General features: G+C 42.5%; 3 protein-coding genes across 5 annotated transcripts in view; 1 reads left to right on the forward strand and 2 right to left on the reverse strand.

Annotated features, from left to right (window-relative positions):
* The first annotated feature begins 2,892 nt into the window (after nucleotides 1-2,892).
* LOC133137252 (prenylated Rab acceptor protein 1-like) lies at nucleotides 2,893-7,367 on the forward strand. Of its 3 annotated transcripts, none has more exons than XM_061255412.1 (6): nucleotides 2,893-3,163; nucleotides 4,259-4,384; nucleotides 4,711-4,923; nucleotides 5,312-5,409; nucleotides 6,270-6,371; nucleotides 6,559-7,367. In XM_061255412.1, the coding sequence occupies exons 2-6, from the start codon at nucleotides 4,314-4,316 to the stop codon at nucleotides 6,645-6,647; spliced, it is 573 nt and encodes a 190-aa protein (XP_061111396.1). In that variant the 5' UTR covers nucleotides 2,893-3,163; nucleotides 4,259-4,313; the 3' UTR covers nucleotides 6,648-7,367. The 3 variants fall into 3 exon arrangements, with proteins under 3 accessions (XP_061111396.1, XP_061111395.1, XP_061111398.1); XM_061255411.1 differs by having other exon boundaries at nucleotides 2,894-3,159; XM_061255414.1 differs by lacking the exon at nucleotides 2,893-3,163 and adding an exon at nucleotides 3,995-4,096.
* A 4,909-nt stretch (nucleotides 7,368-12,276) lies between these two features.
* atp1a3a (ATPase Na+/K+ transporting subunit alpha 3a) lies at nucleotides 12,277-41,552 on the reverse strand. The gene is made up of 21 exons (XM_061254817.1): nucleotides 41,036-41,552; nucleotides 28,036-28,149; nucleotides 26,458-26,517; nucleotides 24,246-24,449; nucleotides 23,703-23,816; nucleotides 23,268-23,402; nucleotides 22,670-22,787; nucleotides 20,660-20,928; nucleotides 19,293-19,491; nucleotides 17,977-18,221; nucleotides 17,551-17,743; nucleotides 16,813-17,125; nucleotides 16,226-16,376; nucleotides 15,786-15,954; nucleotides 15,508-15,662; nucleotides 15,174-15,297; nucleotides 14,496-14,641; nucleotides 14,175-14,305; nucleotides 13,933-14,034; nucleotides 13,715-13,806; nucleotides 12,277-13,437 (listed from the first exon to the last, which is right to left on the reverse strand). The coding sequence occupies exons 1-21, from the start codon at nucleotides 41,039-41,041 to the stop codon at nucleotides 13,409-13,411; spliced, it is 3,069 nt and encodes a 1,022-aa protein (XP_061110801.1). The 5' UTR covers nucleotides 41,042-41,552; the 3' UTR covers nucleotides 12,277-13,408.
* Nucleotides 41,553-62,644: 21,092 nt separating this feature from the next.
* The window catches only part of LOC133136813 (poliovirus receptor-like), a 63,254-nt gene continuing 53,809 nt past the window's right edge, over nucleotides 62,645-72,089 (reverse strand). The window contains exons 7-10 of the mRNA XM_061254569.1: nucleotides 66,264-66,393; nucleotides 66,071-66,128; nucleotides 65,829-65,909; nucleotides 62,645-65,687 (exon numbers count right to left, since the gene is read on the reverse strand). Coding sequence (XP_061110553.1) covers nucleotides 65,487-65,687; nucleotides 65,829-65,909; nucleotides 66,071-66,128; nucleotides 66,264-66,393 — 470 coding nt within the window. The 3' untranslated portion in view covers nucleotides 62,645-65,486. The remainder of the gene's footprint in view (nucleotides 65,688-65,828; nucleotides 65,910-66,070; nucleotides 66,129-66,263; nucleotides 66,394-72,089) is intronic.

Here is a 72,089-nt window from a genome sequence, read left to right on the forward strand (position 1 = left end):
TGAAGAGTTGCACAGCCCCCGAACCCTTGAACGCCACTTCTGCCATCTAAAGGCAAAATATGGCATTGCATAAGGTTTTTTTTTTTTATATTTAACTGTGCCCCTTTCCATTAGGTAATAATTGCATGATATTTAAAATGAATTATGAATGTTTAAATTAATTGAGGCAATATTGGTATTTTAATCAGATAAACTTGCACAAAGTTGGAAGAAAATTGTTTTCACAATGAATTACATTATTGGCATTTTGTAGACACTTTTTTTTTTTTTTGTTATCCATTTGGTTAAGGGCCTTGCTCAAGGGCCCAACAGCTGTGCGGATCTTATTGTGGCTACACCAGGATTAGAACCACTGACCTTGCGTGTCCCAGTCATTTACCTTAACCACTACACTACAGGCCACCCAATGCAGCATGCTTCACAGTACACTCTGGTGAAAGCCATATGAAGGGAAAACTCCAGGTACAGTACTCAGGGTATGGGTTTTACAGTAACCGGTCAGTCATTAGTTAATCTGATTAATGATGGGTTGTATGGAGCATCTGCAGATGGTGGTCTTGGGTCTTGGTCTTGGACAGGGGATGCAATCTGAAGATCTCCTAAGGTTTCCAGTGCATGCGATAAACAATAATTCTACAACACTTTTGAAGAAGTACCTTTAACCTAAAATATAGCATTTTCAATCTTAGTTTGAAAGGTACTAGGAAATTTGAATTGCATTTAGCAGGTCAAACGTGCATTTTGTGTTGATAGGCCACGTTGGATTATGTTGTACATTTTCCTACAGCACTCAATAATTCATACTTAACACAAACGTTTCCAATGACCAACTGAATTCAGCCAGTGAACAGTGCTGTTCCATTTGTTTTGGGTCATTACACAATACTTCACATTTCAACAGTACATGTTATAACCCAGCAATCATCAAATCTGGATTTATTTTCTCCCAAGTAATTAACTGAACAATTAGTGCTACTGATTGGCCAGACTATCTTCACACCTGACTCCCAGGTAAAGGGAGGGTGGAAAACCAGCGGAACTTGAGGACCATGATTTGACAATCCCTGGTATATTCCTCAGTGTATTAATGGTTGAGACCAGCACTTCCCAACCTTTTGTCTTCAGTGGCACCCAAATTGAAATAATCTCTTGGCACACCACTCAAAAAAGGAAGAGACATGTACAACAATAATCCTAAATGCTCATTCTGGATTTTACAAAAGCGATATTCATTTTAATGACATTTATTTTTGTGAATGGGAATTTCACACGACACACCAGTTGGGACATGCTGGCACTATACTAATGTAAAACACAAATAAGCCTCATATATTGCACTTTTCACTTTAAAGTGTCATGTTTTCCACCCATGAGCAGAGGAATAGCCTACTGTAAGTATTGTAAAGTACACAGTCAAGACGCAACTAATTCCAAGTTAAAAATATATACCTTCTCAGGCATCTTCTCTTACTGTGAAAGTTCTATGCACAATAATGTTGCATAGACCAAATAGTAAAATGATACGACATAATGTGCAGTGGGCTACTTTAAAAACCATACAAAGTGTTAACAGTTTCAATGACATCAGTATGAGCTTGTATAAACAACAGCTATTCCTAACAGATAGGCAGATTTAGTTTATTTATTTTGTTACAGTCACTAGTGTCAATCTTTAGTTTCGTATGTCTTATGGGATGCTAATTCATGCATCCCTCGCCAAATTCAAGATTTATTTTACAAGAATATAAGGATTAGGCGACAGTGAAATGGAAACGTAGCTTATGTCAATGTTGGAGCTCCATCTAGTGGTGCTTCACGCTAGTGCCATGGTAGTGTGCAATCGTGAAAGACACCGTTCCCTCCATCATACTACGCAACTTTCGTTTGTAGGAATTGATTGAAGCACACACCATTAATTGTTTCATTCAAATGGTCATTACACATATTACGTTTTAGTTTTTTTGTCGCATTTATTGTGTGAAAACAGTCAAACATTATTTACACAAAAGCCAGCTTTGCTGGTAGGCTACAAAAATGCAATCTAGTGGACTATTTCATTACGCAGTTGCAGCCTACAGCAATTGCATTAAAAAGCCTAATAAAATAGATACATAAGAGAAGCTAGAAGTAACGGCTCACCAATAGGCCTGCATAGGGTTTAAAAAGATCGAAAAATTGCCGGTAAATTCCAGGGAACTTTCTGGAAACATTCAATGGGAAGCAAGTTTGGGAATTTTGAGAATTTCCTAATTCAATATAAGATGCTAGCTTATAATAGTGAATCTTTTGGGGGAAATACACATAAAAAGGTAATTCTAGATAATGGTAAAAAATATCCGAAATCAATGGAAATTCAGCTGAATAACTACCCTGCACTTTAAGATCTTCCATCCCAGTACAGAGTTGCATCTCATGTGCAGTATCCCATTTAATGGACATTCAGTAGAAATTCAGCAGACAGTACATTGTCTCATTCGCATCAACGCAGTAAATAGTTGTACTTTTTTGTATAATTTTTGTCTGTGTACAATGGCAATAAGCAATCCGTTATTTAAATTATATAAGCCAAAATGGCCATCTTCTGTCATTTTTGCAGGGGAACTGGTTGATTTGTGAAATTCTATCAAGGAATTCTCAGGTGTACACTGTAGTTGTTTTTGGGAACATGAGCAAGTTGGGAAAATAGGCCATTTTGCATCAGCGGAGAATTTTTTTTTTTTTTTTTAAAGCTATTGCAATTACTTGCCAGAATTTATAGAACATCCATAATGATATTAATCAACTGTCTCGCATTCTGGTTGTGTTTATTTTGGTTTAATGAGCCAATACATTTTGTAGACATTGCATGAAATTGCAATGAAATGTTTCCCCATACTTGTGGAGTGTGCGCAATTGTCTTGTGGCTTTCGACGGCAGACAGACAACACTTGGCATGAAACGCTAAATCCCTATAAATCGACACCCAATTGTATATACAATACCTACGTTCAAATTACATAACTTGGACTGCTGGCAACTGACACGAACCCAAATACGTGGAGAATATATCGAATTCCCCTACATCACATCCGCTAAGTAACTTTGCTAACGTTGCTAGCTACCCGGAACAGAAAACCAAAGATTGTGGCTCTCTGAGAAAACTGCATCGTTTGTAGAGTTGTGAGTATGTGCTTACATTTATTCGAAAATTGCTAATTGCACGCGACTTTTAGCTAACCATCTCGTGCAAGTTGCCAGTTACAGTACCTTTCCAAGATATTAATGGTGTAACGATAATCCTGCGTAGCACTGGCGAGTTGACTTCATTTTACTAACTAATGTAACACTGAGACATGTCATTTTAGAGAAGTTAGCTAGCAACATTGACAGTGGATTTGAACTGGGCACTCACTAGCATCGCTTTCGAACCAAATTAAGACTGGCGTCGTATGTTCAACAGAAAAACAACTTGCCTCAGAACTAGATAGCTAGCTGGTGGTAGCTAACCGTAGTTGGGGCAAACCTTAGCAAGCCTATAGCTAGATGAAATGTTCGATAATATTAACATTAACCATAAGAATATTTTCTCAAAATAGCACGCTGTTTATAGTGCATGTGAAAGTGCTCAATATTTTCAGATTTCAATATTTTTCAATAACGGCGAGAAGTATTGGTAACTAGTGGTGACTAGCTAAACTGGTAAGCTGCGTTTGCTAGTTGTGTTTCGTTAGCCGTGATTGCTAGCTAGCTGACTACATCGGGGTAATGTCACGACCCAACTCTCCGAACGACCGAACTTGCCGCCATATTTTGATGTCTATATCGAGCATGCTTAGCTAACGTTAACTCTGCTTATGGTGCTCTATGACCATCTTTTACCAACATTATTTAATGATTATAAAAACATGTCTACCAATATGTCGATGATTGTTTAAAACGTCACCATCTTTCACCAAAACACAAGCAAAACCGTGATGTGAATCAGAAGACTACCTTACCGAAATGGCAGGTTAAAGACCATTGTGTGTTAAATGCTTTGTTTTCTGCAGGCTGCGTTAACGTCTATTAATAATGTAAATGTTACAACACGAAGACCAAGATCAATGAGTAAAAAATGGTATGTTACAAGACATCGTTAGCTAGTAGTAAAGTTGGTAAAGAAAGTTACAAATAGCAATACAGTATAGGGAAACTTATAGCAGGCGGATATTAGTGTATCCTTAGTTGAATAATTGATTTAACCACAAAATATAATAAAATGTCTTCGTTTCTATGACAGGCACCTAAGATTTTCCCAGTGATTCTCATACTGAGGCCGCGGGAAGAGGACAGCAATGGCAGGAAAGACTGCGGATCCATTCACCATAGATGCTGGAGAGCAGCCTGCCATGGGTGTAGCTGGGAAGTAAGCAGATTTTATGATTTATATTACTTATATTTGGAAATAATTGTTTGGAGGGGAACAGAAAATTGACAGACATTTGATCGACATATAGGCCCACTGGTACACGGTGACGTAAAATCTCGTTTTCCAGGAAGTGGGTGGAAAAGAACTTTGGTGTGAAAATACTCAAGTATGACAATTCTGTACGTGTTTTTGAAGTGTATACTTTAAGATCTATTCATATGGTTATGAAGAATTGACTAAATAGCGGAAAAAGCGAATTTTGATTTCAGCTCGTCTTTTACCTCTGTACAAAGTTGAGTTGTTTTTTCTCCTCCCACCCCCAGAAGTTGGCTTCCCAGAGGGATGTCAGGAAGCGCTGCTAAGGAGTGGTTTGACCGGCGTCGCCTGGCGATGCGGCCGTGGGCGGGGTTTGTCGACCAGCGCAGGTTCTCCAAGCCCCGTAACTTCGGAGAGCTCTGCCAGAGGGTGGTGCGCAACGTAGACACTTACAACAGCAACTACACCTTCATCTTCCTGGGGCTGATCCTCTACTGCATGTAAGCCCCGCTTTACTCACACATTGCCTTCGACACTGGGAGAAAGCACTGTGGGTAATGTAGTCAGGTGTCTCTGAGGCATCTGAACCAACTAGTTCTATGTGTTTCTTTGGCCTCTTTCCAATGTAGACAGGAAACAAACAACCTATCAGCCATGTTGGCCATGTCTGCTGTTAGCTGGCGGACACACTAGTGTTGCCGGCTTTGTTCTGACTCGGCTTGGCCCTCTTGCCCCTCCCTCAATCCGTTTTGATCTGAGGAACTAGAGGACAACATGGACACACAGTGTGGTTGTGCTTCAGCGTTCTAATGAATGAATGAATTTATTTGAACCACATCGGAGTGGCCAGCTGGCCTTGCTGACGGTCCCTGTCTGTTCCCTTCATAGCATCAGCTCTCCCATGCTGCTCCTAGCCCTGGCTGTGTTCGTAGCTATCCTCTACGCCATCCACCTCAAGTCTTTGGAGTCCAAGTTGGTCGTGTTTGGTGAGAAAGAGCGTCTGATCAGACAATTTATCCAAGCTGACTTTAAAAATACTCAAAGTGCTCAAAGGTACAATAGGTAATTTTGGACTTCTAACGGTCAAGAGAGGAATTGCGGCAACAAACCTACAAACCAAAACACTGTTTATCCCTCCCCCTTCTCTGTGAACGCGCTGACATTGAAACGCCATTGGCTGCGCGCTGAAGTTGAAATGCCATTGGCTGCGGCAATTAGAACCAATTTTTAACCAATAAGCTTGAATTATTTTACAGCTGTACGATGTTTTGGTACATATTGCCGGCCCGTCAACTGCATATTTTGAAACATGGAATTAAGGACTATAAACACAGGTAGATGTCAACATGTCAGTGATAGGAAGGGATTTACAATGGTCTTGTAGCAATGTTGAACACAAAGATCTTACCTATTGTACCTCAACACCTTGTCGCTGCTGCTGCCACTGTTGTGAAGTGTCTTGTGACATATAGTGCAGTACAAATACATTTCATCAATTTTATTAAGATTTGATATATTATTGGCATAAAGCTTGTAATAAAGGATCCATAGTTATTTGTTATTGGAATACATTTCTGAGGGCTGAGGTGATCATACTGCAAATCTGACTCCTACAGTCTGTTAAAGTGCAACCACACTCGTTACCTCTGCCACCTGCTGTAGGTATCTGGGCCAAAAGCTAAATAGTGTGCTAAGAATATGGTTTATCTTTTATCTCTGTATTCAGCTTTGTGACTGATCATGACTCACACATACGAGTAGATGTCCTGGCTCCTCTGTGACTGAAGTATGCAGGGAATGGTCCTGAAAGCAATGCAGATGTATCAGTTCATTTCTGCACCCTCAGGGCGGGAGGTTACTGGAGTGCACCAGTTCTCCCTGGCTGGGTCCTTGTCCTCTCCTGTGTTCTGGTTGGCTGGAGCTGGAACCGCCGTCTTCTGGATCCTGGGTGAGCGTGGCCTCATTAACCTCCGTTGTGTCCGTCCAGCTGTCCGTCCTGGTTTGCGTTCAGCTCACGTAGGCTTCGTCAGCTTCGCGATGAGCTCAGCCTCTCACGCGTGGGTTCTTTCGGTTGGATTTGGTCTCGTCGTTGTGCTGCAGGTTGATGGTCTCTCTACCCTCTCTCTCTCTCTCAGGGGCTACTCTGGTTGTGATTGGCTCCCATGCTGCCTTCCGGGAGATGGACGGCGCAGTAGAGGACGACCTTATGATGGAGCCTGTCTGACCTTTGACCCATTTGCCTTAACTTCTCATATCACAGTATATTCCTTGCCTATCTATTAGTATTATTCTGTCAGTCATACCCTGTTAATTACAATGTCTTTGATGGCTCAACACCGGACTGAATGATATGCGTACGGAATGGTTCTTATCGATTAGTGCATTACAGACTTACATTTCATTAAGCACATGAAAACGCTGGGGTGTCCAAAAGTACACTAAATACTATGTATTTTCTTGCAAAAAATTAAATGCTTCCCAGAACATTTATCTATGAACTACAAAATGGTGGAACCATGTGTTGCTTTGAACGTCGGTGCTGAGTTATAAATCTTACAATGTCAAGCAACCTGTATTACGCATTAAATGCATACGTGCAATTATATATTTCTGTATGTAATTCAAATACTACCCATCCCTTTGCACAGACTGATACATCTTTAAATAGAGCCTTATTTGTTATGTATCAATGAGTTTATGTCTAACCCTGGTCTTGTCAGGATTGGCTGTGCTTAATTGGACGTTTTGACAAACAAGGGCATTGTGAACCGCTTTGTAATTGTTATGTCTTCTCAACCGTTATTTTTATGTTGCTTGTTTATATATTATTAATTTTACACTTCAGTTCTTTCTATTTATATTGGTATGTATTGTTGGCTGTTACAAAGTTGTGTAAAATTTTATATTGACCACAGGGAAGTGCAATAAACATTGTTTGCCTGTTCAGGGGATTGTGTGTATTTATGGGGTTTCAGTGTCTCGTTACACAAATGTAGTGCAAGGTGTTCCTTTCCGAAAAATTATATATTTAAAATAAATCTTGCAATATCTGAAAGCGGCAATAATTGTGTATTTACACATATTTTGTGAACTATTGCAATATCTTTACAAATGTTTTAAAATGTATTTTAAAACATTTGTCTCCGAACCTCCACCTCACGCTCATGACTACTGTCTGTTCTGGCTCCACGGTGGTGGAATGAACTCCCTGTTGAGGTCAGAACTGTAGAATCTCTCCCCACCTTCAAGTGCAAACAAGCAGCACCTCTCCCCATCCCTCCGTACCTCCCTGTGAACCTTAATTGTTGTCTTTCTGTGATTTACTTTGTGTATCAGTATTTTTAGTTGGCTAGGTAAGCAGATAAAGTTTGGTCACTTTTGCTTTGTTGTTTATTTGTTTGTTTAGAAAAAGAAAAAAAAGAAAAAAAAATTATTCAAATAGGCCCTGGTCCTTATCTTTGTTGTACAGGTAGCAGTTGAAATTGTACTTCCCTCTAGGGTCTTTCAGCGCACTTATCCCTGGTTATGGGTATAATTTAAAATCAAAAACTGAAGTCTTAATAAGTATTCAGACCCTTTGCTGTGACACTCTAAATTGTGGTCAGGTACATCCTGTTTGCTTTAATTATCCTTGATGTTTGCTTTAATTATACTTGATTGGAGTCACCCTGTGGCAAAGTTAATTGATTGGACATAGTTTAGAAAGGCACACACCTGTATATATGGTCTCACAATTCATACCGCATGTCAGGACAAAAACCAAGCCATGAAGTCTGTAGGCCTAAAAGAGTGAAGGGGTCTGAATACTTTCCGAAGCCACTGTATAATGCTGTTCCTATCCTTTCGCTGCATTCGATTCAAATTGCGTCAGTGTAAATGAATATTTCCATCTTGTCTCTGACACACCCAGGATGTTCTTGGGAGGGTGTATTCTGGGTAACCTGTCCGTTATGGCTGCCAGATGGGGCAGGGGGAGCTGGGGAATGACAGCTGGAGGTCACAGCATGCTGAGCAGCAGAGATCTGGCCTCCAAGGACTGCCTGTCTGCTCTAACATATCAAAACAACACTTGACTGACAGCTGGGAACATCTGCATTTGCCTGCCTGATTCACTGCTCCGTATCCATTTATCTAAGTGCTGTGAATAACGTAGTCGTATTTACTGTAGTATTCCTGAATACACTTTCTCTTCTAATTTATACTTCTCGAACACTCAAATATTATATTCAAATATTAACAAAAGCAATACTTACTATGTTGCTACTATATCATGTGATGAGTACCAAAGCTACAGACAGGGCTGCTGGATAGCTTATGCAGCTAAATATTGGTTTTCCGTGAGATGTGCCCAAACACCTGGTATGAAATGATACCCGATAGCCCCCGCTGACTGGCTGATAGCTCCGCGAGGCAGTGCATGATAGCCTTTAGTGTAGCCCAGAGAGGAAGTCTCACAGTTGGCGAGGCTGTCCTCAGTGCACACCAGTGATTCTTCTGATCGATGGGGCTACCAGCGTGCCTGCGCCAGCTACACATTAAAGGGCATGGGCAGCACAGCTCAGCTAGTGTGAAATAAACCAGCCGGGGGTAGCACCTGTGCTTGGCTGCGCTCACCACAGTTTATGGAGGAAGAATGTGGTCGTATACTTCAAAACCGGGAAAAGAAAGATTTTGTTAAAGGCATGCTGAAACGGTAGTAAAATGGTTATGAATAAAGACAGTTTAAACCATTGGGAAAAAATTACAAAAGGATGTGGGTATCAAATATTCCTTTATCCTGGTGTGATGTTTGGAGAAAAAAGCATTTGTAAGAACTGGAGCACGTGCCTATTAATGAAATGATTTATTTTCTTTATTCTTTATTTATTTATGTTTTTTTTCTTTCATAGGTCTGACCTCTGATTGATTTCTATTTATTTTTTGTGTTACAGAATTGGTCTTAAATGGGAAAAGCTTATTTCTTACTGGTGTGAACACAGCCCAGTTGTGAGTCCTCCCCCACCCTTCCACACGCCTGTGACCTAGGAGCCATGGAAACCATGTGACCCGTCCTCCTGTTGCCAAGGAGATGACCTCGGAGAATGTTCCCCCCTGCCTCTCTCCACACTGCGGCAGAGGCAGCCGATCGATATTTAGTCATACAGAGTAATGGAGCAGAGAGATCAGCGCGTTGCTCAGAGATGGGAGGTGATGCCGTGCGATTGGAGGACATCCACCCAGAGGAGAGATGAGAGCGGGAGGGAGTGAGTGTGTGTCTGTGCCTCTGTGATTAGAGCTGTATGTGTGTGTGTGTGTGTGTGTCAAGGCTGTAATTTATGAGGGATAAGGGGTTACATCCTCCCAATATTACAAAACGAAAACCCCAACCAAATACCCCCCCACCACCACCAATAATATACTGTGGCAGGATGATGAGAAAAAAGTATTTCATATAATAAAGCAACAGGAAGAAATATTGCATTTCCCCTCAGAATTCGCTAGAAATTATCATTTCACTGCTGTTGTTTTAAACCATTTATTCTGGGTGAGAAGACCCAGATTCAGTTCTCAGGGTCTATGCATTTCAACCCACCCAATACTCAGACTGAAGCTACACCCTTGGTGTGTGTGTGTTCACTGGTGAAATGGAGAAACAATATGTACTGTATACTGTGCAGGGTCCTTTTGCGAAATAGAGCAACCATATATGTACTGTAGTTGTGAAGCCTGTGCGTGGATATATGTTTTCAGTAGAGAACCCTTGTTCAGTTGTTTGTGCAGTTCTCAGGAGAAACGTTAATGTAAGGCAACTGCAGCCAATAACTGCAGGGAAGCCACCAACATCGGTCTTTTTGATATTTTAACTGAGGGACATATAGTGGTTTGTTGTCATAGATCACACCCTTGTGCAGTCTTGTTGATGACTTGTATAACAGAGATTACTGTTATTTCTGGAACATTTTAATGATGTAGTTATTTTTTAGACACCACCCTACATTCTGTGCAATTTTAATCATGAAGTAGTGCATTTGGAAGTCGTTTGAACACCTACTGAAAGAACAAAAAAAACATTTTGCCGACAAATTGCTGAGAGTTAATTACATAGCAACAGTAACTAACCCTGAAAATAATAGTCTTGGCATGGATCAAATGCCCTCATTATCGCAGTTATGCATTGTAGTGGTAAGAACATTGAGCCAATATTGAGCCATTCTGACATCATGCAGGTAGTATTACTTTCCTATTTTAAGCACAGATTAACCAGCCAATTTCCTGTCTCTGGAGCAAAACAGAGACCTATACATTATACCTCTGAATTCTATACAGTGTCCATGAAATCTCACAGCCATTCATTCCGATAATAATTGAGTTGTGTATTATCAGAAGCCTAAATTGACAAGTAAATAGTAGATAAAGTTTACCTCAAAGCTTAATCTGTCCACTGTTTTATATTACTTTCATATAACGAATGTGATGCCATTTTTAAAGCTAGAAGAGTCCCTGCTGCAGATGCTTAAGCTCTTTCTCCTGTAGGATTCACCACAAAACGTGTTCATCTCCATTGAACCCCGCCATTAATTGCTATTTAAATCACTGAAAACTGTAATATGTGTTGGAAAAAATGTAGTTGCATATTCTATAGGAGAAAAACCTTGTGAAAGTGTCTGGTTGGACGTAACACATACTAGCATGTATAAGCAAGCTTTGTGACATCCCTCTGTATAGTGCATCATACTTAACCCTTATCAAGGGTACGTTTTGATGGGTTCAGTTTGTTCTGTATGCTGTTAGGCATGTGATGATGAACATGTCATCCTGTAAGAAAGAGATAGCACCTCACAGATAAGATGGACATGTGCGTCAAGTCAAGGCTTCAGAGCGTATTTTATCTGGCTGGCCTGGCATATGATCAGTGTGTTGAAGGTTGCTGTACTGCAAACTTGTTTTGTTTCAGTGATCTTCCCACTGGCCAGCGTGATATTAAATAACTTTTTTTTTTTTCGAGTAAAAGTCACTAACACTTTAACTTTGTATCCACAGAGAAGCGGGGTCATAACAGTTTTCAAATAGTTACCAAATTTATTGCCCTCTTCATATATGCCTGTTACATAAAGCCCAGTAGAAGTGAAAAGTGATTATATAAAAGGTTTCCATGAAATGTCCATGATGGAAAGACTTCAGTCATTCCAAGCTGGAGGACGACATTGGCTCACACACTCGTTAGTGTGAGTGTGTGTGAATGGGTGTCATTTGTACAGCACTTTGGATAAAGATGCTATATAAATTCAGGCTGTATATAAATTCAGGCAATGGACAACTTGGCTTGAGATTGAGGGATATTTCTAGGTAGTGGTCAATGCAGAGTGGTGAGCCTGTTCTAGGTTATAGTTTTTATGGTTATGCAAGGAATTGAATCCAAGTTCCAGATTTGGGGGCATATATCAAAAAGCAGTATTGCTGAGTTAGCTGAACATAACCAGCTAACTCAGTGATCTTGCTTTGTGGAAGAGACCCAGGATGGTTAACTGTGCAATCAAATGTTTTAACTGATCAGCTAAGTGTTGAATGACAACAACAACTATCAGATATTGCAGCTCAGCTAGGGTCTATTCCACAATGCAGGTAGTGGGATACTCTATGCAGTTCTCCGGCTAAGTAATGCTGTTTTGTGGAGCAGGCCCACTGGCCCAGGGTCGCAGGGCTTGTTTTATTTATTTCTGAACTTTGTGCTGATGGATACTGTTGTGCTGCCTTACAGGCCTGTGGACACTCGGAATGGCAGGAGCCTGCTTTCTGATCCGTTCCTGTAAGAAAAGCTTTGCGGCTTTTTATGAAAAACCCAGTAAAAGACAAATCAGAGCCCAAACAGAAAAAAAGAGAGATCCTTCATTTTATTTTCATTTCTGTCATTTTTGCAAGTTCTTTTTGTCCTTTTTTGTTTTTTCCTTTTTATTTAATTATTGAAATTGAAGGAGAAATCTTTTTTTCCTAGAACACAGAAAGATTGATTTTTTTTTTTTTTCCAACAGGGGAGGAAGTCAACAAGGACAATGGTTCTCACAGTGCACACAAACAGACAGACAGACAGACAGACTGGCAGTAAGAGAGAGAGATAAAGGGAGGGAAGGGGGAGAAGGAGGGTGCGAAAGAGGAAGAGTGGTCATGTCCAAATGAGGGAGTCAACTCTCACACACCCCCCCTGAAATAAAAACGTGTCTTAAAAAAAATTGTTCAGTCTCAGTGGTTAAGAAAAGAAGAACGATGACATCACTGTGACCGAACTGGCAGGAAAGAGGAGAAAAGCGGCGGCCAGTGAGAACATGCCCTTGTTCCTCTATGACGGAAGGAGGCTAGTAGTACGATTGGTCGGTTCTTTCACTGGCTCTTGTGGTCCGCCTTTTCTCAATGGCTTGAATGGGAGGTGGGCATATGAATATAATATGGAGGAAAATTAATGGGGGCGGGGGGGGGGGGGGAGGGTGAAAGGGGACAGTGGGGAAATGTCATATTCACAGAACTGAAACATTCACGGCACACTAGGGCTCCTTCACTCTACGTTACCAATATACAGCTGCCATTTTGTAGATAGAGTCGTGTAACACCACCCTTATCCAGTACACACTGCAGTGTAACAGCACACATGAACAGTACTAGAAGAGTATATAAAGACTGTAACAGTTCTGGTGGTAGGTCTTATGCTGTAGTCTTTGGGCATAGAGACAGATGGAATGTGTGAGAATAGAGAGAGAGGGAGAGAGAGAGATAGATAGAGAGAGAGGGAGGACAAGAGTCATGGCAGGTCGTGTCCCTCTTTTCTCTGGCAGTGTGTCCTCTCTCCTCTTCTTCGATTGTGAGCGAAAGATGCAAGTACTTTTTGACATATTCTTGTGTTTTAGTTTCGCCATTTTAGACTGGTGTGTTGCTTGAGAGGGAATGAGGGCGGGGGGGGGGGGCAGGAGATAGAGAGATAGGGAGGATGAGGGGGGATGAGTAAAGACTGATCTTTTAATAGTATGTTTCTTTTTCCACCCAACCTACAGGGAGAGAGAGAGAGAGATAGAGTGAGTCCCTGTTACAGTACGGTTTCAGAGGCAAGATATTCCAATGTTACGTGCATCCATTTTATGAAAATATGAATAATTTAACAGAATTCAATCATACAGAAATACATTTTCCACAGGGACACAGTAAAACTGCTTTTGTACTGCAACCATGGATGCATGTGTGTGTGTGTGCGTGTGCGTGTGTGCGTGCATGTGTGTGTGCGTGTGTGTGTGTGTGTGTGTATGGGTCGTCGGTCTGGTTCAGTACCTCCAGGGTTCCTGCGCAGGAGGAGTTTTCGTATTTCATCGTAAACAAAGATGAGGAAACTGTAAGGGAATGCGCAGAACCACCAGCTAGGCCTGGGCAGACACGAGAGAAAGAGAAATGGTTTAACACACAGTCACAGCATGTTCACCGGATGGATATGGTGCTATACTGCTGTGTGTATGTGTGTGTGTGTGCTTAATAGATTTGGAGGGGCTCACTTGAGGGGGTACATCCGGAGGGCCACATCCATGCCAGGGCAGTAGGAGAGGAAGGCAGCTAAGGCAGTCTCCTCGAACAGCCCGAAAATCAGAATCTTATTCCTGTCGGGGGGGTCACAAACAGAGACTCACACTAATGTATGCCAGACACAACCGCACAGTAAATATGAGGCAGAGAGCCAGAGATTTGCACCGAGACATAAACTCATACAGACTCAGGCAGAGCCGTTGAGCGCACTCACTTCATGCCCTGCTGGAACACAGAGTTGCGCCTGGTCTTGCAGACGATGACGTCGGCCCACTGCACCACCACGATGCTGACAAAGAAGGCTGTGTGACACGTGAACTCCACAATCTTCCTCTGCTCATAGGTCTGAGAGAGAGAGAGATTGCCCATGTGACTTTTTATGTGAAAGGCATAAATGATGTGATTGCTATGAACAGTGGTATTACTCGTGATGAAGTACTGGTGAAGTGTTTCTCTTGTCCTTTGGTGGACACAGTCAGAGAAAATGAGATAGAAGAGTGAGAGAGGGTGTGAAGGGCTAGGTTTGTGGACTGACCCACTGCTGGCCATAGCTGTCCTCCAGGTCGTTCATGGACCGGTCGTCCCAGTTCAGGCGGATTCCCACCAGCACAGAGGGCAGGAAGCCATTTTCCGCCAGAATCACGAAATAACTGAAGAATCCACCCAGAGCCTGGATCATACCTGCACAGGTTATAGAGAGTACGGTGTTCATGTATGGCTTGGTCTTCATGTCAATATGAATATGTCAATATCATTCTCTTAATGGGAATAATGTTTAAGCATGTGCATTTTAGCTACTCTACATGTAGCACCAACTTCTGGCACACAACAAAAGATTTATCTTAACAAGTATTTCAGTCTTTTAATGAGACTTAAAATCTTATTTTCTTAATTTGGAAATATTAGTTAGTTTTCAGTTACTGTTTGCTTGACAAGTGAAATAGTCTGACCCTACTGGTAAATCTTGAAATTAGTAAAACATCTCGCCTCATTGACAATCCTTTTAACAAAAATATAAAAAGAAATAATATTTTAAGTCTAAATATAAGACTAAAATACTTAAGATGGAACTGTTGTTTGGCTTTTGCAGTGTTGTCTCGTAATAGGCAGGGCACTTGCACACCCAATCCCTGATATGTTACACAATACTGAAATGGTGTACTTCCAGTTAAGGTTTGCCCGGTTTCAATTCGACTGGTTGTGAAGGACGCACCAATCTGCCCGTAGGCTATGCTGATCAGCCTCTCGTTCACCAGCTTGTCCACACGTGGGTTTCGGGGCTGCCTCTTCATGATGTCACTCTCAGCTGCCTCATAGGCCAGGGAAATGGCTGGCACCTGGTGATAGAAAGGTACATTAAAAATGCTTGTGGCAAGAAATTAATTTGAAACTATGTACTGTATGCAGTGTACAGTGATTGTAGGGGGTGTGTATAGGGTTTGTACAGTGATTGTAGAGGGTGTGTATAGGGTGTGTACAGTGATTGTATAGAGTGTATAGGGCGTGTACAGTGTGTGAGCGATGTGTGTGTGCAGTCTGGCTCTCACCATGTCAGTACCCAGGTCAATGCAGAGGATGGTGATGGTGCCCAAGGGTAGAGGGATGTTCACCATGATGAAGAAGAGGAAGGGTGTGATCTCAGGGATGTTGCTGGTCAGGGTGTAGGCAATGGACTTCTTCAGGTTATCAAAGATCAGACGACCTGCAGAGGAGCAAAGTGGCATAGGCTGCATCAACCGTGACTCATCAACCCAGCCAATCAAAGGTGGCTCTGTCTGTCTGCAATCCCCTGCCCCCAGGGGACATACCCCATTCCCGTCCCCACCTTCTTCCACACCGGTGACGATGGAGGCAAAGTTGTCATCAAGCAGGATCATGTCAGCTGCCTGTTTGGACACATCTGAGCCGGAGATCCCCATGGCAACACCGATGTCAGCCTTCTTCAGTGCAGGGGAGTCATTGACACCGTCCCCTGTTACAGCCACAATAGCACCCTGAGGAAAGGGTAAGAGAGGAGTCACCATTTTGGGAATTTCTGGAAGATTTTTTCTGCTGGTGACTTGTCTGTAGACCGTGTGTAAGCTCTGAGACTCTGATATTCTGAGGCTCTCCTCAGTAACTCTCACAATCTGAAGTTGAGGCTCTCCTCAGTAACTCTCACAATCTGAAGTTGGGGCTCTCCTCAGTAACTCTGTGACTCTGAAGTTGAGGCTCTCCTCAGTAACTCTGAGACTCTGAAGTTGAAGCTCTTCTCAGTAAGCTCACCTGTCTCTGGCAGCCCTCCACAATGATGAGCTTCTGCTGGGGGGAGGTCCTGGCGAAGACGATCTCAGTGTGGTTCCTCAGAACCTCGTCCATCTGGTCCTGACTCAGGTCCTTCAGGTCTGTACCGTGGATCACACAGGCCTTGGCATCCCTGTCACACACAAGCACATACACACACATAGTTAATGACGCTTAATGTCCACCATCTGTGACTGTGCATGCTTGTGCTTGGTTACGTGAGGTTGGCACGACTGATCAAGAGTATGTTAGTATCTACAAGTTGCAAGTGTATGTGTATTACCTGGGGATGACATAACTAATTGAGGGCATGTCAGTATCTACATGTACATGTGTGACCTCACGCTGACTAGGCTGACTGAGGCCATGTGTGTTCCATGTGTCTCCATGTATGTACATCTTGAAATTAGTAATGGACCATCTCACCTCATTAGCCATATTTTTGTATTTTTTAGCAACAAAGTAATAGAAATAAGATTAGATAAGTATACACATAAGACTAAATTACTTGTTGAGATTGACTTATTTTCTTATGTTCTTATGTTTTTGCAGTGTGTGTAAGTTCTTACCTGGGGTTGACCTGGCTGACGGGGATGTTGAGTCGGGCAGCGATGTCCTCCACAGTCTCGTTGCCCTCGGAGATGATGCCGACGCCCTTGGCGATGGCCTTGGCTGTGATTGGGTGGTCCCCGGTCACCATGATGACTTTGATCCCGGCGGAGCGGCACTTCCCCACGGCGTCGGGCACGGCGGCACGCGGCGGGTCGATCATGGACATCAGGCCCACGAAGCACAGGTTGTCTGTCTGGAAGTTGACGTCATCACAGTCGAAGGCAAAGCCCTTGGGGTATTTGTCCTCTGGCAACAGGACGTGACAGAAGCCTGCGGGTAGAGAGAGAGGGGGGCATCACCTGGGGTGAGACGTGCCCTTAAATCCACGTCTATCTCCCTATCTCCATGTCTCACTCCAGCGCAGATATTTTTCTCTCGATACCCCATTCAGTGTAAATTGGTGTGTGATTCAGTCTGTGACTACAAAGCACAATTAACGTCTACTAATACTACTCGCCTACAGACTGCTCGTGTGTTTAGACATCCTCTTTCCCACCCACTACACTATGCCTCCCCATTCACCCACCACTATCTCTCTCTCTGTCTCTCAGCCTCCATCCCTCTCTTGCGTCCCCTTTCATCTACTCTCTCACAATCCTCCTCACTTTGTCCTTTCCCTCTGCCTTATCCAGCATTCTCTTACCCTGTAACCCTGCAACGTTCTTCCCCTATCTGCTCTCCCTCAGGTGCCTTACCCAGCACTCTCTCGCCCAGTCCTCCCAGCTCCAGGTATGCGTTCTGGAAGGCCTCCTTCATCTCGTCGTCCATGGGCTGCTCCTTGCCCTGCTGCAGGATGGTGGTGCAGCGGTCCAGGATGCGTTCAGGGGCGCCCTTCATCACCAGCAAGTAGCGGTTGTCATTGGGGTCCTCGGTCTCGTGCACAGAGAGCTGAAGGTATATCAATGATCAGGTCAATACATGGTCGAACAGGGTAAACGTTGACAGTAAATTCTCACTTGTGTGCTTAAATGGCTAAGCTAATGCTGCCTCATTACTTCTTGTTTGGTTGAATTATACTAACGTTGCCTTAGTGCTTCTGAATGGTGCGGTTGAATAGGGTTAACATTGTCCCGATGCTTCTCGTTGTTGTGGTTGAACAGGGAAGGTTGAGTCTCACTGACCTGGTACTTGTTTGTGGAGTTGAAGGGAATCTCGGCCACCTTCTTGTTGCTTTCCCTCACAGCCTTGACGGGGCCACAGGAGAGCTCGATGCACTTAAGCAGGGCTGACTCCGAAGCGTCGCCGGCCACATCCCGCTTCAGGATGGGCATGTGATCCTGGCCCGCCTTGAACACGGCGCGGTTGCACAGGGAGGCTATGCGTGCCAGCGACACCCAGGTCGTGGAGCTCTTGTCAAAAGAGGTTCCTGTGTAAGGAGAAATGATACCACGAGTGAGGGTCCATTTCCCTGGCTTGCCAAAACACATTCATTATATTTTACTCTCCATTCTGCCTTTAAATTAATCCCACACACTCTGCTAGTCCTGGCTCTGACATACCCTAGTGTAGGGGTCTCAAACTGAAATCCTGTACCATGGACCATGGTTTGTTCTGGGTTTTGACACTTAATTTCAGCCATTGGTTGGCTAAAGAGTCCACGCCTTGTTTCCAAGGCCTTTACTGCCTGCTGAGGAACCTAAAAAGCCTACAAAAAACATTCTTCCCTCCTGGACAAAAGTCTGACATCCCTTTCTTTTTTGCTTGAAGTTCTCTGTGTGCCTTTTGCTGTGCTACTAAAGTACAGGCAATCTTTTTCATATTTTTGCTAATATCTGAATTTGGAACAGTCATCTCATTAAAGCTTAATTAGCTGTTTAATTAAACACCCCAAAATTTATAACAACTCTTTAATGAATAATCAAATTAAAATGAACTCATGAATTTTAATATAATCTATTTGGTTCAGGGACATTAATGAGCAAAAATCGCTCCAAATTCTGATTTATTGCTCAAAGAATGCAAGGCAGATACTGTCATTTCCCAGAGAACAGTCATTCGTCATTTAACTGCTGAAACACACCTGAGGAATTGAGATTAGCTGGAATGGAGATCAGCCCTTGTTTTTGGAACAGGGTTCAGACAGCCCAGTCCTGGTTTTGCACCAATTTATACCTAAATTGTAATATGTACCTAAAATTACAGAAATAGTACTGTACAAAAGTCTTAGGAACATGTTAAAAAAAGTGTAAGTGAAGATGCTAAAATGACTAACAAAGCAGTGATTCACTAGGGATATACATTTTCCATACAATACATTGGTAAAGTGCACTACTTTTTACATAAAGCTTATGTCAACTATTATTTTTTAGTTTACAGTTTACAGTTTACAGTGTGCAGAATTATCAAGGGAGCCAATAATTCTGGAGCCCACTATACATGTGTACTGTACTGTACTGTACTGTATGTGTGTATGTACACAGTGTACACAGTGCCTCACCGGACTGGTCCTCCGTGGTGTCAGCCTCGTGGATCTGGTTGTCGAACCACATGTGGGCCACGGTCATGCGGTTCTGGGTCAGGGTCCCGGTCTTGTCGGAGCAGATGGTGGAGGTGGAGCCCAGGGTCTCCACGGCCTCCAGGTTCTTCACCAGGCAGTTCTTACGGGCCATCCGCTTGGCTGTGAGGGTCAGGCACACCTGGCCAGGGGAGGGCGGAGCCACACACAGGTTAGCCAACCGACCACATGCTGCAGGACAGCACAGCACCATGACAACCGGAGAACAACTCACGGTCACATGATAGTCATGGTCATAAACCTCCCTACATACAGTAGAACCTCAGAGAACCGAACACAATTTTACAAAATGAAATATTTATTTCAGTTCAGTTAATTTTGAGTCATAATAAAAAATTGCCTCCAATAACCTCAATGGCATTATAAACCAATAGCATTTAACAGCAGGCTATTGTCATATGAGCATCAAATAACCAATAATGGGCAAAATTGTAAACCTAAGGCCTTAAACTTAAACTTCATTCACTTCCATCCAACAGCAAAATTTGTCCTGGTCCTTTTTGATGTCAAAAGTGGTACTTTCCTTGAAGGCTACTTTTTAGCCACAGCCATTAAGCTTTAATTTAATTTGTGTTCCTCGTTCGCAGTAACTTTGAATTGATGTTATATGTCCGATTCTCTACCCTGTTTGGTTGACCAGACTTTTTTCTGAGCTTCGGATCTCTGAAGTTCTACTGTATTTCTAAAAATGTTCTTTAAACTAAGTATACATTTGCCATTGTTTTTATGGTGTTTTTTCTACCTTTTATTGTTAGTTGTTTTTTTACTTTTTTTACAATAATTACTATTTTAATTATTACCATTGTTTATTTTAACAAGTTGTCTTGCTGACTTTGTTTCAAAATGGTTAAAGCTGGTTATATCTGAAGATATAAATAAATGAAGTATTTATTAATTATACACGGAAATCAACAACATTAGTAATGTAAACTCACCATGCTCCGAACAGTGCTTTTATGACGAAAAACAAAAAAAAATGCTTTTCAGCTTTGGTTTGGTCCGTGTGTGTGTGTGTGAGCGTGTGAAGTATAATTCCTTCCGTTTTTAATGTAGTCAAATACGAGATCCATAAAAGCGTACAGTGACATGGTAATACTGCTCCGAAAACAGGAAAGTTGTGTAGTTACTTGTTGTTTTCTCTATAGTTATTGGTCTAGTCCACATCAATCAAAATGTTTTGGTGTCTGAGATTGTCAGTAAGCAATAAGCAACCCTAACCATAAACCACAACTACCACTGAATGGACGTGTTCGGGACGCGGTGAGTTTGTGTTACTGTTGGGGACTCACAGTGACGGTGGCCAGCAGCCCCTCAGGCACGTTGGCCACGATGATGCCGATGAGGAAGATGACGGCCTCCAGCCAGGAGTAGCCCAGCACGATGGACAGGACGAAGAAGGTGACGCCCAGGAAGACGGCCACGCCCGTGATCAGGTGGATGAAGTGCTCGATCTCCTTGGCGATGGGGGTCTTGCCGGTCTCCAGGCCGGAGGTCAGGGTGGCGATGCGACCCATGACCGTGCGGTCGCCGGTGCAGACCACGATACCACGTGCCGTACCTGTGCGGGGGGCGAGTCAGAGCTGGCCATACGACACTGGCTTTGTTTGAGAGCTTCACAGGCATTCTGAATACGGAAAAATACTTACAGCAGGACTGCCTTACGCTGTTCCTGGACATTTACCATCCTGTATGCTTTCATTCCAACCCTACCCTGGCACACCTGATTATACTACTAGTGGGGCAACATCGGCTCAAGAAGAGCGGTCGTCTAACAGTCAGAAGGTTGCTGGTTCGATTCCCCGCCCTAGCTGTGTCGAAGTATCCCTGAGCAAGACACAAAACCCCCAATTTCTTGCATGCCAGCCTATTGCTGTTGGTGTCTGTGTCTGGTGAATAAGACGCATTAATTGCTTTGGATAAAAGCACTATATAAATGCAGTTAATTTACCATTACTAATTAGCAGCTCAATGAGATCCCTAGCTGTTGAATGAGGTGTGTTTTGTTAGGGTTGGAGTGAAAACCTACAGGATGTTAGGATGTGCCTGGCTTACAGTCCCTTAATGACAGAAAGACTGGGTCATTGAGATTGTTGACTGCGCTAGCAGAAGAGTTAGCCAAAGCAGCTGCACATAGGAATGGTAGATTTGGCCTTCACGTCCCTTAGTTCACAATAAATAACTAATGTGGCTGCAAGCCAAGGTCCATCACGTTTATATCAAGCCTCAACTGGACAAAAGAATAATATCTGGCACAAGGAGCGAACACTCCCCTGATGCAACTGGACCCAAAGTGTAAAGTATTTCAGCTTGTGAGTGGAGTGAGTGGCCATTGTCACACTCAATTAACTTATAACAGCACTCATATTGCATGTGGCTGACCTCTTTTTCCTGCTTTTCAATACATGAAAGCACAGACAGGATTGTTTTAAAGCATGCTACACAAATTGGATTGCCCTGTCTCAAACCACACCAGGAACATAAGACGTGATTATCTCTAAGCATAATAACTACATAGAGTTGTGTCTAAGCACACTGATGCCTGAGATTGTATCAGAAGTGCATTTTTGTGAGCATGATACCACAGTACTGCTACATTCAGCTGAGGAATCAATTTACTGACCACAAGAGCTGATCCGGCATCAGTTACTGTTTCATATTTAATGATTTGGAGGTCGGGATTTAGGGCTGAGAACACTGATCCTGAATATGTTGCTAAAAGCCAGATATTGGACTTGCTATTAACAAATGGCGTTTGGTTGCTTTTGTTTTGTTATTTGGCAAACCCAACATTTAATTCAAATTAGATTTATAGAGCTCTTTAATTGGTGACGGCTTGGCACGTCTAATTACGACTTTCCCTGGGCTCCATTTTGAAATGGTTATTGATTTTTACAAGACAGCTTCAATTCATTTCAAGATCCAATTATAAATATGTGCTGCATTAAAAGTGCTCATTACTTTTCGGAAAAAAGGCCCCAGGTGCCCATTAACCAATGGAGCTTGGAATTGAGTGTCAAATTAAGAAGTGAAGGTAAGAAGTGGCTCTGTGGTGATGTCTGAGAGGATGTTGGCACTAAAGCTGAGAGACGCAGCAAGCCAGAGGGAGAGTGAGAGATTGAGGGAGAGACAGAGAGAGAGATTGTGTGCAGAATGGGAGATAGATAAAATGGAGGAAGCTGTCGTTGCCATGACAGCATCTCTAGCTCAGCCAGCTCACAGAATGTGACAGAGCAAGGCAAAATTCAGGGAACAGACTGGGGCGGAAATGGATGGAAAGGCAGTTGTCATGGATACAGCACCTTCAACGCAGTTGGTGGAGAAAAAGGCAATGTTGCGAGTCTCCAGAGGGTTGTCATGGGTACAGTCAGGTGACCGGGTCTGGGGCTCAGATTCTCCAGTAAGGGAGGAGTTGTCCACCTGTTAGAAAAACAACTCATTGTGAGGACAGACATACACCAGCAGACAGTACACCAGCAGACATACAGCCAGTGTGAACAGTGTGGAACCTCCTACACAGCACATTATAAAGGCCTACCGGGACCAAATGTGTATTTGAAATACTAATATTTGAATATTTATGTTGTAGATCCCTGACAATTGTCAGTGAAACAGGTTACAAACCATAATTTTCACAAAATCCTCAGTGTCTATGAAGAGAGTAATGAATCCCCTTATATCTATTTTGCCTGGTCACCTTAAGGGGGCGCTCTTGCCCACAATGAGGAGTGCCCCTCGCAACCGCTAAGTGAACCCCTCCTGGGTGAAACTCCAGGTAGTTATGTGGCCTACTGTGGGACTGCTGGTTTAATCCCTGCCCTGATAATGACTCGTTGTTTACTGGGTGCTCCAGCCACGAGCCCCTAGTGCAGGTCACTGAATAGCAGGCGCGGTCAGCACCTTGCAGCCGTGAGAGGAGACGATGCGGAGGTCCGCAGGGATTCTGTCTCCCCCCTTCACCTCCACCAGGTCTCCAGCCACCACCTCCTCTGCGTTGATCTGCATCTTCTCTCCCTCGCGGATCACCAGGGCTTGCTGCAGGCAAACCAACAGCAGCCGGTCAGGACAACACTGCACACTGACCACAGACACATTTAAACACACGTGTCACAGAGACATATTAACCACAGAGGATAAATTAACCCCTCATACGCACTTACCACAGAGACAAACTTATGCCTCATACACATGCCAAACACACATACGCTGTTTCCACAGATGCACAATATGTGATATACTCACCAGAGAAACACCTTAACCCCACATACTTTACACCCTAACCAATGATGAAGGAGTCAGGGGGGCTATGCTAGTGGACAGAGAGGGACCCGTTACCTGGGGCACCATGTTCTTAAAGGACTCCATGATCTTGGAGCTCTTGGCCTCCTGGAAGTAGGAGAAGCAGCCGGTGATGATGACCACAGCGGACAGCACGATGCCCAGATATAACTGAGAGAGAGAGGAGGAGAGATATTAGATTGCATTCACTCAGCCTAACTGAATCGCACTGCTGTCCCTTTAGAACAACTGAAGCTAAAGACCTCCAGATACAGTTGAGCTACTTTCCTGAGGTGCAACTTGTTTCATGCACTTCATCCTTCCTCTTGTTTTTTATGTTGCAAATCATTTCAATTGAAACATGGCTACAAAGGGAAATGACATTCTAAACTAACCAAACTGAAATTGAAATTCACTTTTTCCCTCAATTTAGTCAATTCCTCACAACCATACATACATGTCTTAAAGTATGCATTAAAAATGATCAAAGTGAATCTTGAACAGATACTATTTGAAGGCAGTGATAGTGAGTGTGAGACAGTGAGGGTTGGGGAGTGTGTTGGGGAGTGTCTTGCGGAGTGAGTCCCTGCAGTGACCCACATTGTCCCCGGCAGGCTCGTCCTCGGTCGCTGCCTGGATGGCGTAGGCCAGAAAGCAGAGGATGGCTCCGGTCCACAGCAGGATGGAGAAGCCTCCGAACAGCTGGCGACAGAACTTGACCCACTCCGGCGTGGTGGGAGGGGGGGTGAGGGCGTTGGGCCCATCCCGGGCCAGGTACTCCGCGGCCCTCGCATTGGTCAGACCCTGGAAGAGAGAGCGAGAGAAAGAAAGAGAGGTAGAGGGAGATGGGGATTGAGAGAAAGAGAATAATGGAAATGATGTGCCCACGTTCACTTAGAACTTCTTACATTGCATTTTTATGTTGTAGATTTTGTGCTCTTATTTCTTTAGCTATGTGAACAGTCTTTCAAAATGTGTGTTCACTATTCAGTATAATTCAAAGATATTCCTAGATGAATGTGAATTATTTCAGTTCCACCACTGCAACAGTAGATGGCAGCACTGTGCCATAAATGATTTCTTTCGTTTCCTATAGAGAGAAATTTATATGGTTCGTGCAATGGCCACAGTGGATTCAGCCTAATGGGAAAATTATATATTTTTAATTTAAATAAAATAATTAAGCCAATACTAGATATTTATAATGGCTCAATATAACTTATTGATGTGTTTGCTAAATTTTATGGAAGAAAAGTGGATAAATATGTAATTCAAGGTCAGGGCCAATCAGGACCAAGGACATTCTCTTTTGGACATTACACTGAGTGTCTTTAAGTTATTAGAGTGTAACTTGAGGGTATTTACATCTAAATCGGATGACCAGTGTAGGAATTATAGCCTTTTTCATACATAGCCCCCTCCAATTTTAGGGGTTCCAAAATAATTCGACAAATTAACATAATCATAGATTAAATTAGCATTATTGTATACTTAGTTGCATATCCTTTGCATGCCACGACTTCCTGATGTCCGTGACCAATCAACATCATCAGAGTCTCAATATCTTATTTTCTGGTTGTCCTACAAGTAATACTACAACTCTTAGCATTTGAATGGATCTCTATGGGAAATGGGGGGTGAGACTAAATTCATCTGTAAATTATGCTGATACATATACATTCCTTGGGTAAATGGCTTTAAGTAGTAAAGGGTCCAAGGTATCAAATGAGCCTCAACCGATAATGCTGTTGCCAGATAGCAGATATGGATGGATCACTTCAAGGCCTGTTTCTCCTGAATAATTGGGTTCAGTTCAACAATTATTCAGGGGAAAGTCTGCACTTTGAGCTCAGACTCATTATTTACTTCCAACTGCAATATCCTGTGGTAGACAGCTAGAATAACAATTTAAGAATATTTCAGCTGTATATAGCAAGATGTTTACTGAAGCAATTCAGATCAACTACCTTGCTCAATTTGTCTTCTCTAGCTGATAACACAAAATGAATAAGCTAGTACTTCCTCTGCATCCATATGAGGTTCTCTCCAGGAACGTGCATTAAATGTGGAGATAATGTATGGCAATCAGAGAGTGCTCAGAGTTTGTATGCATTAGTGTAGTTTGTCTAAAAGGTGTCCTAATATATTACTTCTTTAAAAATGAAAGTTTAAACATTTTTGGTGAAAATGTATTGAACAATACTATTGTAGGCAATGAGAACAAGAAAATAATTCCCACAATTACATTGACAGGTGGTTTAATTTTTGACTTTTGCATAGCATTAATGCATGTTTGAAGGCTCATTCCATGATTGTTGATGCTAAACAATTTGTTTAAACTGGTTTGAAGCAACATTAGTCTGCAAAATTACTTCTGATGGTCGTTCCAGTTATTAAGGTAACACAAACTTTGAGTGTCACAGTGTTAACCACGATGGCACGATGTTAGGAGCTCTCTGTTTACTTGTTTTCATCTACGATGAACCAATATTACATGAAATGAATACTTGAATAGTACTTGGTTTCTGATTTATCTTCATTGTGTTACGTGTATAATCATCGCTGCAGGCTACTGTATATCAAGGCATGATCACTTGACTGATTTTTCTTTGTCTGGCCCTCAAAGAAAATGGTTTCTGTCATGCTTTCATTAAAATGACATTAAAGGTAATTCTCTGCACCGATGATAGATCTGACATCATGTACCACGGTGAGCGCTTTGCTAACGCCGTCGTTAGTGATTGACGTTCCTAACGACCGCGCGGCCGCCGTTCACGTGTCAGTCACCCAGTCAGGCGCCCGCGGTGCTAACCTGGACAATGTCCGTGTTGTATTTCCGGCACACTTCTTCCACAGACATCTTGTGCTCCGTCTGGAACAGCAGATACACAGAGGGAAGGAGAGAGAGAGATAGATAGAGAGAGAGAGGTTGAGGTAGAGAAAGGGAGAGAGAGGTAGAGAGGGAGGGAGAGAGAGAGGTTGAGGTAGAGAAAGGGAGAGAGAGAGAGGTAGAGAGAGGGAGGGAGAGAGAGAGGTTGAGGTAGAGAAAGGGAGAGAGAGAGAGGTTGAGGTCGAGAAAGGGAGAGAGAGGTAGAGAGAGGGAGGGAGTGAGAGAGGTTGAGGTAGAGAAAGGGAGAGAGAGAGGTAGAGAGAGGGAGGGAGTGAGAGAGGTTGAGGTAGAGAAAGGGAGAGAGAGGTGGAGAGAGGGAGGGAGAGAGAGAGGTTGAGGTAGAGAAAGGGAGAGAGAGAGGTAGAGAGAGGGAGGGAGTGAGAGAGGTTGAGGTAGAGAAAGGAAGAGAGAGAGGTAGAGAGAGGGAGGGAGTGAGAGGTTGAGGTAGAGAAAGGGAGAGAGAGAGGTAGAGAGAGGGAGGGAGTGAGAGAGGTTGAGGTAGAGAAAGGGAGAGAGAGGTAGAGAGAGGGAGGGAGTGAGAGAGGTTGAGGTAGAGAAACGGAGAGAGAGAGAGAGAGAGAGAGAGAGAGGGAGGGAGAGAGAGTGGCATAGGGTTGAAACACTGGAAGTCATTACTTCAGTCACGATAGAATCCCTTTGAGCTAAACTGAAAAGAATGCCCTTGAGTACATGAAACAGCAATGCATCCATATATCCAGTATTCAGGAGTAGTATCTGTACTGTTCAGAAAATGCACTCGCATAATATGATTCGGTAAGTTTGGGTTTTACAATCACAGAAAAATAAGATGCAATAAAAGCTTATTGACACATCAGTCAGAGAGGCCAGCCAGGAAGAAATTAAGTCCCCTGGCGTCGTTTAGCTAATGGCATCTATCTTTTCCCAACAAGCCAGGCCATTTGATTCAATTAATGCCATGACCTTCTAAACCAATTAAACCAAGGAGGTTACTTCATCTTGTGTTTTGCTTTCAAGACCAAGATTATGGCGAGGAAGATTTATGCAGCTATCATTTATTTGTGGTGGAGTGTCCAGCTTAGATCAATACAGTCCAAGCTACTGAGAGTTGGTTTGATTGTTTGTTTGTGTGTGTGTGTGTGTTTGTATGTACGTGTTTGTGTGAATGTATGCGTATGTGTGTGTGTGTAGGTGTTTGTGTGCATGTATGTGTGTGTGCGTGTGCATGTGTGTGTGTCTGTGTTTGTGTGTACGTGTTTGTGTGAATGTATGCGTATGTGTGTGTGTTTGTGTGTAGATGTTTGTGTGCATGTAAGTGTGCATGTGTGTGTGTTTGTGTGCAGATGTTTGTGTGCATGTAAGTGTGTGTGTGTGTGTGTGTGTGTGTAGATGTTTGTGTGCATGTAAGTGTGTATGTGTGCGTGTGTGTGTGTAGATGTTTGTGTGCATGTAAGTGTGTATGTGTGCGTGTGTGTGTTTGTGTGTAGATGAGTGTGTGTGTCCACCCGTGGTTGCACTCACCAATGGTACTTCCCTCTTCAGGTCATCCAGGTCTTTTCCCTTTTTCTTCTTGGGAGAGTCCTTATCGTCCGCATCCTGAGTGGTGGCCACGCGGTAGCTGTCTGACCGGCCGTACTGCAGAGGAGACAAACAGCCGGTCAGAGCCGACCGGGGGGCCAGGACCTGTCCCCATCAACAGACTCCTCCGTCTTTCACATTTCGGTGAGGATTTGTTCAAAATCCACTCCAATGCTCCTCTCAGGGCGGAGACAACCGCGTATGAATATGTCGCTCTCATAAATTATATGGAATTAGGTCGTATTAAAAGGTAATTTGCAAACACACCGAAGACGATTATTTATCCCAGGAAGTAAGCTGAGCAAGAAAAGTAACATACATACCACTCGAAAATACACACACAAGCTCACATGCATGATGTCACTCTCTCTCCTGGCTCTCTATACAGAGGGGTAACTTTGCTGTGTTTTCCACATAGAAATCTAATATTTTATTATTAGTAGCAAACAGATAAACTCAAGACAAACATAAGTTCTCTGTGCCTATTGGGGTGATGACATACTCTTTCCAACAGCATAAGAGACTGTTGGAGATGTTAAGACTTAGCCTGAGGTGTGCAGAAAGAAACATCTTACTGTAGCTTCTGCTGACCGTGTGTCTTACTCATGCCAGTTCCCTCAGTTATGTTATCCCTCAGAAGTGTACACAGACCATTATATTAATGCACTGATATAAATTATGGATCTGCATTATTATTGCCGCTATGTCCCGGAAAATATATTATCTTCTGCTTAAAGTTGCCCACAACATTTTCCTACAGCATTATGATGGGTCACGCATGCTACAGAGTCTACGGAGGACTGGAGCTTAATGGCCACTCCAGTGGAAGTGGAAGCTCATCAGCAAACATCTGGTTTCAACTCTGACATAAGAGAGGAAACCTGAGGATGAACAGCCGCTCCCTGATGGGCTCATTCAGCTCCCACCCCTCACAGAGCAAGGCGGATTAGTGGCGGCCTGTTCCGGTCCATTCTCTAATTGATGGGTAAGATGTTAAAGGCGAAAGGGAAAAGTGAAAATGCCAAAGAGAAAAGCGGCTAAAAATGGGTACTGACCTCAGCAATATCGTCATAATCCTCTCAGGATCAAGCTGAATATCAGTAATTCTCAAGCAAGCCTAATATTTTTAAACAAAACATGGGGTTACTCTAGGGTCAAATTCGCACCAGTTTTTTTCCTTTGCTCTGTTGTGTCTAATCACTGGTGAATCTGTGCTTTTCTCTGCGTCTGTCTGTTTTAATCATATTTCTGGTTTTACAATTTGCAACATCAGATCTTAGTATGTTAGGTACAGTGCATATTTGGACAGTGACATTATTTGGTTATTTTGGCTATGGACACAGGGACATTCATTTGAAATGAAGCAATATGCAATATGCATAAGTGCAGACTGTCTTTTTTATTTTTTTGGTATTCACTATTATGAAACATTCCCCCCATTTTGGGGACCAAAAGTATTTAGGCAATTAGCTGCAGTTTCTTTGCCAGCTGTGTTGTTTGCATCATTAGTTCATGCATAATAAAGCTTAAAATGAGTACCAAGGACGCCACTAAAGCAGGCCATCATGGAGTAGAACAATCAGAATAAATCAATCAGACATAGCCAAACATTGGGTGTCTCAAAATCAAGTGTTTACCACATTAATAAGAAGCGATAAGGTGCTATTGAGCTCAGCAATACCAGACGACCAGGTAGACCACAGGAGACACTTGTAGTGTAGCATACTTTCAATTGTGAAGAACGACCCCTTATCAACTGTCAAAGAAATCAAAAACACTCTCCAAGATGAAGGCATAGATGTGTCAAAGACTAAAATGAAGAGAAGACAACACCAACTTAACCTCAGAAGGTTCACAGCAAGATCCAAACCACTGGTAAACCTTGAGAACAGAACAGCCAAGAGTTTGCTAAAAGGTATATTAAAAAACGTTCCGGAACAAACCTTTATGGACAGATAAGATGAGTATTAACCTGTATCAAAGTGACTAAAAGAGAAAAGTGTGGAGAAAGAATGGAACTGATCATGATCTAAAGCACCACACTCATCTCTGAAACATGGTGGAAGGAGTGTCAGGCGTGTTATGCATGAATGAACTGCCACTTGAACTGGCTCACGGAATGAAGTGAGCGTGTAGAAACATATTATCGGCTCAGATCCAATCAAAAGCCTCCAAACTCATTGGATCGCACCTCGCCTTGCAACAGGACAATGAATACAATGACAATACCCCAAAATAAACAGGAACTGAGGAGGGCTGCTGAACATTATGGGGGAAGATGCCCGGCCTTGTATGACGTCTGTGAGTCACATCATAACTGAATTTCAAATCCAACGGGCTGCAGTACAGACCCAAACAAAACAATCGTCTCACTCTCCAAATATTTACTGACCCCACTGTAGCTTTCAATTCATTTAATCTCAGACCTTACACCAAATATTGACAGTGTCTCCCAACACTGTCAGTGACATCCAGTGAACACTATCTATAGAATTAAGAAAAAAAAAAACAACGACCAGACAAACATGGCAGAAAAAGATGATGATAAAAGACTGATATGTTGTAGGAGCTCATTAATGATGAAGCTGTGCCCTGGTTACCCAGGGGATTTCGGCTGATCCTCCTGCCTGTATGACGTCACGCTGGAAATTAAGCCTGGGTGTAATTCCCCAAGAGCATCATGTATTTTTATTTTATTTTTTTCAAGCCCTTCAAAAGCAAAATCAGAAATGGAAGGAATTCAGTTTAACTCACATGACCAAAGATATCTGATATAACCATCACTGTATTTTTGGTTTAATGTAGGTTCCTTATTCTTCATGGTGGCCTGTAGCATAGTGGTTCAGGTAAAGGACTGGGACACGCAAGGTCAGTGGTTCTGTGTAGCCACAATAAGATCCTCACAGCTGTTGGGCCCTTGAACAAGGCCCTTAACCCTGCATTGCTCCAGGGGAGGATTGTCTCCTGCTTAGTCTAATCAACTGTACGTCGCTCTGGATAAGAGCATCTGCCAAATGCCAATAATGTAATGCAGACAGAGAAACTGTGGCTAGCAAAGGGCTGCATTGGGAAATAGGGGATTGGTCCATTCACCCGCATTGATGAAGTAAGCATATGTGGCAGGGATGTGTTCATACAAGTTTGTGGTGTAGTTTGACATGAGCAGAACATGTGACATTGTATGTGGCATGCACCACCTCTTCCTGTGATCCTGCACTAATGTAATTCAATGCAGGCGGCTACTCTTCCACCTTTAGGAGGACATTTCAGGATATCAGCACCTTCATTCAAAGCTGATCCCTCAGCCATCAACAGCAGGTTCTATCTCACATGACATTCTGCGTTAATTATCCTGTCCCTTGTGCCATAGCAACCTGCCAACCACGAGGGCTTTGGCCAGCTTCTTACACAAGGGTGTTAATTAATTTTCCAACTCTGTTGTTTTATTAAACAACCAACAGGGGGGGTTCTGAGGGTCCTGTTGTTTTTTTTGCTGCAGCCAAGCAGTAGAAACAGAGCAGCATAGGGATCAATACATGGAGATGCTACGAAAGAGATTAATGAGCAAATCAGTGCAATCAAATATCTAATTTTCTACCCGTGTCTTATCAAGTCCTGCGTTCTATCAATTAAACTGGTTAAATGGATAGTTCACATTGGGCTTTCTTGACACTGCTATATTGAACATTGCTATAGACCACAAACCGCTGAATATTCTGTAGAACTAGCAGATCTCTGCCAATCAAAAAGCAACACAATAATTTAAATAATGTGAAAAAAGCCACAAAGTGAGCATTCCTTTTAAATCGGTGAGCTTTGATATACAACATCAATGTTGAACGGCTGAGGGGGCAGCCTATGAAATGTGAGGTTGACTACCCCAGGAAACTGAAACTGGCCAGAGCAGGTCATGGTAACAGTGCTACAGAGAGCCACCGCAATGCATTGCAGGGCCACATGACTCACGTAAACATGGGACTAGCAAAGGTTTGGACACCAATACATGCTAATTATGCCTTATTTTTATGAAAACTTTAATCGTAAAATATTACATACAATGCTATATAAAGCAACTATTTGACGATGGAACCCATGGAAGATACAAGCTTCTTAGAGGGCTGAAGTTTATTCATTCCACTAGCACTTTTTTTTTTCTACAACAATGACCTGTGTGTCCTTCAGGTAGAGGATTGCAAATGGAGGGAGAATTTCTGGTGAATTTCAACATTGAACTGAATTTGTTTGTTTCAGCAAGTTCTGGAATTGGTCTTTTTTAAATCCTGTCTCAGTCTAAATCACGTCCACCTTTAAATGAGGGCGATAGTTAATGTTTTAACTAATCCCCAAAGTGCAGGATCTGTTTAAAAAAGAAATTATGACAAAATGAAGTTATATTACTACCATTCCCACTGCCACCTCCAGCAGATTCCATCAACATCCGCTGCCTCTCAGCAAAACTGGTCTCTCTTTGGAAAAACCCATACAGGTGTGCAGATGCTCTGTAAGAGTCTGAACCAAGAATCAAATCTGAACCAAGTGCAGAAAGGTCCAGCACACAGCTAGGCAGTGAGGTAGAAAAGGACATGGTGATTTAATCAGAATCAGAGTCAGGAGTGCAACTTTCAGCTAAGCTTGCATCTGCCAAGAACTTTACCTTAATTTTACCTAACTTTAACTTTTAATTTTATTACAGATATTTTCATTTTGGTAAAGAATTCATAAAATATGTTGGCCAATAACAAAGGTAAAGGGGGTGAAATAATTGTAAAAATAAATTCTGTGACCAAACAAAAACAGTTTTAAAGCCAGTTTTCATTTGTCTTGAAGAGGGGATTTAAACTGCTGGCAAAGTGTCAGCAGCCAGGGTGGTGCAAAACATGTTTAATTCCAATGAATTCTCAAGACTCCCGTTATTTACTGACGATTTACACATAAAATGCACATTTTGCAACCCTATTCAGTGGCACTGATATCAATATGCCAGTGCGTGAGCAAGACGGCCAATGAAACGGCAGGGATTGCCCCAGCAGTGAGAAAGTGAACTATGTGAACCCACAGTGAGGAGGCATGAGGCCAGTTTGTGAATGAAGATTGGCGAGACCCCCCCCCCCCCACCCCCACAAGGGGTGCTAAGGTACCTAAGCCTCTTAAAACAAGCTAACAGTATGTTCACCAGGGAGTACACATCTGTGGCAAAGACCCCCCATGCTCCTGTACAACAAAGTTATTCACTGATGAATGTTCCTGGTCGATAAGACCATCCGTGCAACTGGAACGTTGCCATGGAAACGTCACGACCAGCCCATGTGGGACTGAGGGGTGTTCTCTCGAGCCAAGTTTATCCGGGGTTCGTGATTTCATCAAGGATTAAGGAAATAAGGAATAATACACACTGTCCTTTCAATGACGGAAGTACCTCGCTCTGCTGAGCATGGATGTGCGAGGGAGTTTCTCTGCGCTAGTGCGTTAGATTATGTGCGTGAATGTGTATTTCTGTGAATCATCAGTGTGTGAGCGTGTTTTTGTATGTGCCCACGGTGCCGGATATAGTCAGAGTCTGTTCATTGTTGAGGAGAAACCTATTTATACTTTGTTAAGGGTTTGTTGCTTTGATCCCCCTTTCCATAAAAGGGAAAGATGATGAATCCCTGAACCTTACTTAATCTTGGATTGAACTTTTTCTGGCAGAATGCAGACACGCAGCTGGAATTACAGACCAGAGTCTCTCAGTAGGGACAGGCTGACATTCAGCACTTTACACAAACTGTGTAACAGTAGCCAAGATACTGTCATTTATTGACCTGTTTATGCTGTGCCGTTGCTCCTTGTTCATGGTGGGGTCTGTCAGCATTTCCCAACAGAGCTGCTTCCTATCTAGTTCCAAGTCAACATCCAGAAACTTCCATTTGGGGCTCTGTGAGAAAAGGAACTGACCTTTCGCTCTTGGTTGTTCCGTTCCAACCAGGCTAGAGTCCTGGACTCAAAGAGATAGACTTCCCCACTGATTACAATTCTCCCAGAGATTTTTTTCCTTATAAGTGAAGGTAAGATTTAGCTTGCTCCTGCTTACGCACTGGGCACACAAAAGGTTCTACTTTGGAAGTGCTTCTGCAAGCTACAGGTCATGTTCTGAATTTAACTACATCTGAATGGGCGATATAAACCTGCAGTATGTGATCTACATGGACTGAAATGGAATTTTGTATGTACGGCTGTCTTAACTTTATGATAATCTGCTTATGTGTTAAGTCCTAATGTGAATATGATTCTAGTACCAGTTTATAGTTTTGTATGTTTATTCACCTTTTCTGTGTCTAACTTATCATTTACTTTTATGGCTTGAAGTCTACATCTGTTTTCTTGTTGAGGGCGCTGCCAGTGCATTTTTTTTCAGGGAGTGCCTTGTCCAGGACAAAGTTTGACAGTTGATTTGCTGTACTGGCAGTCATCCAGAGTCAGTGTGAGCAGAGGCTGTATTAATGTAACGGTCCTTCACCACAAACCACTGTCATGGAGAGCAGCCAAACTATCTTTCCCTATTTCCCCCTGGACCTTTCCTTCAAATCTTAATTATGTCATCATCAAACTCAACTGGCAAAGTGCCCGCTCTCTCACCTAACTCCAGAGAGATCCTTTAAAGCCTTACTCGTACCAGACTTTAAAGGGATTCACTGGGCAAAGAGCCTGCCTTCTGTCTGACTCAAAAGAGATTAACTGGGTGAACTGCACACTTAAAGATTCATTGGGTGCAGGGCCTGACTCTTGTCTGGCTCCAAAGAGATTCACCGACTGAAGTGCCTGACTCTCGCCCGGCTCCAAAGACACTGGCTGTGAGGTGAATGTGAAAATGGCCACCTGAACAAAGAGGAGTCCCTGAAGAGTCCTCCAGAGCATAATGGGTGCAGGACCCGCCGAGGCAGAGTCTGAGAGACAGTGAAAGAGGAGGAGGAGGCAGCCAACTGCCTGTCATCTGTCTATGAGGAAGCATCAAGCACTGCGGCAGACTGGCAGGTAGACTACAATACAAGCGAAGAACACAGTGTTCCCTTTCCACAGAGAGCAACTCTCTGCCTCTCAGGCTGAAAAGGGGGCCCTTTTCTACCGACTTATCATTATTATTTTATATCTTTTATATAATTTATCATCCATTTAGTTTTGAAGTGCAGGCCTCTGAAAAGCGCTGGTGTCTGTCGGTGGGGGGAGCTGTCAGGTTTTCTTGGGGGGCCACTGCTGTGTCAGGTTCTCTTCAAGAGGGGAGGGGGACTGAGGCACAGAGATCACACGCAACTGAGGACTCTCAAGAGGTGTGCCACATGTCAGCTTCTGTGTGTGTGTGTGTGTGTGTGTGTGTGTGTGTGTGTGTGTGGAGTGCGTGAGCGCACGTGTGTATGTGTATGTGTATGTGTGTAGTGTGCGCGTGTGTGTGTGGGTGTATGTGTGTTGTGTGTGTGCACAGATGTGTGTGTACGTGTGTGATGTATGTGTGTATGTGGGTGTGTGTGTGTGTGGTGTGCGTGTGTGTATGTGCATTCATAACACAGCCAGACAGAGTAATAACGGATTTATAGATTAGAAATACAGCAAAATGATATACGCTCTCAGAAATAAAGGTACGAAAAGTTCCTAAAAATGTACAAATGCTTTTCACTGGGGCGGTATCCATTAGGTGTATACAATTATACCACTAGCCAGTAGTATATCATTAATTTGGACCTTTTTGGCTTGGGAAACACACCCAAAGAGAACATTACTGTTCCTTTTGGGTACATTGGGAAATTTGATCCTTAAAGAACAAAAATGTACCTCCACTGTCATGGAGATTGTATGTGAGGGAACATTAATCTCAGATCAACCATATTTTTTAGATTGTCCATACTATATGCAATATATTACATAATCCCACTACCTAAGCAGGGACAGTTTCATATTTGTCTGTAAAGTTTGGGAATCAACTCAGTATCGTTCCATCAATGGCACTCTCACTGGCTCCCTCCCTTTGCTCTGTCACAACATGCACCATAACGGCGGTGGTGACTTCACCACTGCGCTTCACCGTGTTTTTCACCATTGCACGTCGCCCGGCTGTTGGCTCGCTGCCAGTGCGTAAGTGGCGTGAGTGGGTCACGCCACGCAGGGTGAGCTGAGGGTGCGTGGGCGAGTGTGCGCGTGTCCCTGAGAGTGAGCGGCAGTATGCTGTGATGTGAGTGTGACTAACCTCACAGCTACAAGACCATCTGTCGGTCAGTCCGGACTAAACCTCCTGCCACCTCCTGGGCAAGGGCCGGTGGGTGGAGCAGGGAGATGTGGAGGAGGGTGGGGGGGTGGGGTGGGGGGATTAACTCTGATTACTCCAGTGTGGGATTAACCCAGTCAACACTGGCACACATGGCCACAAAACAACAGTTGGCAGGTGGCACACGCCTGGCAGCCAGTATGCACGCCCATAAATACGCACACTGAACATGCTCTCTCACCCAGAGGTAACTACATGCACATGTATAACCCATTCACCACACCTCAGCTGCTCTGCTGAAGCCATCTACCGTTCCTCCAAGCTACACTGATGGCTCTCCACTGAGATAATGGGGGTTACCCACTGTACTGTCAATACATCTCTGGGGTGCGCATTATTGCCCCAAAATGCATTGGTTTACAATGCCCAGCATGCTAGTGACTTTCAATCAATCCTCTCCAATGGTTAACTGAGACCCCCTTTCTCCCCCTCCTTTTAATCCATTTTACTAATGACCCCTTAACCCACCCACTCTCTCTGCTCCCATCTGTCTCCCCCCACCGATCACCTCATCCAGGCAGTGAGGGACAAATCAGATTTACAGATATTCATATCTGAGAAGAACTGGTCCTAGAGAGCTGTGTGTGCATGCGTGCTCGTGTGTTTGTGTTCGTGTGTTCGTGTATGTGTATGTTCACATCTGTTTGCTTTTCCGGGTGCGTCCTTGTGTGTGTATGTTTGTGAGAAAGTGTGTGTATATATGTGTGCAGTCAATTGTGTGTGTGTGTATGTGCGGGTGTGTATGTGTGTGTGTGTGTGTGTGTGTGTGTGAGTGTATATGTGTGTGTGCGGGTGTATGTGTGTATGTGTGTGTATGTATGTGCGGGTGTGTATGTGTGTGTGTGTGTGTGTGTGTGCACACGTGTGTATGTGTATATGTGTGTGCGTGTGTATGTGTGTGTGTGTGTATGTGTGTGTGTGTGTGTGTGTGTGTATGTGTGTGTGTATGTGTGTGTGTGTGTATGTGTGTGTGTGTGTGTGTGTGTGGTGCAAGCCTAGTCTGAGGAGCTGGTGCCCACCGCTGTGATGGCAGCCTGCTCTCCTCCTTTAGAAAGTTCTAGAAGCCGTCTCATTGAGCAGTGCCCTCCCTGTTTCTGCAGAGCTCCTGTGTGCTTAGGAGGGGCTGCTTGAGAGCTCATTTCCGCTCCTCGCTGATAAAACCAGACATTTTTCCATGGAAATCGGAGAGGCTTTCTCCTTTTCTTACAGCTCACGCGCATTAATCTGCAGAGCATGTTTAAGCCGGTGGTACGTGTCCCCTAATACTCATGTGGCTCCACCCCTTTCCTATACTCGCACGCATCTCCGTATCCAAAGGCAACGATTCTGCTGCAAATGTCTCCATTCCAGGTCAGCAGATCTAATCTACTCCCCCAGCTACCCCCACTCCCTCAAAAACACATACCCCTGTGCTCACAGAATCATTACAAATGTCTGTCTGTTAGAATGGTGACAGCTGAAAGCCGAGGAACAAACAGCTCATTGATCGCAGTGCAAATATTGACAGTGGGCCATTATGCAGCGTGACCTAGGCACTCTCTTCACTCCCCTCAGCCCATCTCTCAGTTACACTGTCATTTCCACTGATTTTCATTCAATCATGTGAATAAGAACGGCCTCGTAACAGCGGGAGACCAGCCTCCGAAGTGCAACGGGCACAGTTGGGCGAACTGCACAGCTGGCATTCATTTTGAAGAAGAACCTGAAAGATTTCTGCGTACCATTTGTCTGCACACACCCAAAATGTTCCGAACAGCGCCGATACATCACAAGAATTAAAATGAATAATTATCAGTGTTAAGACGGTATAATATTTTGGATGTGGCTGCACGCAAGGTAGCACCAGCGGTGCCTTCAAAAGAACTCAGCCGAATGACCTCACTTATTCCACCCACATTAAAAAATCATTTGAAAGCAAAGAGCCCATCATGGAGCCTAATTTTGTCAGAGCTCCGTCTCTGTGAGAACGTCATCGGGGACGTGCTGCAGGGTTGGCCCAGCACCCAGCAGCTGAGTGACAGGAGGAACTGGCCAATCCCCTCACAGCAGACTGTGGCAGGAAGAGATTGGTTGTATCCCCTGGACCGGAACCCTTGAAGCGGCTACTGTGAGCTAACTCAGCTACAGCTCACAGCAATGCTGCTACATGGCCAACGAGAATGCTGAAACAGGGCCTCCGCCCACATACCCCGCCCCCGCCCCCCAACCTCCAAGTATAGACCCGCATGTAACACAAATGCACCCGTACCTAGTAAAGAATCATTACTGACTGCAAGTACAACAACCTATTCTAAACTGGCTGTTCATGATTGGCATGGTTGACAACCACTTTACTTTTCATTACTTGAAACAGACATTTGCTTCTCTCATCTATATATTCATAACAAAAAATAGATACATAATATAGGCTCATGTCATATAATAAATAATAACAATGTAATGTCAAATATAGTAATATAACAAATAATAGTGGAGCCTCCATCTTAACATTCACTTTGCCAAATGTCTCAGCTTGCTAACTATAGAGTATCCACTGGTACATATTTCTTAGCTTGTCTGTTAAGAAAGTGGCTTTTTACAGGGTTTTACATGTTTTTACTAGCTTTATTGATTGGTGACCTTCACACGAGCAACGAATGGAATGAACTATAGTCAAGAGGCAATTTACAATCAACTTTGGGCAATTCACCATACCAGTTTCAGCCAATTCTGCATGCATTGCATGCAGCTAAATATTGTTCATGCAATATCTATGCCTTGGCACTCAAAATATTTGGAAAAATAAATATCTTATCTCAGACGTCTGAATTATATAGCTGTAATATGAACGATAACGACGATAAAGGATCATCATAATTCAATTTTATTTTGCCTTCAAAATCACACGATTCTGCATCGGATCCAATGGGGGACTCCGGTGTTTTGCCCTCACAGCAGTGACATGCGCAATACAGATTTATTAGCAGAGCTTCACAGTTTAGGTTGGCTGAGGGGTGATTTCCAGTCTAAAGCTATATGCTCTCAACGTTCGCCTCCCTCCCCGTTCCTCTCCTCATGGCGCAACGTCCACCTATGAAAGCACGAGCTGGAGAATTTCCACCCTGCAGGCCTCGCCCCCTATTTGACGCAGTCACCAAGTTGTGCGCGATTCCCACTTTGACAACCGCTATCAAAGGCGCCGCTTTGAACGACAGGGTCATGGAAATACATATAATCGGAATCTAAATGCCCTTATTATGAAATTATAGAATAGTGGTGTTATGAAGGATGCAAAATCAATGCAAATCACGAACTTACCAGTTAAAATAGTCACCTAGTGACAATTGGAGGTGGTCGTAGTGAAATTTATACTACGCCAATACTATCTTACAAACATAATAAAATGAAATTTCCAAATCAATGTCAGTATATTGGGTCTATATGTATAACTGCATGCGTGCAGGCAGGTGCTGGATCCATGTTAGAGCTTATGATAATGCCTCAAAGCATGAACATTATAAGGAATCAAGCATCCATTTTGACGCAGTGTCAGTGGCGGTAACAATCCGCAGTTCGGCGTGTCCTAGACGTTCGTTTTGGAAAAACCGAGAGGTCATTCGCGCGAAGGCAAAGTGCACCAAAACGAATAACCTGCATCATATCCCCTGATATTCCGTCCTTCCTCATGTATCAGAAAGACAAGAAGTGCGTCGCTTTTTCGCCCTGTCATGACATCAGTGTTCACACTAGGCAGAAACACACGACACTACTATCACACGCAACACGGTTGCACACCTGGACTCACAATCCATTTAGAAAATCACATCATCTGTGAACATTGTCCTGAGCACCTGAACATTTTCCGTCACAAATATGTTTCTACTCTTTTATTGTACGTATCCTAGCCCAAACTGGTAAGTAAATTAAGATTTAAGATTACATTTATTGTGGAGTGAAATTTGGTCTGGTTGTGCTTGGATTTGACGCAGTCTGTAGCTAGCTATCTGTAGTAGCGTCTTTACTCAGCTAAGAAACCAGAATCTCATAGCTTAAGCACCCCAGCCTTGTTCAGCATCCGATGCAGATGTTTCAGTCTACTTGGTTAAAAAATGCAAATACTGATCGAGCTTGAATGTTGCAAACTAAGTAATAATTTGGATCGTTCTTTTTTTCTCCAGTAACCGCATTATGACGCATGGGTTAGATAGGCAGACTGGCGCTGGAGCATCGCAGTCACACAGACCTGACGCAATTTGGAACACGGCAGCATCACGCCACATATACCACAGCGATTTTGCAATATCCAGCATCAGTCTTGCATAGCCAGCCACATCGGACCCCATGATAAAACAAATACCGAGAAAGGAGAATATGATACTCGAAACAGAAGACAATCTGTATTTTAATTCCTAATTTGCGTGTATGGAATTATAATGTGTCGAAATGCCATAGCTTGTCATATTTTGTAGTAGCCTGACTAACATAGGCAGCTAACGACCAAAATAAATCTGACCTGGCGTCAATGTCATTCTCACAAAAATTATATAAAATAACTGTTTCACAAACTGCACAAGGCACCGATCATTAACATGTGTATTTAGTATTTTTTGGCAGAAAACGGTGGGAGTTTAAAAAATTTTCTCACATAAAATGTAGAAAAATCGGTCTTACCCCCATTTTGGTGCAGTCACTCGGATCCCTTCAGGTGATGGAAAGGCTTGATGTTTAATTTGATCAGAATAACTGGTATAATGTTGAAATCAGAAAAATGTAGTTTCTTAGTTACTTTGGAAAAACCTCTTTTCACTCAGTTGCAACGAAAAGTCGAACAGAATGGATAGCAAAATGAATGCATGAAATAGATGGATTGTCTAAGGTTTGAGTCAGAATCGGAAAGGGGAGGTATTAAAAGATTGTGTATTTTTCATTGAACACCTCTGGGAGGGTGCATTACATTTAAAAATGTGTGTGGTATTAATATGATATAATAATCACAGGGAGTACAGCCAGCGAGGATGTAGGTATCTCACTCGCTGGTCTGTGACAATTGCAGCGAAACCGTTCAGTCTACGAGCCGCACCGCCTAGTTTTTTGGATTTAGTCTCCCTCCGCTGTACCGCCAACTGCCGTAGTACCCCCTTTTCCTCTGCGCACCACTCCGCCCGTGGAAGAAGCGCCGGTGGGTGTTGTGTGATGAACCGCCCCAACAGAGCGAAGCTCATAAATGTGCTGCCAATGGGTCCCTCCTATAAACCACTTGTTCCGCCAATAGATGGTCTGCGAACTATCTTACTGACATTTCAACCAACCAGTAATTTTAAAATAATTTGTTACATAGGCCAATCCAGGAGGGCATGTGCCCCACCTTCTTTACTGCAGAATTCCTGAGCAGCCAGGCAAGAGGCGCGCTCTCAAATCAGATTGACGGATTTGAATGGGCCAGAATGGGGTACGACTATGATTATTAGTTTATTTAATGACAGGGACCAGTTCAGTTATATACAAAATTATTTTGTGGATGATTGCCTGTTTGTATCCTGTCTTATATATATGACCTCAAGTGCTGAAGGTTACACAGTTTAATAAGTTTGGCGAGATAAGATGAGACAAGGTAAGGAAACTTAGATTGCATAGATCATATTTTCAAGTAGCCTACACCTTCTCATCACCGGCCCCATCTCATAGCAATAGTCTTGTTCTAATTATAGCTGTTTTTGATGCTGTATTCTTTCACCCTGAGGCCTGGCCTTCTCCAACCAGGCTCCAATGGAATTTCTAACATGGAAAGAGAAACCATGGACATAATCATTCGCTAATTCCTCATATCTATGTTCAAAGCACTCAAAGGAAGGTCACAAGATTAGCATGGCTATATTTATAAGTGGCACCTGGTGTTTGGCTTAAACAATTAGTTTGTGTTTTTGAAACCTTTGTATTTTTCAAACTGCTGGGCAATATGGTGGTACAAAGGCAGTAGAAAGAACAAAATGGTCTCAAGTAGGTGGGTAATACATGGGCAAATTAGAGAACTATGAAGGGACTGTGCAATGAACACAGAAGGAAAGAGACAGAGTGAGAAACATACTCTATTAGTAAATGACATGAGGAAGAAATAGAGTAATGCTGTATGAGGCAGGGGTAGTGTAGCAATCTGGCATTGGGGCGACGTGGCTCAGGCAGTAAGAGTAGTTGTCTGGCAGTCGGAGGGTTGCCGGTTCGATCCCCCGCCCGGGCTGTGTCGAAGTGTCCCTGAGCAAGACACCTAATCCCCAAATGCTCCTGACGAGCTGTCCAGGGCCTTGCATGGCAGCCAATCGCCGTGTGTGTGAGTGTGTGAATGAATGGGTGACTGGAGAAGCGTCTATTGTACAGCGCTTTGGTTAAAGGTGCTATATAAATGCCTGCCATTTACCATTTTACATTGGAGAATGTAACAGAGGGATACAAAGACAATAGGATAGTGGCAGCCTAAAAATATGGCAAGCAGACATTGAGAGATAGGTCATTCATGATGGCTACTCTATGGCTACATTCACACAGTTTTTGGGAGTAACAACCATATTCATTTTCGAGATTGAATATCATTTTGTATAGTACAATAGAGTGAACTGAAATTAGCTTACAGGAGTCACTCACCTAATCAGATCTCACCACAGCTGTAAATATCATCTGCAAATATAACAATGTTTACTACAGTGCAATATGGCGACTTCCATCACTAAAAAAGGGGATAGTTTATCCGTGTCATGAAAACAAACCATTGCCTACAGGATGTTGTATGTTGCGACACGCACAACTAGTTGCAGTTCTGGTACACAGTACTCAGACTGACAGCATCCACACTCAAATTTGATAGTCAATTCTTGAATTTCTAAAGTAGTGATTCTGATTGTAGAATTGCGGTCATCACTCTCTTTAACAACAAAATTGTGTATGAACACAACAGGATTAAGCACTCCAATGAAGAGTGACAGCCATATTTAGCTGCAGTGTGAATTTAGCCCATGTGTATCAGTACCACCTGTGACTTTTGGAACAGAAAATAGGGCTTGGATGCGGTTTCTATTGGGCGGTGTCCTTTTCAGGAGAGCCAAAAGAAGGCAAATTGTTTGGTAAGTTGATTAGCCAAGTGACTGGGCCAGGACTATCTGAGCAGTGTCTTCCTAGCTGCATTGTCCATTTAGCAGTTAGTAGTAGTGCTATCTGAGTAGATTCTTTGAAGTTCAGCTACAACCTCATCCAGGTGAAACCTCAGACAGACTGAGACAATGGAGTCAGTCTCAGAGAGTCAACACTCCAGTGGAATAAGACTATATCTAGTCTATTATCAGGGAGACCACCTAAGGATGACCTATGTGAATGGTGTATGACTCAGTGTAATCTATAGCTTTTATGGGAAAATTAAGAATTCTGTTTCAGTTCAAGTTTTTGGTCTCAGTACTTTATACTTTATTCTAAAATCTAATCATAGCCTATGTAATCAATCCCGCAGTTCCTTTGTGAATCGTAGCTTCACGATTGCTTAAAGGTGTCTTTCAAAATAGAATGAGATGAAATGTCATTTTTGATTCAAAATCACAGCACCGAACCTCTGATATAAACATCTGTTTACATCGGTTTTTTATTCTCTGACTATGGCGTTGGCATGCATGTGCCTGAGCCTATAATGTGTTTTTGTCCATAAACATGTACAGCAAATAAAGTTTTTTTTGCCTCTCAGTATACAAAATGGCGTACAGCATGTGAGCAATATCCTCTCTCTCTCTCTCTCTCTCTCTTTAGTTCCTAGTCTGTGTGGTAATGACAGTCAGGTGACCCTGTTCTCCAATCATATTTTTGACTGTGATAAGTGCAGGGATTGAGATGGAGATACATAAGAAAAGTGATGGAGTAGAATTTGTGAAGAAATTCATGTAAAACCAAGGAAACTAGGAATGACAAGAGAGAATAAAAGAGATGAATTGAAAATACAGCAATGACAGTGTTACATTCTCTCCCCTTTATAGTGTAGAGACCAGAATAGAATGTGCCATGCCATTTCCTATGTCTGCAGTTGTTTTTATGCTCGATCTCTCTTCCACCCTGTATTGCAACCTTGAGTACAGGTACCAGATCAAATTGTGTATCTGTTTGCCTTGACAAAGTATCTGTCATGACAGATATTCTGCAACAGTATCTTAAATAGAAAGGGAGTTTGTATGTGTGTGTGTGTGAGAGAGAGAGAGACAGAGACAGAGACAGAGTCTGTCTGCGTGTGTATCTGTGTGAAAAAGTGTATCTACTGATGATCTCTCATAATCTGGCTTTTAAAAATGTCAGCTATAATCTCTGCACTATACAGGCTCCACACGACGGGTTAGGGGTGTGGCAGGGGAGTATGGCAGGGTGGCATATGGACAACATGAGAGAAAAAAAGGGGGGTAGAGGGAGAAAAGTGCAGGCAGGGGCGGCCTGTGGGCCTGATGGAGGGATGGAGGGTACAGAATGAGCCAAAAGGAAAAGATGAGTCACAGGAGGAATAAAAACAGGAAGAGGGGAAGGGTATAATGAGGGCAGGGAGCGAGGGAGGCACTGGGGTAGAGATGGTAGTGAGGAGAGAAAAATAAGACCAAAACTGAATGAGCAGGTGAAGAGACAGCTCAGCTCACCATTCACCTAAAAACTGGAGATTATCTTGTGTCCACCATTGGAGGGTATTTAGAACTCACCAATCAACTCTAAACTGAAGAGTATCTAGTACTCACTATTCACCTCCAAACTGGAGAGTATTTAGTGCTCACCATTTACCTACAAACTGGAGAGTATCTAGTATCTAGCATTCTTAATTTCAACAATCGTGAGAAGATAAGGATCGCTCTGTAGGGAAATATTCAATGAGTGTATATAAACGATAGTACAGACAATAGTCTGAAATCTGCCTAAAATCTTTTCTCATCCAAAATCTGTCTCCAATGTGATCCAGGCAGATTTTTGGATCAGTAGGTGGACAACATACACCACCCAAGGAAAACCTATCCTTTTGTCAATGTGGATTAACATCAACGTTCAAGCATAGTATGTTTGCATTCTCTTGCTGTTGGCAGACAGATAAAGTAGTTGGCAGGAAATGTAGATGGCTTAGGAGAACTGACAGTACTCCATGCCAAAAGACAAATGGACTTTCATTAAAACCTTTCCTCACACCAAGCCTTTGTAACAAAAAACAGTGGCAATGCACAGTCATAGGCTGAAGTGCATGCAACATTTTGCGATTGTTTTTATCTGGGTGTTGCTATGTGAGTTTGGCGCAATTGCCGCATAGAACAAAATGTTCTCTGACATTCCATTTCAGCTGCAATATGATGTGTTAATGCTGGGCAAATATGGGACAGTAACTGTGAAAGTGACCACGGCAACAGTAGCATAGCAGCTTGCCTCCATGTCAGCAGAGTGACACCATACCTTGTCATATGAATGATTCTTTCAAAGGAATTATTTCCTAAACAGGCAAGATAAGCTGAACACGTGGTACTTGGAACAGAATACATTTTATTTCTGATTTCACCTTTTAGAGTGTACATAACCAGCACATAATCAGCTTAAAAAAAACAAATTCACTCTTCCACTGGAATCATTTCCCCCCTCCATGTCCATCACTCTCCTCTCGCTCAGATTCAGATTCCAGTGCTAATGGCACACGCCCACAGCTTGCACAGAAATACCAGAGCTGCACGACCAACGATGAAAGATTAAAAAGAGCAAATTGGAGCACGGGCAACAGTGAAATCCCGGTCTGTGTCCTCTCCGCAGGCTCGTGTGTGTGGAGGGTTTTCCTCCCGCTTCCCAGCTGTCTCTGTCTCTCCCTGCCCCCACTCCTCCACTCCCCATCCCCCCATTCCCTCAGCCTCCTCCTCCGCTCTCATCTCTCCGGAGCTGTCCTTTCAGCACCACGCTGGCTGCAGCTGGGCCCTCCGAGAAACACTATGAGGGAAATGCAGGAGGAGCCAGTCCACGGCTATCTACTATGACTACTACTGCTGCTAATACTACTACTACTACTACTACTACTACTACTACCAGTATTATTATTACTAAGACTGCTGTTTATACTACTACTAACAGTTTACTATTACTATGACTGCAGCTGCAACTACTACTGCTAATACTACTAACAGTATTAAAATTACTATGACTACTGCTAATACTACTACAACTGCTGATGCTACTACTATCACTGTTACTGCTGCTAACACTACAGATATTACTACTGCTACTAGTACGACTACTATTGCTAATACTACTACTGGTATTACTATTACACTATGACAGCTGCTAATACAACTACCAACAATATTAATATTACTATTACTACTGCTAATGCTAGTACTACTACTCCTACAACCACTGCTAATACTACTACTGCCATTATTTGTATTGCTATGACTGTGGCTAATACTACGACTACTATAATACAACTACTACGCCTATTAATACGACTACTTCTGCTACTAACACTACTATTATGACTGCTACTATTACTACTGCGGCTAATGCTACTACTACTGCTAATTATACTACTCCCAGTATTACTATTACTATGACTGCTGCTAACACTACTGCTATCACTGCTAATATACTGTTATGACGACGGCAAATGTTACAACTCCTACGATTATTACTACTACCACTGCTGCTAATACTACTATTATGACTGCTACTATTACGGCTACTGATGCTAGTACTACCGCTGCTACTATGACTACTACTACTGTTGCTGATGGTAGCACTAGTATTACCATAATGACTGCTGCTAATACTTCTACCATTAGTACTATTACTGCTGCTATTACTACCACTACTGCTAATATTACAAATAACAATGTTACTATTACAATGACTGCTGCTATACTACTACTATGGGTAATACTACTACTAGCAGTATTTCTATTACTATGACTGTAGCTAATACTACTACTGCTGCTATTACTACTACTATGGATGCTACTATTACTTCTATTGATACTACATTACATTACATTACATTACTGGCATTTGGCAGACGTTCTCATCCAGAGCGACGTACAGTTGATTAGACTAAGCAGGAGACAATCCTCCCCTGGAGCAATGCAGGGTTAAGGGCCCCAGTCCTTTACCTTAACCACCATGCTACAGGCCGCCCCACACTAGTACTACTACTGCCACTACTATGATTACTACTACTGCTAATACTACTACAACTAGTATTACTATTACTATGACTGCTTCTAATGCTACTACTACCATAATTACTATTACTGCTGCTAATACTAGCAGTACTACTACAACTAGTATTACTATTATGATGACTGCAGCTTATACTACTAGTTGTACTGCTACATATTCTGCTAATACAACTACTGATACTACTACTGCTACCATGACTATTACTGCTGCTGATAATGCTACTACTACTGCTAAAGTTACTACTATCTGTATTGCTATTACTCTGACTGCTGCTAATAGTACTACTGCTAATAGTACTGCCAATATGCTGCTACTACCACTGGTAACACTACTACTGATACTACTACTATTAATACTATGACTACTGCTGCTGCTACTACTGCTGCTCCTTCTGCTATTACTGCTTCTGCTGCTACAGTATTATAGCTAAATAATAATAATAATAATAATAATTACAATTATTCAGAATGATGTGGAGTTGAATTTGTATAACATGTTCCTCATAGGTGCACTCTACAGATTGAGACTCACACAATGTGTTTTGAGACTTGCCTAATGCCTTGTGCTCACAGAAGGACGGGTAGCAGGGCTATCACTTAATTCTCTTCCCACTGTCCTGTGAGTCAGATGGAAAAACAGGACACACGTATTTTTCTACTTTGGTTTCAATTGGTTTTGCTCTCCTTTTCTTCTTTATTTCTTTCTTTCTATCTTCCTTTATGTGTTATTATTTTGCCTATGTATTATTCAGTGTCTACAGTTTTTAAATAGCAGGGGCATTTCCACTCGGAAGTAATATGATCATATTTCCTATTTTAAGTGGATCGATTTGATATGGATACCTTCCCTTGTTTATGTTTTGCTTTTCCAGAATGGGGATTGTCTTTGGTTTCCCCTGTGTGTCACCTTAAACTCTCACTGTCGACAACACTGTCTATAACAGTCCCAGTAGGACTTTATCATAACACAGGGGGAGTAGCTATCAGATATCAGAGATACTGACATTCTGACTTTCTGGCCACTTTTCTGGAGGACTATTTCATTTGCTGATTCCAAAAGTCTACACAGTTATGCATCTGCTTAGCGTAGTTTGGTTTAATATTTCAGGAATATTTGCTTTCTGATACAGGCCCTAAATATTATGATACACTGATGTCCTCTTTGGATAATGTTTGTGCAGGTCTACAGATTGCGACCAACACACCTGCTAAACCTGAGTTTAATCTAGAATTGTGTCACAACCAATGTGATGCTAATGCAAATTTGGAGTGGAGATCAGAGCAATCAAACCTCTGTTCTTGCCATACCATGGTGCTGGGAGAAAAACAGTTATGTACAAAGAGGACTCCAATGCTCATAACAGAATAAATGTAAGATAGCTGGCTGCCCACCTGATTTACTTTGGTAAAAAATGATGTGGCAGAGTTTCTGTGTCATTATAAAGTGTATTACCTATCCAGTAAAGAACCAAACCTGAAATTCCTGGAGTGAAACAGTGTTACTGTATTACTATATTTCCAATGTGCCTCCTGAATCAAAATCTTGAAAAGGGAGTCAAGTTTAATTTATTTTGTGAAATGATTCATAGCTTTCTCAAAAGCCTCCCGGCCCATAGTGATGATATTTGATGCCCTATATACGTGTTTTTACACAGACACTTTAAAAGAACCATAACAAGCACAGTGTGTACTTTGCCAAAACATGTGGGGAAAATCTTGAAATAGCTTAAAATGTTTGAAAGTGTTTCTGTGCAGTGGAGCTATGTGGCTCTCTCTTCTGAAAAAGGTGATCTGTCCCTTTAAGACCCAGCCGGCCCAGTCACACACCAATCAGGAAGGAGATGCTGGGATGATGTCGTCCTTGTGAACGACCTTGTAGGGGGGCTAAGAGATGGAGCGGGGGAAAGGGAAGAAGGGAGAGAATGAGAAAGAGGAAGAGAATCAGAAACGGAGGGGGAGGGATTGTAAGTGCTAGAGAGAGAGGTGGAGAGACAGAGAGAGAGTTACTGTAATAGTTAAAGCAACACAGTAGTAAAGTGCATGAGAACGGAAGAGTTAACACACAATCATTTCGCAATTATCATACTGCAGGAAAGAGACAGAGAGAGAAAGAGAGAGAGGACAGAGAGAGAGAGTTAGAGGGAGAATCTATGTACATTGATAGTTAAAGGAACACAGTATTAAAGAACATGAAAACAAGGGAGTTAACATGCAGTCTCTCAGCAATTATCATACTGCAGGGAAGAGACAGACAAACAGAGAGAGAGAGTGAGAGAGAGAGAGACAGAGAGTTCCATGAATGATGGGTTCGATTCCACCGAAGCCCAGTTAGACGGTTGCGTGAGCTCAGTGAACCTCTCTGTGACACACATGCACACGTCATCTACACTGATTTAATTGACGGGACGCAACTCGCCGGTATTGCATAAGGAGCTGGCTGGAGGGTGCAGGAAAGGGGGGGGGAGGGGAGAAGTAGTAGTTGAGAGAGGCAGGACGCAGGGAAAGAGTTAAGGGATGGAAGAACAAGGAAAAAAGTATCACGTGGATAGCAGAGAAGAGCATGGTGATGTATGCATAATTTTAGACTACATTTCTGGAGAAACCACATATTAATTTAATCTATCAGCAGTTTTATATAATGTCATCATATTATTTCTAAAATATTTGAAATATCACGTCCATTGACCAAAGAATAGTTCCCCGTTCAATCTATTGCAAGGTCTCTTCTGAATATAATTCTCAGGCTCATGCGATTTGATGGTTAAATGTAGGCTAGATAAACAGAAGCTAATGCAGAAATAAAAAAGAATTTCAGTAAACATCAACCAATCCAAAACAGTACACTATTAAAAAATAATATTTTGCCCTTGTGTAAATAATATATGCTCAAATCAACCTACACTATAATTTCACCATCTAAGCTATTTTTATTGGATAACTTAAAATGCAAAAATTGCCTTGGTGATTGTACTGGTGTTGCAGCTGTATAATATAATGTATAGCGAACTTTATAATAATCGATAAAGCACTGAGTTATATACTGGGTACAGCATATTCATTTGTACTGTCATATTTAGTTCAATTTTGGGGGCTCATGCACCTCAGGGTCAGGAGTGAAAGGCTGTTATTTAATACTGGGGCAAATATAAATTCATTCTGGATAAGGCTGTGATATATTCAAATCAATAAACAATTACTTTTGCAAATGTATGTGGTCCAAAACCAAGACTATTTTTTTGGACAATAGAGAAGGCTACTGTTTCGATTACGCCTGGTTATCCAGTTAAATGTTTGCTGTGACAGTTTTGGAGTGCACCTCGCCAGTGTGTCTAGCTGGGACTGGTAATATAACACGACTACAGTCAGCAGTATGGCAGAAGCTGTGTTTATACACTGTGTCTCTGCATTGAAAGAACAGGAGGCAGATCTACATACTGAGATTAAATCCTTTTCTCTTTAAAGCTCCAGCACTACTGAACCATATGATGTGGTTTAGAGACTCATGGAACGCATTAACTGGAAAGAGCCAGGCTGGACACAAATGAGTAAAAGACTGCAATGTGACCCCCCCCCCCTCCAAAACAAACACCTGTAGTTTCGTCTCCACCCCCACCATGTCACCTTTATCTCTTCCTCACTTCCCTTTTCTTCATCACCTTTCCCCTTTAAAACTCCCCCTCCTTCTTATCCTCCTCTGCTCCCCCACTCTCTCTCTCTGTCCTATTCTGTTCTAGTGTTCTGTTCACTGAATCAACCCCACAGTTTGAGAGAGCGTGCGTTTAAATTTAGCATCAACACGTCAAATCCCCTCTTTTATCTTTGCAGCTGTATATATATATATATATATATATATATATATATATATATTTATCCCACTCTTAGTCCCACTCCCACTCCCACTCCATCCTTTTTTGACTGGATGATGCAGGCATGGGAAGGGAGGCGGGGGTGGGGGGGTAGGGGGAGGGGGGGTTGCTAGGCAACCAGTTCCTGACTTTGTCATGTGACTAGAGGTGACCCTGACAGCTGCCTCACTGAGCCACGCTTTGGCGCCATCACACCAGCGCCGCGGTGCTCAAACGCACGCTCACACACTCCAGTAGTAACGCTGTTACCCACTCACTGGTACACTTCGATCTGCTCCCTCAGACACGTTACCCTGAACATACTCTGCTGCTGAGATACGCACCCCTACATCAATGTAGATACCCCAGGAGAAGAAGGCATAAAGAGCACAACGTGTATTCTTTTAAAATAAGATCAGTGGCATTTTAACAAATGGACGAATAGCACACTGATCTGACCATTTCTGTGATGATCAGCCAGCATACTGACACAAATGCACAGACGGGCACACACACACACTCTAGGGTGGCCATCCGTCAGGTTTTAGGTTGGGCAGTCCATTTTTGAAGCAGAATGTCCCTCCACTGGGGCAGCTCAATTGTGCCCTCTTAAGATCATCTATATTTTTATACTGCATCCACATTCACTTAAAACTTATGCTCTAACAAATTATTCCCCGAAAGTGGTATCAAATAAAAATATGGTATTTGATTAGTTAAATAAATGTGAAAAAATGATCCATCTTCCTTGTGCACTGACGTGTACAATAAATTCCGAAAACACTAAAGCAGCCAGGAAAGAGCAGAAGTATCGCATATAGTCATTCAGCTATGCGAGTACACTACACTATTGTGTGTCATAGGTTTGGGGATAATTTTGGCACCGCTGAATCCTGAATCCTTCTTTTTGTGTTTATGGTAGTGGCCATGTGCACACACACACACACACACCTAATGTAAAACCTAAAACAAGTAAAATGATTCAGTTGTTTCATTTGACATATGTTCCAGTGAACTGGTCCAGAGGAGCTATACTGTCCGGAACATTCCGGGTTTGGCCCAGGAATCCACCCTACTGTTAGAAAAAAGAGCCAGCTTCACAATGTCTCTCTTTAAAGATATAAACTCTGCAATTCATTTCCCCTTTTAGCACACTCTATAACGTTAATAGGATGGCTCAAGAAAGTAAATATACCAGAATACATTTCTAAACAGACTAATGAAGGAAAAAATAAAAACATCTCTTTCTGAAAATGTGCCTGTGCAGCTGCAGTGTAGGCCCATGGCTGTGATTGGATGAGAGATGAGGAATCAAGTGTTGTGATTGGGGGGTAAGGGCCAGCCTGTTGCTGGGGTGTTACCATGGGAATCGATATCACTCTTCTTCTCTGCATCAGTAGCAGAATAAATGGAGAGAGAAAATCGAGGAGAGGCAGAGTGATAGAGAACAGAAAATAAACTAAAATAAAAGAAAGGGTTTTATTAAAGATTAATGCAGCGTTATCCCCCCAGGAGCAAACCCAAGCTATGTTCAGTTTATATTAACATTAACATTGAATAAAATGACACATCTTTTCAGAACAGGATAACTCAAGTATAACATTTTCTTTGCGTCTGTAAGAGAGATGCTCATTAGCAGATTACCTTAAAATAAAAATGAACACATATAACTGTGTTGTGAGTTCTTAGCCAAGCAGTAAACACGTTTTTAAAGTTCCCACAATGACTTCATTCTTCAGCATAAGGACCCAGCTCACATACTAAAGCACCCCCCCTCTCTTATCTTTCAACTCCATCCATCTTACACCCCAGTCCTTGTCTCCCAAAATCGATAGCAGTCGTCTCTTCTTCTGTGTCACTGACGTCTCTTGTCTTGTGTTTTCCCTCAGTCTTTCCGGTCTCTGGGCTGGCAGATCTAAGAAGTTGGACACCTGGCTTGAATTCAATAAGAATTGTCAAACAATCTTTTGCAGCCGTAGGAGGTAAAGCCCACAGTACTAGCACTTGGTGTGCAATACATTTGCACAAACTCCCCAAAAATGCTGTTGCTTTAGTCTATAGCTAAACTTAAATAAACTATTCTGCCTTCTATTGTATCACTCATATAGAAACACATTGGCAAAGGTTGTATCTGGATTGCCAATATAGTACTTTGTTGGTCACTTTGTTGGTTTAAGACTTAAATTTTGTTGCCTATTTGATCAGTCTGGTGCTGTTTTAAAATCATAGGAGCTACATTTCATGGTAGAGCTGCCTGAACAACTGTTGATTCACATGAATTATTGATAAGTTTATTGAATAAACATCAAGGTTAATCTGTGTTTATAGCTTTTTAAACCTTTTAAGCACTGTGTTCACCTGCCATATTACATGTCTTTCAGCAATTGAAAGGCCTTTAACTAAGAGTAAATATACATTCAATTAGTGAGGAAGTCATGAATGGCTTGGTCCATGTATGGATTTGATGTTTAGCTTGTGCTCCATGCATATACCAAAGACGTTTAGGTGTGGTCCTACATGTATGACTGATCCTCTCTGAGTTGAGTCTCGACATGACTGTGCGTATGGAGTGTATATGGAACTACTGCAAAGAATAAACAACAGTATTGCCGTACTGAAGTCCAGAGAAGAATCATTATCTGACATTGTATTAAATGCAGTAGTTACTCCAGAATTACTGAATTGATAAAAATTAATAAAAAAGGCAGTATTTAGTAAACAACACAGATAATAATCTATATGTTATCTATATGTTACCATATGTGTCAAAATTGTTGGCAAATTATTGTAAATAAAATTCCATTCCATCACTGTCTATTTCACTTTTAAAAGTAAAATGTGGTAACAAGCATGAAAAATCACTTCATCCATCAGCAAAGGAAAAGCCAAAGACAGATAGTAATTGACCATCTGGGGTTAACGAAAAATGTATAAACGGATCATCATACCACTGCATCATACCACTGCATACCACTGCACTCTAAGGGCAATAATATAACCTAGAAATAGTTAAGTGAACACTAAATCCATGTTCTGCAATGGCCATCACAGTCTTACAAGACCATTGTAAATCCCTTCCTATCATTGAGAAAGGCTCAGTGACATGTTGACTCACCCTCTGCCTGTGTCTATAGTCCTTAAATTGCTCATTGCTCATTGTTTGAAAATTGGTTCTAATTGCCACATGGTGTGGGGGGAAGGTGGGGGGGGGGGGTTTCAACATCAGAGTGTTCACAGAGGAGGGCGAGGGATAAACAGTGTTGTGGTTTGAGGGTGTTTGTTGCAGAAATTACTTTCTTGACCGTTAGAAGGGGGGCCCATCAGTAAAAACCCAAGGATACCAATGATTCTGAAAAATGTTGCATGGAGGAATGGTAAAAAAAAATCTGTCCAAATGCGTTATCTAACCTTATCACAAAATATAGGAAAAGGCTCATGGCTGTCATCTTTGCTTGTGGTGTTTGCACAAAGTATTAAATGGTGCCAATAATTGTGAAACCTGTTTTTTGAGGAAATATTTTCACTGATTCCATTGAATCATTAATAAGTAATAATTTATACATGCTGGAAAAGCTTATGTCAACTGTATTTTTTTTTTAGTTGACAGTATTTTTCTGTACATATTTTTCAAGGGTGCCAATACTTCTGGGGCACCCACTGTTTTACACTATTCACACTATTTACATGTCTTGAGAAATATGTGCGGTCTGACGAAAAAAGCCCATAAATAAATGGTCATTGTGACTGCTTGCTCTCAGCTGTTTCACATCACGATCTTATTGAGTAGCTGCCAGATAACGATCACCTTGTGATTGCATTCCTGTGATGGAGCATCAGTCGCCCCAAACACAAATTGTTCTGAGATGTAAATGCTGCCCTAAAAATAAAAGGCTGCCAAAACATCGCACAAATCAAATGTCATTGTGTCTTTGGCATTTCAGCAAAGATCACAAGCTGCTCTCACTAGGAGTGGTGTCTTCACTGATTCCCAGTGGTTATATTTTTGTTTGCTCTTAAGACAAGACGCATATTAATAAAAAGCTTGTAATATATATATGGAACATCTTCAATAGAGTGTCAGAGAAACAAGACAAACATTGTGTAACTGTTGTTCTGAATACCATGAGTCATTTCATCACCTTCACTAGTTTTCACATTGTGATGACTTTTTCTTCACAGCAAAGTCACTTCCTGTTCTGCTAGGTCTTGTATTGACCGTTGTCCTGTCTAAATTCCCAGCCAGTGACCCAGGCGGCTAGATTGGTCATTGTCCCTAACTGAGTTTCTGACTGCCTGACTGACTTACCCCTTATTGCTGCAACACTCCAGGCCATTAGGTGGTGGAATGCATCTATGCTTAATGCATCTAACTGCCATTAATCACAAGAAACTTACCGTTATAGTTTGCCAGAGTATTTGAGTGTGTTCAAAGGTACAATAAATCAAAGAAATTTGCAAAAAAATAAATCAATAAATCAAAGAAATATCTCCAAAAGAGCGGAATGTAACTTAAATATATCTACATCAGTGATATAATTTATTCTCATTGATCACTCTGGCACAAAATGCACTTGTAAATCGCTTTGGATTAAAAGCGTCTGCCAAATGACAAAAATGTAAATGTAAATGTAAAATGGCTGCCATGCATGATGCAGGTAGGAAATTCACATTGGTTGTGATTGAGGCAAATTATGAGGCAAACACTGGCAAATTATTACTATGCAATGTAGATCTTAGTGGTGGACTTGCACCAACAAAGAGTGTACTGTACAGTGTGGAACCTTGATGGAGTAGGATAGACTGCCACTTTAAATGGCTGCTTGAAATAATTCATACTGTACACTAATTCAAACTGTAGCTCTTAGGGTGTAAACTCCTCCCCCTTTAAATCCCAGCATGCCAACACCCACAGCAACAGCTCTTAAGGTGAAACCCCTCTCCTGCCTCGTTCCATCACCACCCTGCCCTCCTCATAGCCAGAGCTCTTGCTAGTGCACTTCCTCATAGGGGGGAAACGCCTCTGTGTGTGCCATCTACCCAGTGCTGTATGTTGCATCTTCCCTAATTCCCTCTCTCTCACTCTCATACGCCCTGCTGGGATTTGGGACCAGATGGACTATAGTGTGCTGGAGGATGTATTTATGTATATTTCTCAAGTTTAGTATTGCCACAGCTTCCCCTTGTGATTACAAATCAGCACATATCATCCTCTCACCCTCTCATCCACCCTCCCCTCTTTCTCTCAACGTCTGCAAAGTATGTCCTTATTTGCAGCACAGATTACCATTCGTCAAGTGTTTTGTGTCATTGCCATTCCGAGCACAGAAAATGGCTGAAGCTCTTTCCGGCTTAAATAAAGGGCGAGGTGTTAAATATTTTGCTGCTTCATTTGGGTAGAATATCTACTCATTCTCCAAGACCTCCTCCCCTACACTACGTCCTTCATGCTTTGCTGGCATCATCCCCACTGCGCAGAAAAAAATCTACGTTTTCACAATGTGATAATAAAGGCAACCGGGAGGTCGTACTCTAAGGTCAAACATGACAGCACGCACAGGTGAGCTCTCTCTCTCTCTCACTCACGCTCTCTCTCTCCTCTCTCTCTCACTCTCTCTTTCTCATGTGCGAGTCGGCGTGTGTTAATCTGGAGATGGCAGCAAATGCATGTGAGTTGTCTTTGACAAATATATATATTTTTTCCACGCCTCTATTCAATGTATGTATTTCATTTCAGTGTCCTTCTGTCATTTTCATGCAATTTCCCATTTTCTGTCATTCTGTTTGTCTTTGTGACTACGAGCACCGATGCTTTGTCTCCGTCTTTCACCCCCTGTGTTTATGGAAATCGTCTTTGGTTTGAGGCAGGCGGACACTGTCCAGATGTACTTGAGAATTCTTCACAAAATGGCGTGAGTGTGCCAACAGGAAGTGCTGAAAAAGCCCACCCCCTCCATCGTCCCTCCTGTTACCGTTCCCCATCTTATGGCACCCTCTGCTGGGCTTTTGCGGGACTTCATGTATGGTATTTTTACAATTACCATCATCAGAGGTATGCTGTTGTAGCTGCTGCTCTTACGATTGGCTGGAAACCTGCTACAGTTTTTCTCAGTAAGACATAGTGATATCACTGGACAGTTATTACAGAATTGTAATAGGTTTCAGGCATGTTGAGGTGAGAAGGGTGTGCATGTTTTGTGTGACTGTAACTGACCCACACCTATCTGTCCTTGTAAAACCCCAAACTTAGCAGTGTGTTCTGACTTCCTGTACATGATCCTCAGGATATGACCAAATAGGATCATGTTTTTGTCAAACTGGCACACTGGTGACCATACTGGATATTGACCCTCAGTGATCAATGGTCTTGGCTCATTGTGCTGAGATCCATTTAAGCTGTGAAAATTAATGCATGCTATGGGAACACAATAATACATTTTTGAGTACAACTTGAAGTGCTCTTGAACAAAAGTCTAAATGGCTTATATCTAAAGCATCAGTTTATATGACCCATTTCTCACCAATGCACTTCACAGTTGACAATTTGAAATTGGGAAATGTTTAATGTGGCTATGCAAGAAAACAATACCTTTCTCCTACCAAAAAAAGGGATGGCTATTCATACTATACTGAGGTTTATTACTATATTTATACTGTAAAATATTAGTACACAGTCACAGTGTTACAGAGAAAATGCCTTCATTGTATAATCACTCTGATTCTGTTTTTGATTGTCATAACACAATTAAAATAATTCTCATTTAAAAGAATAGTCAGCCATATGAAATGCATTACTATTTACTTTATGTGTTGTGCATGTCACATTAATTCATTTTATTTATGAAAAGAAAAATCCAATTGAAATGATTATTATTTAAATGACCAAGGACATTTTGTTCAAATTAGTGTCATGCAATGAACCCAGTCTGTCTCTTTTGCATAATTAAAATAATTTAATATGAATGGCACGAAACCACTGAATTTTGCGCAATTATGTAAAAGGGAATCAGCTGCAGATGGGAAATCTAACTCACTCACTAAAAAAACAGGCCTGATAATCAAGAAAAAAACAGCTTTTGGATAATCCTGTAAAACTGAAGCCTCCCCAGTTTAAGAAATATATATTATATACGCTCAGTGAGCACTTTATTTGGTATTTATTACTCTTATTGTTTAGACAAATTAAGTCTTCTGCTGCTGTAGCCTATTCACTTAGAGGTTTGACGCGTTGTGTGCTCAGCGATGCTCTTCTGCATACCACTGTTGCAATGTGTGATTATTTGCATTACTGTCACCTTCCTGTGACCTCTTTTCTCTGACCTCTCCCATTAACAATGCGTTTCTGCCCGCAGAACTGCTGCTCACTGGATGTTGTTTTGTTTGTTTCGGTCTTCTCTCTGGTCAAGTGAATGACTTGGACAATTTTGGCTTTGAAAAAACTCCTTTGTTGCTCTAGCAGTATGTTCGGGATTATTGTCTTGCAGTTGGATAAAGCGCTGTCCACAGAGACTGGAGGCATTTTATTGAACTTGAGCAGATATGCTTGCTTGCTATCAGACATTATATCATCAGTGAAGACAACTGATGCAGTACCTACGGCAGTTATGTCAAAACCATAACACAGGGCTGCTTTGGTTTTTTGGCAGTTCCTTTTAGCCTCCACACTGTGCCCTTGCCATCACTCTGATCAAGTCGATCTCGGTCCCATCTGTACCTCAGCTCGGCCGGCTCTTTTGAGATACTTTTGGCAAACTGTAACCTGGTCATCCTGTTTTTGCAGCTAACTGGTGGTTTGCATATTGCAGTGTAGCCTCTGTAGCAGGTTTGGGTCAAAAACATCATTGTTTCAGATTCAAATACTCTTCTGTGCTTTACTGGGCTTGTCTGGTTTATTGAAATGTATGAAATACTCTCAAAAAGTGAGGTCCTCTTGGTTGGCGCAATTGCACCGGGCAAGATCAATCAAGAACAGAAACGTATTTTAATCCATAGAAATGAGGCATTTGACCCAGGTCTGCTGTGTAATTCTGTTTGTAAAGTGCTCTGTCGACAGTCACTAACACATCCATGCCCGCCTCCTGCAGGGTGCTAGCTCCTACCAGCCCATTTGCAATTACTGAGCTCACCAGTGCTGTCTTTCTTAATGATTTTCCAAACAGTTGATTTTGGTAAGGCTCATGTTTATTTATTTTTTGATTTTTTTCTCAGCCTCAAAATGGCTTCTTTGTTTTTCACTGGCACAACTCCTCATGGTGGAAAAACACCAAACATTAGGGTGCTCTGACATGGGAGGACTTATGTGGTTAACCACTACGCTACAAGCCGCCCTATAGCGTAGTGGTAAGGGAAATGACTGGGATACGCAAGGTCGGTGGTTCTAATCCCGGTGTATCCACAATAAGATCCACACAGCCGTTGGGCCCTTGAGCAAGGCCCTTAACCCTGCATTTCCCCAGGGGAGGACTGTCTCCTACTTAGTCTAATCAACTGTATGCCACTCTGGATAAGAGCGTCTGCCAAATGCCAATGATGTAATGAAAAGTACTGTCATTTCTACAGTGTGAAATCTAAATGTATACAAACACACTTTAATAAAAGCTGAGAATCTGCACTTTAACGACATGCAAATTGTTAATTAAGTGAAATTTTTTTTTTTTAAATATGTCTTTGTCCTAAGCTCACTGTAGCTCACTGTAGCTGTTAGAACTGGCCCCTGAATTTCTGGAGAAAGCATTAATCAGTGTAAACAGGACTAGGGCCCATTTAAAACATGTCAGAGTAGGTGTGCTTAACTGGGATTAAATGTGCTAAATAGATTATAAAGGAAAGTTAAGGTTATGGACAGGGCAGACATGATCCAATATTAGCGCACCTTAGACTCTTTCTGAATGCAGGCTGAAGTCTACTTTATTAAAGTTTCATTGAAGTGATATGCCTGAAGTCAGGATATAGAACATCAAAGGAAATAAAATGAATTATTAGAATATCATTAAACATTATTAAAGGATGCAGGGTTATTTCAGAACAGCATTCATGTTGGTCCAGCAGAGGCAGGGTTATGCATTTGGGGAGTTATGGCAATATGCAGTTATGGAAACTTTCACACAGTGGTTTCCTGGGAAACACTGTTATGTACATACCTTCTTTATTTGAAAGCAGAAATATTGCTTTTCATATTGATAAATATTTTCCATAACCAAGAGGGGGCACTGTTGTTGCATCAGAGAGGATCTATGATAAAATTGTGACCTAAAATGTATCTGTGCTAATAGGGAAGTAACTTTGCAGGAGAAATAAGGCAAAATCAATTATATCATGCAGAATAAAGTTGAACTACGGCTAGAACTGGGAGAGTGACTCATCAGTTAACTAGACCTTATATAACTTATCCCATGGGTTCGAGTCATATTACATTTTGGCCTGGACGTTAATAGACAATTATATGCATGGCATGGTTGGTGTTTCAGGTGAAACCTCACAACCAGCAAGAAATGTACAATTATGAGAATCAAGTTTTCAAATACCTTAAAGAGTAATTTAAAGTTTTAGATTTGCAGAGTAATAAAGTCCCTTTATTTTCCAGTCAGTTAAAAAAAATCAGATGACACAGCACTAGAGTCCATTAAGGTAGCGTATTTTGTTTTTGCATTGACAGGAAAATGAAGGGCTTGCATGAGTCTGCAAAATGTGAATGCTTTCAGAATCACCGTTTTAGATTAAGATTTATTTGATGTATTTATTTTTATTTATTTATTTTTGGGAGGGGGGCTCCATGAACAATACATTACATTTAGACATTCAGTGAACACACAAAACAGAGTGGCACACAAAACAGCTGCTCAGTCCGACCATTCATCATGATAGCATTGTGTCTGTTATAAAGTGGGTGAAAAATATGGTTTCTGACTAGCTATTTGTTTTTCTTTGAAGCGCAGCGTACCATGTCTTCACTACTTTCACAGATACAATACCATTGACTGGTTCTGCCAGAGGTAATCCAATTCTTCTAAAAATGTAATTAGGCATTCAATATATTGTTGCTCACTCTCCGAGCCTGGTTTTTTAATGGCATTTCAGCGATTGTAGCGGCTTCTCGCTAGAGACAGGCTTAACTGAAGGACTGTACAATAACCTGCAGCACAAAGGAATGCTTTGAGTATTCAGCTCACACTGACCCTGTTACAGCCCTCTCATAGACAGACAGCAGAATGCTCTGTGCAGATCTACAGGAGAAAATGAAACAGGAACACAGGTACGGAGCTAACCCGTTTAAAATTTCATTTTAACACCAACAATATTCAAAATGTGTGGTCGGGCTACTGTTTGTATGAATATTTTAGAGGACTTGGCATAACCAAGATTTTATGTTTTTACTTTATTTCAGGCAAGGTGACAGGGAATCGTTATGCTTTTTCTTGTTTTGCAACCATTCATTATGCAACAAATTCTTGATCCTCCACACCTCTGTATCCTTATTTTTGTTTGGGAAGTGCTTAAGGGCATCTGTGCTGTGGAGGCTCATAGTTCATAGCAATTTTAGATGGAGCTCAAAGTAAATTCACCGGGAAGCAATATAAACACACTCCTTCTGAAGTTCTCCGCTCTTCAGGTGAGCTGTAAGCCATCTGGTGAAAACATATCCAGTCCCATTCCCACACGTATTCAGATTGAGCTAATGACTTCTGACATTGAACAATCTCATAACTCACCTTGCATTTCATCAAACGGGTGACTAATTTCTGGTGTGAATAATTAAACGCAGGGTTAATGAATCCTGGGAGACAGATGTCAGGAGAAGGCGATCTCACTATGAAATGCTGGAGAAATAAGGACGGAGGGTGAGGATAGTGGACATTAGGGATGGACCTGTAGCGGACAGAAATTGAGATTCCAGCCTTCTGCACATTCTCCACCCTCTGTTTAGCATACAGCTTAAGTGACTGGCTAATGCTCCACAAACACACACACGACCCTGTTCAAACGGACTGGCTCTGACCACAAACACACACACCACCCTGTTCAAACGGATTGGCGCTGACCACAAACACACACACCACCCTGTTGAAACGGACTGGCGCTGACCACAAACACACACACCACCCTGTTCAAACGGACTGGCTCTGACCACAAACACACAGACCACCCTGTTCAAACGGACTGGCTCTGACCACAAACACACACACCACCCTGTTCAAACGGACTGGCTCTGACCACAAGGAAATAAAAGGAGACATATGCATATGGTAACATTTTTATTGGATAAATCAATGACTGACAGAAAATATGTATTCAGAAACCCATACAGTACAAAAAAGAAAAACCGTTTAAAAATGTGTAAGTTAATTCATTTTCCCCCATTTTTGTCTGGCTTCCCACATCCTCACTGATTAAGCCCATGTTATTTATCCTTTCATTAAGACTAGCAAGGGATGCTTCAGTTAAAATGCTAACAAAAAACGAAGGCACAGCTGGTAATGGGAGTGCAACCTTTGCATGTCTGAGTGGCTGAAAGAAATTAGGGCATGAGTGATAGAATAAATAAGAAATTCACAGCCTTTCACATCAAACTATCTGGACATGAGAGGCAAACAGGAAACAACTAGACAAATATAAAAAGTAAATGAGCTCCAGTGATGCACAAAAAACTCTTACACATGCCCTGGTTACTAAAGCAAAACTGAGGCCAACAGAAACCATGAGACTACAGTTTGGTCACAGGGGTAACCCATTATTCTAGAAGATTTGTAATATAAACATAACTATAAGTACATTTACAAATAACAGACATTTCAGCTTTCATTTCAAATGTCGAGTGGAAAAGCATCCCCCTCAAAAATCGCGTGCTGGGACTGACTGCTAAACGGATACAATCATTTCACAATTGTTGCAGTCTTTTAAATTTTCAATTGGTAAAGACATTTTTCAATTAAAATATCTGTACATAATAATGATATAAAAAACAGGGGTTTGCCAACCAGCTGTTAGTGTTGAATCCCTGCTATGTATATGATAATAACTAGACAAATATCTTGAAATGACATATATTTGGGCCTATGGTATCAACCACTTATATCAATCAGATTTCCAGGTTCTATTCAACAATAAGCAATTTCAGCATTTTCATGCTATGATAAGCTAATTTCATGCAATTGATAAAATATATTCTGCTTTCTTACCTGCTGAAAAAAACAGCTCACGCTAGGTTTTGAAACAGTTGGTAGCTGGTTGACCGGTAGGACCAGCTCAATACTCAACATGGTCTGACCAGCTGAAGCTATGCTTTCAAGCAGCCGGTAGCCGGTATTTCAAGCTGGTCATAGCTGGATTTTACACCAGGGCAATTTTCTGTGATTTATCACAAAGGCCCCACATCTTTCACAGCAAAACTATCGATGTGCTAACTTGAAACAAAACATATTTTTCTATTTGTCTAGATTTGTCTTTGGAAAAATAATAGATTTGTCCAAAGCAGAAGAGTAAAAAATAAAATATATGGCATTAAAAAAAAAGGATTTCAACTTCAGTTTGCAAAAAAATGGAATTAGAACTCCAATTCCATCTCAGATCTGTGTGTGAAGCACTGTATGTGTGATTGTCTGATATAGCACCAACCGTACACCAGCTGTGCTCCTCCATTTTGTGCATTCGATGCAACTCAGCTGCACAAGCGGGCGGGGCTTCTCCAGTAGGAGGACATGATCAGGACCCTGAAGTCTGATCCGACTTCATTTCCGTCCTCACCCAAGTCCCTTTTCAACACAAAGATTTTCCCTTTCGCAAAAAAGACGTAGAAAACGCAATTCTTCGGAGAGAAGCCGCCTTTGAAAAAAGTGATTGTCGTATCAACAATTCAAACATTGCACTTGTCATTTTTTTGGCCTAATCGCATTCATGAAGGGCAGCAGCATTTGCTGGGCTGAGCGGAGGGGTCTACAGTCAACCGCGCTGCAGAGAGATTGAGTGTCAGGGTAGAGCCCTGGATCTGAAACCAAGTCACGCTCGGGGTTAACCTCTGCTCCCTATAACTGGTTCAAAATAATCTAACCTGGCCACTAAGCCAGACCCTGGCCATTATGAGAAAATGGCTGAACTGATCCAGGCTGGATGATCCACACCAGCAGGGTGTGGGGATACAACAGAGCGGGATTTGCTTCCCTTAATTAAATCATTTAGAAGACAGCAGGTTTTTGTTCGAGCCAAGCTCTCCCTCCCCCACTCCCCGTGGGTTCCAAAACAAAACTAACAGGATATAATGTAAAAAGCCGGTTGCAGTCAGCGGAGTGCAGCAGTACAGCCCATGCAGATTTAAGCCTCCCGTGCACTCTCAGAGCAGCTGAATTTATCTGATAATCCTCCAGAACTGTAGCACAGCCACAACGTCGCCATTGTGCTCAAGAGTGGACTGTGAATGATGCAAAATAAATTAATAAATAACTCAAAAATAGCCCTAAAAATAAACGGTATCCAAGAGCTGGGAGAGCTCAGATGCACCACATGTGTTTACGAAGCCACTAATCATGCCGTGCAAACTCACAGTATACAGTATGTACATATAAAACCCACAGCATTGTACATTAAAAATTCAAGAATAAAGACAGTTATAATATACACGTGTGACAAATTTACATCAGTTAATTTTTTCAGTTTCACAAGCAGTTTCTCTGCACGGTACAGTGCATTCAAAAACAAATACAGGAGACACCTCATGCTATTAATCGACTGTTAGCGTTTCACTGGCAATATGCTGATATTATAAACGGTGAAGTAATCTGATAGCAACTGATATCTATATGGAGGGGACTTTGACATGGACTTCCATTACATCATGTGACCACCTTCAACAAATACTGCATTAAGAACTGACTAATTGCGTGGCAGTTGTTTACACACAGCAAGCTTCCTGGACTGTGTCACCACGAAAGCGCCATTCCGTGTCACGAATTTAGCGGTGGTTACTCTGATTTGGGGTGCTATGGAGTGGCGATGTCAATGATAGTAGTGAAAATGGGTTATGTCCTTGGAAGGCATTGGGGAGACCCCCTCCCTCACCTGCCACCTGCCACCTGCCCCGCCTCACCTCTATACATACATGGCAGGGGACACAAAGCTGCCGTCGCGGGCAGACGGGGACAGGCCTCGGGAGGCCTCGTGTTCGGGCGTGTGAGAGTACGGAGGCAGGGCTTCACTCGCCGTTTCGCCGTTCGGGCCCTGCGCCGAGTCATCCCAGCCAGAGGGGGCGCCCACCGTGTAGCCGTTTCCCTCCTCGTTCGCATCCAGGTCCTTCGGAAACATCACCGTGCCAATCAGTTCCCAATTGCACAGGCATACAAACACAGAAAACCCTGGTAAACAGACGGGAAGCAAACACAGGCCTGCCTGCCAATGATAGAAAAGGTCAGAGGTCGGCGTAGACGCCGTTACCGTGACGGGCTCGCCGGTCGTCTCGTAGTACTTGTGGCCGAGGGGCTGTGACTCAGGCGGCGGGTCCTGGCTCTTGTTCAGCTGTGGGCACACGACAGCCGAGTATTACAGCCGGTTTTACACAGCTGGAGCCATTTCGGATCAATGCAGATTTCCATTAAACCTTGCCTCCCGAAGTTTGACGGATATTAATGAGCCCGCCCTTCCCCCTTAGTGCCCTGAGCCTCCGTTCATTAACTCACCATTTCAGTGGAGCCCTCAGCCTTCACTGGGGGCGGTGGCTTGTACTTGGGGGGGCCGCTGAAAGGAAGAGACAGACAGGAAGAGAGCTCGGCTGAATACCTCACATTGAGAGCAGTTCACTGAACGCAGGTAGAACAGACATAGGACATAGGGAGAAGAACAGAAACAAGAAGAGGGGACCTCGTCACTCACTCTCCGTTCTCTGCATTCTGGCGCTGTTTTCGGATCATGAAAATGGCAACGATGATGATTACCAGGAGGAGCAGCACACCAATCACAGCCCCGATGATGGTGCCAATCGCTATATCTACCATTGGCTTCTCTGCAAGAGAGGGGGAGAGAGAGAAAGAGAATTTTAAATGGATACTTCCGATAAGAACACAACCAGACAGAAAGGCGTAGAGTTCACAAACTCCTGAGAAAAGATTTAGCTTCGCCCTTGACAAGTCAAAAAAGAATGTTCTATTACAGTTCATCAAGCTGTCGGGTGGAAACATGACACGCCACCAGCCTGTCAGGATAAATGAGTATTTTAGTTTCATTTGAGATGGATGTATCACACCCACCCACAGTCCCAATGGGTCCTCCTACAGAAGCTGTCTAAGAACAAAGCTAATACTCCCGCAGAACAGAATTAAATTTGCTCATAATGCAGTTCATGACTGCTGCCTTCCGTTCAATCGCAGACAAATATATAATTAGCACTAATATTCTTTAGCCAAGCACAAGACCTCTGTTATGCCGCCTGTATAATGTTTTCACAGAAGATCAATTTCAATTAGGTCCGCAATCTCTTTCTTGTGATCTGTAATAATGACTGTTCTTTTATTCCACAAAATAAATGCAGAAAAATCCCAAAGCCTTAGTGAAGGAAAAGACACATGGCAGTATTTTTCTGGCTCTTTTTAGAGTCCTCCTGCCCATTTACAATATACACTCTACTGGCACTCAGGATGTGCTGCCTTGTAGCTCTGCTGGGATGCCTCCTATATATTCAGGATGCAACATACAGAATCTCAGCCAGACAGGTCCCGACTTCTCCTGTCCAGCATTGTTCCTTCAATTAATTGCACTTCAGTTCTTCAACGGCAAATTTCTTACACGCTTTGACAAATGACTACTTTTTTTAATTATGTTGAGTAGCACTAATCCACACTGCACAAAAGAACTGACAAACAAATTAAGAAAAATAAATTGAGGAACGTGTTTACGTTTATTAAGGTCATACTCAGCATTCAATCAAAAGCGTAATAAAGCCGTAGCAAAGTAAATAGCAGAATGGAAAGTCGGCTTCAAACGACTTTCCACCGGGGAACAGTTATAAACACGAACACAAGAAACGGTACGCTTCACAGAAAAATCGAACGGCCACTTTCAGCCTGTCGCCACAAGGGGGCACATTATCTCCATATTGACTGAGCTCAAGGGTCTTAGCGCACCAGTATCGTGACTAAGATTTCCTCGTTTTTAATCCACTCACTCCGGCGCGAGAGTGCCTTTCTGGCTGATTTTAGCGAGAGTTATCATCCCCTTGCAGCATGGCTGTGGGTGTGCACCACCGTACTGCTAATGAAATAGACAAAAGCAAGCAGACAGGCCACAAAGAAGGCTTTCAAACAGATGGAGGCCAATATCTCAAAATGAGGAAGGGGAAGCAGCTAGCCAGCTAGCTAGCTAGCCAGCAGGAAGCTGGAGATCTCAAATGCCGAACGAAAACATAAAGGGCGTGAGTCTCTGTGCCTCTGGTAGAGATCAATGGAGTGGTCGCCAGATGCGTAAACACCTCGACCTGCTGTCGAATGGAATGTTCTAGCAATAGCTTCTCCGAGCAGTCAGTGTGAACGTGGGAAAGAGGGGATCAGGGTGGGTCCATCATAAAGATGTACACCAGGAGAAATGCATGCTCATAACAGCAGAGGGGTTGCTCTCGGTTACAGCAAAACGTTGATCCACGAATGGCTTGCATACAGGGGAAAAAAAAAATGGTGTGAAGATTACTAAGGAAGAAACAGCCACAGGGAGTGGAATGGAATGGAAGGAGACTATGAGGCTTTGAAAGGTACTGCTACCTCCAGAAGGCAGAGTTTGAGTGATGCGCGGGGAAAAACAGAGCTTCCACTCCGTGTTGTGATGACATTTCCAGTCTTCGGCTCCCCTGTGCTACAACTAACAATCATCTAAAACAATGCCTTTCATTTTCACAGCTGACCCGCCTGTTCCAACTTCCCCCTTCTACACTGCCGCTTTGTCTGGAGACAGAGGGAAAACATGCTCACTGAGATAAATGGGAGAGATCAATTAGTGAGGAAGAGAGAGAGAGAGGGACAGAGCGAGGGAGAGAGAGACAGACAGGGAGAGAGAGAGAGAAATTGAGGGCAGAGAAAGAGAGAGGAAGCGGAAATTGAGTGGCAAGGGAGGGTGAGAGAGACAGATTGAGGATTGAGGGGAAGAGAGAGAGAGATAAAGAGAGAGGGGAAATAAGCGCGAGGCAGAGAGACAAGTTTTGAGAGATTTGAGAGGGAGAGAAGAGACGAGTAGCAGAGAAGACAATGCAAATAGATAGCAGATGGATTCATTTTTTAACAGCTGTAAAGGATGAAGGAACAATTCAGTCGGCTGAGATCGCGCATGTGAGATTTGCAAGAGTGAAATCTGTCGACATGCAGGCCTTTCCATGTTTTTGCCACCGAGCATTCCAAAAACGATTACAACCGACATCCACTTCTCTGTAAAAATGCTGCCTCCCCCCCCTCCCCTCCCTGACCTGGAGTGTTCTTGCTCGCTTACCCCAGTTACTCCCGCCCAGTCCACTTCGATTGCCATTGGTGATTGGTCAGTGGTTTGGCTGCGAATCGGACTGATTCAGCAAACGAGGGGCAGCTTATGGTCTGCTGTACACATGTAGGATTTAAGCTTCCTTGTCTTGATATTTTTTTCAAAGACAGGGATGACTCCTGTGCTATACTTAGTGCTGCTACCAGCAGACCAGCAGTGGATTGGTTTCCTGGTAAACCAATGAATAAGTGATCAACTGAAAGAGTTTCAAAGGGTGAAACACAAGCATTGGGGCCTTTTCTCTATACTCAGTGACCGCTTTATTAGGTATTTATTATTCTTATATATTTTTTTACTTATAGGGAGGTAAAGCGGATGTTTCGGGAAAGATACTTCCAGTATACTGCTCCCTATTAAGTAGAGTGGCGAAAGCTAAATATAAGCAAACTATGTAGCGTTGAAGTCTGGATTCAAGTATGCGTTTTATGATTTAAATACATAGCTACCATCCTCTCAGAATGTATGGGAACAGTACGGTCAATTCCTTTGGTCAAAAGATGTATATGAGATGACAGATCTCAATTTCAGCTTTTATTTCCTGGTATTTTTTATCTAGATTTATTAAACAACTTAGAACATATCACCTTTTGCGTCAGACCACCCAATTTTTAGGTGAGCAAAAGTATTGGAACATGTAACGGACAGGTGTTTCTTGTTGCTCAAATGTGTCCTGTTAGATTGATTGGTTAAACAATAAATAGTTCTGAATGTCTACTCTTGGTTTTAGCCTTGGGGTTTTGCCTGTGAAGACTGCATTTGTGTTAGAAAAGATAAACCAACATGAAGACCAGAGAGCTGTCTTTGGGACAAAAAGCAAGCCATTTTGAAGCTTTGAAAAGAGGGGAAATCGATCAAAGCCATTACACAAGCTTGTACTTGAATGTCCTGAAAAAGAAAGAAACTGCTGGCGTTCTGAGCAACAGACATCAAACAGATCAACCAAGGAAAACAACAGCCGTTGATGATGGAAACTGTGAGAACTGTGAAGAAAAACCCCAAACATCAGATAGTGACATCAGGCGTGGGCAGGTGTGATGGTATCTAAATCAACCATTCGAATAAGACTATATAGAGGCTAAACTAGAACAACTCATCAGTAGTAAGAATCGGAAGGCAAGATTACAATTTGCAAAGAAGTACACAGATGAGCCACAAAAGTTCTGGATAAAGTTTTATGGACTGATGAGACCAAGATGAACTTCTACCAAAGAGTGGAGAAAGAAGGGATCCAAAACATACAAGCTCATCTGTGAAGCACAGTGGAAGGAGTGTCATGGCTTGGGCTTGCATGGCTGCTTCTGGAGTGGGCTCGCTAATCTTTATCGAGGATGTGACTCATGATGGTAGCAGCAGGGTGAATTCAGAAGTCTATAAAAACATTCTGTCTGTCATCTTATGGAGAAATGGGAGGAACCCCGTCATGCAGCAAGAGAATGACACTGCCAACACCACAAAGGACGTCATTAGGGAGAAAAAGTGGAACAAGTGAATCACCAGACCTGAACCAAATTGAGCATGCATTTCACCTCCTGAAGAGGAGATAGAAGGGAAGACCCCCCAACAAACAACAACTGAAAGAGGCTGCAGTAAAAGCATCACAAAGATGAATGCAACAGTTTGGTGATGTGAATGGGTAGCAGGCTTGATGCAGTTATTAAGGGATATGCTACCAAATATTAAGTGTTATTTACTTTCATTTAATTAAATACTCTCTATTTCAAAACTTGGCAGTCTGATACCAAAGGTGCTATGTTCTAAGTAGTTTAACACAAGTAGTTTAAGTGTAAATACCCGGAAATAAAAGCTCTGTTCTGAACTCTTGTCTCGTGTTCATCTTTTTATCTCAACCCCAAATGTATTCAGTGTATTGCAAAAACAAAGGAATTGGCCTTGCTGTTCCAATACTTTTGGAGGGGACTGGACATAGCTATATGATGAATACTATGGGATTTGAATTCGTAAAAGGTCTTGTTTTACGTTCTTAGATCGCCGAGATAGGCAAAAACTCAGTCTCCCATAATGACTAAATTCCCACAATTGGACCATCCTAATACCACCGACAGCGTGTCTGCATTCATTTATTGTCCCAATTCGATTTAGAGACTGTTGTGCATGAAAATCCCAGCAGCTTCTGAGACACTCAAACCACCCCTGGCACCAACAATCATTCCACGGTCAAAGTCACAAAGATCACGTCTTCCCCATTCTGATGTTTGATCTGAACAACAACTGAAACTCTTGACAATGTCTGCATGCGTTTATGCATTGAGTTGCTGCAACATGATTGGCAGATTAGATATTTGCTTTAACAAGCTAGTGTACAGGTCTACCTAATAAAGTGGTCTCTGAGTTTATTTATAATACATAAAGTATTCTACAGCATTTTACAGCTCACTATTATGAACTGATATGCATGTATTTTTGGTATCCATTTCAGGCTGGAGAAAGTCACTTTATATTACAAAAAGCCTAAAGCCCCAGAGGTGACCGCAGTCCAAACCCTTCACCGTGCCACCACTGCCGTCATGCGCATTAAAACCGCTACCGCTGCTGGGATTCCTGACCTGAGAGCGCACCTTTAAACAGTCTGGGGATTAGGCTGCCGACAGTGACACTAAGCACACGCCCGTGTGTCTGTCCATGTTTTAAACCCCTCTTATCTCTCTCCTCTCTCCTCAGGGCGTGGCTCACTTCCTGTGACTGTCCCCATCAGTCATCATGCAGCTGGGGGCCAGGTGCCATTCCTCATAGAGAGGCCTGCTTTCTCTCTCAGCGTCCCAGCTGCGGCAGTCAAAATCGAACCTTATTTTTAGTGCTAAATTGTTATCATGCATTAACTAAGGAGTCAGCATACCTTTTTTTTTCAGGGCTTAAAATGGCTGCTGATGGAAAGGAAAGCGCAAAAAAAACCTGCAGACACCGCGGCTGTCCGACGCTGGATCCGGAGAGCCCTGCCGGAGACAGCGGCCCGTATTCACACCGGGACTCTTCTCCATTCCTCCGCCGTTAACATCCCCGCCATCCAAAGCGGTGCGATGCCACTCTGACACACGTAATCCCGGCCTGTCACATCAGGGACCTGGCGCGCCACCCCGCTTTTCTGGAACATTCTTCCCAGGGAGCTGCCAAAGTGCGTTCGGCCGAGTGAAAACATCAGCGGCCACCGCTCAGTTTGCTGCCTTT

Source organism: Conger conger, chromosome 9, assembly GCF_963514075.1.
Source record: "Conger conger chromosome 9, fConCon1.1, whole genome shotgun sequence".
Classification (NCBI taxonomy): domain Eukaryota; kingdom Metazoa; phylum Chordata; class Actinopteri; order Anguilliformes; family Congridae; genus Conger; species Conger conger.

Bases quoted from the DNA above. Each gene is read 5' to 3' on its own strand.
- LOC133137252 (XM_061255412.1), top strand. From the start codon at position 4,314: ATGGCAGGAAAGACTGCGGATCCATTCACCATAGATGCTGGAGAGCAG. The intron at 4,924-5,311 runs GTAAGCCCCGCT...TTCCCTTCATAG, and splicing joins GGGCTGATCCTCTACTGCAT to CATCAGCTCTCCCATGCTGC. The intron at 6,372-6,558 runs GTGAGCGTGGCC...TCTCTCTCTCAG, and splicing joins CGCCGTCTTCTGGATCCTGG to GGGCTACTCTGGTTGTGATT.
- atp1a3a (XM_061254817.1), bottom strand. The intron at 15,955-16,225 runs GTGAGCTTACTG...CCCTTTCCTCAG, and splicing joins TGGAGGGCTGCCAGAGACAG to GGTGCTATTGTGGCTGTAAC. The intron at 15,663-15,785 runs GTGGGGACGGGA...GCTCCTCTGCAG, and splicing joins CGTCACCGGTGTGGAAGAAG to GTCGTCTGATCTTTGATAAC.